Source organism: Phascolarctos cinereus, unplaced genomic scaffold, assembly GCF_003287225.1.
Source record: "Phascolarctos cinereus isolate Bilbo 61053 unplaced genomic scaffold, phaCin_HiC Scaffold_5;HRSCAF=322, whole genome shotgun sequence".
In the NCBI taxonomy this organism is placed as follows: Eukaryota; Metazoa; Chordata; class Mammalia; order Diprotodontia; family Phascolarctidae; genus Phascolarctos; species Phascolarctos cinereus.
In genome coordinates, this window is record NW_027555958.1 from 40574492 (window position 1) to 40635439 (window position 60948).

General features: G+C 40.4%; 2 protein-coding genes across 2 annotated transcripts; one reads left to right on the plus strand and one right to left on the minus strand.

Moving 5' to 3' along the window:
- Window positions 1-13351: 13351 nt before the first annotated feature.
- Window positions 13352-53228, minus strand: CCT6B (chaperonin containing TCP1 subunit 6B). Its single transcript, XM_021006235.2, has 14 exons — window positions 52973-53228; window positions 49213-49276; window positions 48446-48580; window positions 34462-34635; window positions 29195-29298; window positions 27902-28012; window positions 27602-27761; window positions 27412-27494; window positions 23954-24050; window positions 23517-23664; window positions 21895-22028; window positions 15413-15515; window positions 14257-14329; window positions 13352-13541 (listed from the first exon to the last, which is right to left on the minus strand). Exons 1-14 carry the CDS (start codon window positions 53107-53109, stop codon window positions 13469-13471), a joined length of 1596 nt encoding a protein of 531 aa, XP_020861894.1. The 5' UTR covers window positions 53110-53228; the 3' UTR covers window positions 13352-13468.
- Window positions 53229-53301: 73 nt separating this feature from the next.
- On the plus strand, window positions 53302-54682 carry ZNF830 (zinc finger protein 830). The gene has a single exon (XM_021006242.2). It carries the CDS (start codon window positions 53347-53349, stop codon window positions 54409-54411), a length of 1065 nt encoding a protein of 354 aa, XP_020861901.1. The 5' UTR covers window positions 53302-53346; the 3' UTR covers window positions 54412-54682.
- The last annotated feature ends 6266 nt before the right edge of the window (window positions 54683-60948 follow it).

Sequence of the window (60948 nt, forward strand, 5' to 3'; positions counted from 1 at the left end):
TTCTTGATTCCTAAGGTACTGGATGAAATAGCTAGATAGAGGGATATATGTATGTGTGTGTATACATGTGTGTGCATGGACACGCAATGTACATACAACATGTATGCATAAACACATCATGTACATACATATATACATGCATGTATTTATGTGTGTGTGTATATATGTGTGTATGTGTGTGTGTGTGTGTATATATATAAAATATAGCCAATGGAGGGATTTGTTTTGCTTGACCATGTGTATTTGTTATGAGGAATTTGTTTTTCTTTTTTTTTTCCCAATGGGGTAGAAAGTAAGAGGAAGAGATAAAAGATTTCTGTTAATTTTTCTATAATAGAAGGTGTGGGGTACTACAGATGTGGAATGTTGTATGCACTTTCAGATGAGATCACTGTATTATTAATTTTACTTAATTATTTTATTTTGTTACAAGAACCCACTGATGGGGTGGGAGTGATTTGTAAATGTTTATAACTATAAAAATAAAACATATCAATAAAACTTTAATTTAGAAAATTAATAAAAATAAAAACATGATTCTGAGAGGGATCTATAGGCTTCACCAGACTGCCGAAGGGGAACATGACAGAAACAAGGTTAGCAATCTCTACACAAAACCTTAGTTTAGATGGCCTTTGAGGTCCGTTTAAACTCAGATCATGGATTCCTATAAAGTATATAGTAAATGCTGCCTTATATGCCTAATCTTGTGCTAGATGCAACCGGGGACTCAAAATAAGTGTTGCCACATGCTAGAAGGCTAAAATAACTAGGTAAGGCTTCCTGGAAGAAGCAAGATTTCACCTGGGTCTTGAAGAACATGCAGGATTTGGGTATCCATGGGGGAGAGGGGAGGGGAAATTTAATTGGTTCAGAAAGAGACAACACATGTGAAAATATGAAGTTTAGAATAAACATGGCATGTGCAGAAGCCTGGCCTAAGTGGGACAGAAAGTGGGTGCTGCGGAGAGTGGGAGAGATCAGGCAAGACTCAAAACCCAGCCAAGGAATTTGGACTTGACACTTCGGATTTTTTGAAATCCTAGGTTTTTCAGCAGGAGAATAAGAAAATGTGATCAGAGGCCTGAGTCTGAATCCTTCGTCTGCCACCTAGCCAAATAGCTTACTTCTCTCTAGGCCTCAGCTACCTCCACCACAAAACAAAAGGGGCTGGACTCAATAGTCTCTTCGTCCAGTTCTAAAGTCCACAATGCCGTGAACACTGTAGAAAATAAACCTCATTGATCTGACAAACCGCTCCATTCTCTGAGCATAGCCCAGCAATAGATGGTGTCAAAATCCTGTAGTTTATCTGTCTGGACCCAAGTCTAGGATTGAAAGATGGGGGGTGGAGGGCCCAATGAAGCAGAGGGGCCCTGAAAGTACCTGGGGTCAGAGACTTAGAAAGGTAATTCTCAGTTACGGGAGTGAAAGGACAATAGTGGCTTAGTTAACTTCCCCAGCAGTTCTCCCTTTGGCTTTGGAAAACATTATGGGATTTTCTCTCAGCAGATTGCCTTCCTCATTACAGTTGACTTAGCTGGCAGGAAGACAAATCTAAATTCCTTATGGACACATTGGCTGAAGCAGTAAGAGGTCTGTTTTGGTGTTTTCTTTTTTTAAATCTTTCCTTTAGCCCTCCAGTAAACTCCTACTGCAATGGCTCATTGGGGTGTAGACATGACTCTAGGTTCCCAAAGGCTGTTCCAGCACAGTGTACATTTTAGCTGGTGTCTCCAAGTTTGAAAGGCTCTGAGTGTGGGCCTGGTGACCCACTGGATATATGTGTTACTGAAAAACCAGCCTATCGAAGTATGGAGAGCCTCATCCCCAGGAGGCTGGCTGCTAAGCAGTACTTTTGCCCAGAAAAATCGATGAAATGATCTACTAAGACAGAGAGAGTCAGCGTGAAACAGTGGAAAGAGAATTAGATGTTTAGTCAGAGGACTTGAATTCAGACTCTCCTCCTGCCACTGACTTACATGACCTCAGGCAAATCCCTTCTCTCTGGGCCTCTGGTTCCTCATGTGTAAAATCAATGGGTTGGAAGCTAAATGACCTCTGAAGTCCTTTCCAGCTCTAGGCCCAAGATCTTCATATGTGACCGATGAGAGATGACCATGTGCGTCATCGGGAGGGAGAGCCACACAGAAGTAGAGCTTTCAGAGTTGCAAGGGACCTCAAAGGCCATCCAGTCTAACCTCCGCCTTAACAAGGATCCCTTCTAAACATACCACCCGTTACCAAGTGCAACCTTGATGCCTTCCCAAGTTGGCACTATCTGGGCCCCAGTGGCCTTCAAGACCCTAGGGCTACCTCCAGGCTAGGATGAGGCACTGGAGAAAAGCTTTAGGGCAGTTCACCTTTTTTTTATATCCTGGACCCTTTGGGCAGTCTGGTAAAGCCTATGGCCCCTTTCTCAAAATAATGCTTTTAAATGCATAAAATAAACTACATAGGCTTACAAAGGAAATTAATCATATTGAAATACAGTTATCAAAATATTTTTAAAATAGATTCACAGACCTCAAGTTAAGAATCCCTGTTAGGGGAATCTAGGGCGAATACCTCTAAGGTTAAGGCTGGCCATGGTCCTAGCCTCTCTGTTAAGTAGAAATGCTGACATCCTAATCTGAGTGAGAGATTTCTACCCTCCAGGACTGTGCTAAAGCTGAAAAATCTGAACTCTTATTCAGAGTCCTACTTCTGGAAGGTAGACCGCAAGTCCCCCTGAACCAAATGACACAGGCAAAGCTTTCCCAAAAGGGCAGACAATGCTTCTGCTCCTTCTAGGGCTGTCACGGGGGCGCAGATGTCCAAGGCCTCCACGGTGTTAGGGGACAGGTTTCACAGGGTTAGGGTTCCATTCTGAGTCATAAATCATATTGGGGGGGATGAGTGAAATGGTGCTTGAATTCTCTGGATGCACAGAAGACAGTAAAGGCTGAGGGATCCAACTTAATGGGCAACAGATAGTCTGTCATAAGTCAAAACTACACTCTGAGTCGGTGTGAACCCTTTGTCCCAACCCCTGACCTCCCCTTGAAACCAAGTCAACAAACCCACAACAAACATGGCTCTCCATGTTTTTGTTCTGCCATTCATTGCTGGAAGACTCCTAGGCTTGAAGCTGCCCAAACTGACTCCAAAGACCAGGGCCTCCACTGGGGAAATCACAGTCCTTACTCCAACACCAAGGGAACTCTGACAGTTCCTTAGTTAAGGGTGTAAGTGCATGGGACCAAGATCACCACAAATATGAACCAGTTAACTTTACCCTGGCGAGAGGCAGCACAGTGGAAAGAGCCCTGGAGTCAGGAAACCTGAGTTCAAATCCCAGCCCTGACACTTAGCTGTCACCAGAGACATTTCAATTCTACTTACTGAGTTCAGATTTCCTTCTCTATAAAATGGAAATAATAATACTTACACTATGTATCTCACAGGGTTATTGTGAGGAATACACTTTACAAACCTTAGAGCACTGTGAATTGGTGCAACCAACCTGGAAAAGCATTTTACAAAGCTATTTGGAATGACATAAAGTGATAAAAAATGTTCATTCCTTTTGATCTAGAGATTCCACTTTTAGGTATATTCCCCAGGGAGATTAATGACAAAAAAGAAAGGCCCCCATATGCACCAAAATATTTATAGCAGCATTTTTTGTGGTAGTGATGAACTGGAAACAAAGTAGGTACCTATCGACTGGGGAATGACTAAACAAATTTTGGTACTTGAATGGAATATTATTGCACTGTAAGAAATGGTGACCACAGAGAAGCACGGGAAGACTTACACTAACTGATACATGGTGAAATTAACAGGACCAGGAAAACAAAATACCCAATGACCAGAATGATGTAAATAGAAAGAATAAGAATAAAATACTTGAAACTGAAGGCTGTGAAATCACAATGACCAAGCTTGGCCCAAAGATGAGATAGGAGAGAGAACTTACCTTTACTTCTTTAGAGGCAAGGAACTAGAACTGTGCAAAATTGAATATATTGTCAGACTTTTTTTGATATCGGGTTAGTTTTGTCTGGGTTTTTTTTTCCTCCTTTTTATTCTTACTTATAAGGGTTGGCTCTGAGTGGAATGGGGGAGGATACACTGGGAAAAGTATAAAAACAAAAGATGTCAATAAACCTTTGTTTTTTTAAAAATCTTAAAGAACTAGGCTAATGTGATTTGTAATTATTCTCTTGTCCCAGAATGCATCTCTACCCCCAACACCTTCACAAGTGCATGCTATTGGCTATATTTATATTTAGCTCAGTATCTGATGATCCCCACTACCAAAAAGACACCTCTCTGTGCCAAGTTAGGGCTATATGGCATTATCTATAGAATAGTATATACAGAGTGTGTCACCTCAAGCATATTTTAACAAACATTCATTAAATGCCTGCTATGTACCAGATCCTGAATAAAATGCTGGGGGTACAAAGACAAAAATGAAAGAGAACAGTCCCTGTCCTCAAGGAGCTTACATTCTACCGGGAGGAAACAATATGTACACAGATTTTTTTTTAAAAATGTATGGAATACACACAAAATAAATGCAAAGCAATTAGATGGGAGATAGAGAAGAACTACTAATCAGCAGCATCAGGAAAGGCCTCTTGTAGGAGGCAGAATTTGAACTAAGCCCTAAAGGGCACTAGGGCTGAGGTGCTATTACATGCTAGACTTGGGATTTAGCTCAGGCATTGAATGAGGTGACAGGAATGAAAAGTCTCTGAGGGTGGATTCCAGAACAATTAAAAGTCCAGATTCCATTAACATAGCACAGTGTGCAGCTCACTCCACAGAGTGAGGCGGAGGATTGGAAAGGTCCTCTTAAGCTGGCTTGCTTTCCAATCCATTTCTTCTGCTTCATGAGACACTTGCCAGACAAACATATGGCATGCACCTGCTCCTCTTGATTTCCTCCACCTATGAGGACTGGTACAGTAGATACATCTCCAAGGTGCTGGCAGGAGACTGTTCCCAGCCCACTGGCTATTTGTCCAACAAGACATTTGGCTAGAACCAAGTCCAAGCAGTGAAAAGACAGGAGGTTGTGCCAACTGTCTTGGAACTGGGATGCTGAGAAATGTCAGAAAGGCTATCTCTCTCTTTCTTTCTCTCCGAGATGTAATAGATGGGTAATTGAAAACATGGAAAGTGGCTGCAAAGGGCACTCCTCATCAAGACCAGAGGCAGCTGGCTAGTTAGTGCCATGGTCAAGTGGAGGACACACCTGGGGGGAACAGCAGGCTAGGCACAAGGAGACTCCCATTCCTTCTACTTCTGGGAGATGCGGTGGGGGTGGATTCTCTGTGGCACCACTAACTTTCCGGAACTTTCCACGGTTCTTAATCAAAATCTATCTTTAAAAGCACCCCACTCTGAGTATTTCTCACTTCTCAAGACCACTCATGAAACTGTTCACATGGAATGACTAAAGGACAGAGTGTTAGGATGGGATCAAAGATTTAAGGGACATCAGAGGTCATCTTGTCTGACCATCTCCCTTTACAGAGGAGGAAACTGAGACTCTGAGAGGTTCACTAACTCCTAATCTAATTCTGGTCGCAAATAGGCAGTAAAAGCCAGGACTTAAATCCAGGTTGTCTGTCTCCAAATACTGGGCTCTTTTCACTGTACCCCTGGACACACAGTGAGTTTGCTATGGGTGCACAGAGCCAATTCAAATGGCTAGCAAGAGCCAATTGTTAAATATTCAATGTGTGCATTTATGCCTCAGAAATGAGCAAATGAAACAAATCAAGATCTGATTTATTGTTTTGTTAATTGTCCAGACTTAAGAAAGTGATGATGAGGCAGCTAGGTGGCACCGTGGATAGAGCACCGGCCCTGGAGTCAGGAGGACCTGAGTTCAAATTCAGACTCAGACACATAACTCTTACTAGCTGTGTGACCCTGGGCAACTCACTTAACCCCATTGCCTAGCCAAAAAAAAAAAGAAAGTGATGGAGAAAATGTTTACAATACAGATTAAATTTAAAGGTGTGTTTTGGGTACATTGTTATTGTTGGTTTTCCTGGGGAGCCTGTTGTTAAATACCTACCAGCACACTGCTGGGTTTTAGTATGGAAATAGGATTAGGATGAACTCAAAGGGCAGGGTCAGTTTTAGTGTTAGGATACAGAGTCAACAGAATTGGCAGGCACTTCTATTCAACAAGGCACTCAGTCACACCAGGCAAGAGAGAAGCTGTATGCTCAAACTGTCTTCTCTTCCTCTTTATGGGGACGCTTCAGCTGAAGGATAACTTTATGTTGGTAAAGGAAGCTGACTTTTATGAGGAGGAATAGTTGAGAAAGGAGGTGGAAGAGGGAGGAAAGAATGAGGATTTTATAGAGGGCCCCCATGAATGAATGGAGTTGAGCCGGGTTTGGAGCATGCGCTGACTCCCCACCTCACCGTGAGCGGTGAATACGCTTGTACCAAGTTCTTGTATCCCCAGGTCCACAGCTATAGAGAGGAGATCAACCTCAAAAAAGCCATCCAGGAGAACCCCATCATTCTACAGAGGAGTAAATGAGAAGCCAAGAAGGCCACAGGATCATAACTCTAGAGCTAGAAGGCACCTGAGAGGCTAGCCAGTCCAATGTTCTCATTTTACAGATGGAGAAACTGAGGCCTACTGTCAGGTACGATACAGTGGAGATTTCTTTAGTATATGGTGCAGACTTGAAGCCTCTGAAGCCTGAGATTCTATACTTTGTGATATATACTTATCATTTACTTGGTATTATGTTCAGATATAGCTTACCTGGTATTTATATTCATAGACTAAGCACCTGGCTCATAATACAGCAGGTACTTAATACATGATTATCGTCATGTTGATCTGATCATAAGTCATCTGTTGTTGTTCAGCTGTTTTTCAGTCATGTCTGACTCCATTTGGAGTTTTCTTGGCAAAGATACTGGAGTTGTTCACCATTTCCTTCACTAGCTTATTTTATAGATAAGGAAACTGAGGCAAACAGGTGACTTGCCCAGGATCACACAGCTAGTAACCTAAGGTTGGATTTGAACTCAGGAAGACGATTCTTCCTGACTGCAGGTCTGGTGCTCTATTCCCTGCGCCACCTAGCTGCCCCATGCGTAGGTCTTAGTTCCCTCCATTTGATTTTAAGCTCTAGGAGAACATGGGCTATTTCTGGCATGAACTCTCACATGTGAGAGTTGGAAGGCACCTGAGAGGTCATAGGATCATGGCTCTAGAGATGGAAGGGACCTCAGAGGCTGTCAAATCCAATCTCCTCATTTTACAGAAGAGTAAACTGAGGTCCACCACAGGATAGTATTATGGGATTGTTTCATTAAACTGAGCTTTATTTTTAAATAAATTTTTGACCAAGGCAACTGTAAAACTGTGTCCCTTCCAGAGCCATTCATTGTCACTATTGTAGATAGCCTATTCCACTAAGAAAAGCCTAGCTGAAGATGAAATCTAATTCATGGTGAGCTTGGCTTCCTGTCTGATAAGCTTAAAGACCTTGATGCAGAATGGGGTAAAGGAAACAGAATATTTACAGAGTCGCTGGGGATGTCTTAATGACTGTATCCTTGTTCCCCTAGATCTCTTTGACAATTATATAGGCAGCTGTAAAGGAAAAGGGAATTGATTGTTACAAGGCCCTAATACTTAGAGGTATTAAATTGAATTACGTTCAAGAGCCCAAACCCCTGGCATGGCAGTGGTGCTGTAGGAGGCTGGGATGGTAGTAACGTACAACTATCAGACAGGATCAAAACATAAAGCAACAGAGATGGCACCCATAAAGTGATCTCACCGAAATAGTTACTGTTAGAAAAAGGTCAGTAAAAACAGAAAGGTAAGAAACAAACGATTAGGAGAATGGCAGGCAAGGGGATTATGATTCTTGGCTTGTGATATTTTTACTGAATTCTAGAGAATTATGAAGTAATTCTAGATTTTAAACAGATGAAATAAAATTATGATCGTCTTTATTTCCTTATTTACTTAAAAGTCAGCTGTCTTTCCAAAAAAGGGAAATGAGTTATAATTTCTATTGAAAATAGATCTAGTGATGTGCAGGCTTATCCCAGGACAGAGATCAAACAAGTCAGTGGATGGAAATCTCTAATTGGGCAAGAAGCAAAATTAGGGTACATAGAAAGTGCCTGGAGGACAGTACGGTTCAAGAAGGCTACTCGAATCCTAACTATTCACAAGGAACTAACCTGCAAAGCACAGATCTCTGCCAACACAGCCTGCGGCACTACACTTGCCGCCTCCACCTCCTGTCCTCCAGCTCTCTTCTAAACTCTGCGCAATCAGGCTTCTAGTCTCATCATCATTCAGCTGAAACTGCCTTCTCCAGGTGCCATTCATCTCTAAACGGCCAACCCTAACAGCATCTTCTAGGTCCTTGTCCTCGTTGTTGTTCGTTCTTCTTTCTCGAAGAGGACCAGTCTACAACATTTGACTCTGTTGGTCACCTTCTCCTCCTCCTGGAGATCCCTCCTTCCTGGATACTCTCTCCTGTCTAATTTTTTCTGGGACATTGCCCTCCCCTCATTCTCCTCCTACTTGTCTGCCAATTCTTCAGTTTCTTTTGCTAGAGCTTCGTGTCACACCTACCAGTGTCTCCCAGAAGTTCTGTCCAGGGCCTTCTTTTCTTTTCTATTCTTCTTTTTTCTTTCTGTACTCTCATGATGGTTTCATCAACTGCCATGGGCTCAATTATTATCTTGAGGCTGATGATTCCCAGATCCATAAATCCAGCCCTAGTCTCTTTCTTGAACTCCAGTCCCACATCACCAACTCCCTATTGAACATTTGGAATTAGATGTCTCAGAGGCATCTCCAATGCAACAAAATGGAACTCATCTTTCCCCCCAAATCTACGCCTCTTCTGCACTTTCCTATTACTATTGAGGGTTAACACCATCCTCCCAGTTACGCAGATTTGTAGCCTCACTGTACAGCCTCCTCAATGCCTCATTCACATTCACTCTACGTATTTACCAATTGCCAAATTTTGTCATTTCTTTCTCTATAACATCTCCAAAATGTCCTCTTCTCTCCATTTACACAGCCACCACTGTAAATCAAGTCCTTATCACCCCTCACCTAGGCTATTGCTTTAAGTCTAACCCCACTCCAATTTATCCTTCACACAGCAACCAAAGTGATTTTCCCAAAATGTAGATCTGTGTTAACTCCCCTGCTCCCCAACTCCAATGGCTCCCTGTTGCCACCAGAATATAATATAATATCCATGCTGTTCCTCTCACACAGCCCTCCATCTTCCACCTACAAGTCTTTTCACTGGCTGTCCTCCACACCTTGAACGCTCTCCGTTCTCATCTCTGCCTCCTGGCTTCCTTCAAGTCCCAGATAAAATCCCGCCTTCTACAAGATCCTTCTCAATCCCCGTGCCTTGTTATTTTATATTTACCCTGTACATAGCATACTCATTTATATCTGTTTGCTTGTTGTCCTCCCCTCCCCCATTAGATTATGAGTTGGAGGTCAGGGACTGTCTTTTGCCTTATTTTGCATCCCCAGTGCTTAGCATGGTGCCTGGCACCAGTGGGTGCTTAACAAATGTTCATTGACTGGCACACCCACTCTGTCCTACCTTTAGAAGCTGCCTGACCTTGGGGGAATCTCTGCCTTTGCCCTAGAGGGATTCACCCCAGAAATCCCTCAAGCCTAGGTAAAGGGATTTGGAAGACTCCAGAGCATCAAGTGTGTTGGAAGTTTTAGGAGATAGCCTAAGCTTAGGTGGAGCAGATAGGCCTTTACTGCCCCAAACTCAGATGTTTAGTATTAGTTTCACTATCCTCCATAAGCAGGCCATTATTCTCCTTTTCCTCCCTATCTTTCAGGAGTCATACCCAAAGCTCTTCATAGAAAGTTCCACTCACTGAGAGGGACAGAAGGTCCTAAGTTTTATCCCACCATTTGTCTAGTCAGCTGTATTTGCATGGTCAACAGCTGGGGTTGTCCAGATTTCCCATTCAAATTTCACCAGTTGGAGGGGTTAGCTAGATGGCACAGTGGATAGAGCACCGGCCCTGAAGTCAGGAGGACCTGAGTCCAAATCTGGCCTCAGACCAAACACTTGACACGTACTAGCTGTGTGACCCTGGGCAAGTCACTTAACCCCAAATGCCTAAAAAGTAAAAACAAAACAAAACAAATTTCACCAGTTGATCTGCTATAAGATGGTGTGCTAGGTGAGGTACATGGCTAAAGCCTGATGTTACTCACTACTCTGGTTGGATTCTACCCAGAATGGTCACAGAGCATGGAGGACCCACAACTAGGGTGGTATGGAGGCATACCACTAAATTCATCTCTTTGGATTTTACTCTAGCTCTTGCTGACACTTACTGGAGAACCGGCTGCAAAGGCAACTCATCTTTCTGGTAGAGTATGGTGTATACAGCTCCCCATCTTGGCCACCTAAAAAGGGTCAAAGGACTGTCCCCATTCAGGGCCTCTGACTAATTTAAATGGCTTTGTAAATGTCTTCCATGAGATCCCAAAATTAATGGGACTCTGTGGCCAAGAGGATCTCTACATTGATCCCAACAGCATATGCCCTCACCAACCATTATTCTAATGCCTTACTAAGTTGTTTAAACTTGTCCTTCACCCTCCTGAGTTCCTTGGTGATGAAAGCCTCCCATCTCTGACCTCCTTGTGGAAGAAGTCTCCCCTGGGGGCAATAATAGGTAGACCCAAGGTTCTCTCACCATTAAAACAGGCTTCCAGCTCTCAGCCTCACTCTCATTCCCATTCTCTTCCCTCATTAGCCCTGATATGAATTCAGCATAATGTTCAGTGAAATCTTTGGATCAGAAACCATATTTGCCACCCATGAGTTGGTCCCTGCCCCAACTAGTACAACCTCTTTTACATGGGCTGTTACTAAATCCATGAGTGGTTCCTCTGCCTTCAGAACAGGGTCCTTAAGGGCCAAGAGTGCATATACTTCTGTCTCCAGTTGCAAAGTATCCATGGGCAGTTTACTTTCCTTCACCAGCTCATTTGACATATAAGGAAACTAAGGCAAACAGGATTAAGTGACTTGCCCAGGGTCACACAGCTAGTAAGTGTCTGAGACCAGATCTGAACTCAGGAAGATGAAGCTTCCTCACTCCTCAAGTCCAGCATGCTATCCACCATGCCATATCTTAGCTGCTCTCAAATATTCATACTCTGAGCTTTTATGTCTTAGGCAACTATAAAATGACATAAATGATTTGAGCCTTAGTCCCTTAGACCAGGGCTTCTTAAATGCTTCCCTTTTTTGGTTTTGGCAGCCTTAGTTGGCGTTACGTGGCCTGAGGGCATGTGCAGTGCAAAGTGCGCATGTTGTGTGTTCAGAACCAAGGCTACAGTGAAGTTGCCGATGCAACATGGGCAAGCGCTGCCAGAAACACCTCAGATTCATTAAGCGTTTGATTTTTAATTAATTTTTGGTCGTTGTGCATTCAGAAATCTCTTACTGTTGCCAAATTCTTTGCAACCCCATTTGGGGCAGTAACCCATAGTTTAAGAAGCACTGCTAGATCAATTGGGTCTCAAGGACACTTACATTGCCTTGGTTAGAGAAAAACTAGCCTGTGTGGCAGAGACATTCCATTCTTCTTGGGCCATGCATGATAAATTTCTAGCTCTGCAACAATAGGACCTAATGCCCTAGTTCCCAATCAGATGTATAGCAAATGTTGCTCCTACCATAGTCTCTTCATGCTTTTATCATCCTGTGCTACTATTATTCCTAGAAATCCTCCAGAGGATCTAGCCAACAGGCTGTAGATTTTTCTCTTGTTCTTTTCAGTATCTTGGGGGTACCAAGGTACCACTCAAGCTGTTGTCTCATTCTTGCTACATGATCAGCCCATTTCCTTTTCCCACAGTTCCTATTCATCTTGTTCATTCTGAATGTGGAGAGGTGAGAACCAGATGCAAGATATATTGAATCTGTCACTATAGTCAAGAGAGGCTCTCTCCTATGTCCATGTATACACATGATCTGGGAAAACAGGCATAGCTAACCAAATAGTAAAACCTTCAGCCTACCTCCCCACGTCCCTTATGCACACAGAGTGGAGTCTGATTGAAGCTCCATTTGTGCAAATTTGTTACTTCAGTCAAATACTAGTGCATGCCCTTAAAAAGAAGTTACTACAGGGACATCTAGTAGGAAGTGGCAAGTGTAACAAGAAAAACAGCTAGAATATCTAGAAACTGCATTTGTATAGGAAACCAAAATAATCCCCTCCAGGTTTTAGGGCCTAACATCTGAGAATGCAGTTACCATAATTATCCATTTACTGAGTGGCAACTTTTGAACACTAAACTACTTGAAACCTGTTTCATCTCAGAACCCACTTAAGTAGTGTTTGAATTAATATTACAGTACTGGTTACTGGTTACTTGTAAAATATATAACCTTAGACTAGTTCTCTATCTCTAACTAGTACCTGCATAGCCAGGACATGTGTAACATAGCTTAATAAATTAGTTTAAAACAGGCTTTATCCATCTCTTCAGTCTACAACTTTTTCCTACTAATTAAAAGAGGGCTAATCTTGGCCCATTGGCTCAACCTAAGGAAAAACCTCCTGTAAATTAAAGCTAACTAAAAATGCTATAAACTGCCTTAAGAGGTAATGAGTTCATTGTCACTGAAGGTTCCAAGTGCAGCAGTCTCATCGGGTATGCCCTGGAGGGATTCTTGTTTCAGATAGCGATTACACCAGGCAAATTATAATGTTCCTTTCAACTCTTAATATTTTATGATTCTATTTCTACATTTAGAAGAGAAAGTGACAGTACCACATTACAGAACAACTATTGCTATTAAAATGAAAGCAGAGGAAATCTAATCCCAAATAAGGAGCCATATCACTCCCAACAGGAATCCTACAGAATATTAATGATTATGGTATATAAACTCATCTCAGTAAGAATAATACAGATGATGATGATAGTTATTATCATATTATCTCATTTGATCTTTACAAGAACCCTGAAGTACTTACTAAAGGTATTATTATTGCCCATTTTACAGATGAGCAAACTGAGAGTCAGAAAGGCTAAGTGATTTGCCCATGGTCACACAGTTAGCAAATGTGAGAGGTCGGATTTAAACTTAGTTTTCTCCTTTGCTCCAAGCACAGCACTCTCCACCACACCACACTGTAATCACCACATTGGACGCTGTTATTCAACTGGAGGTTTGAGTTCTACAATTAAGGTTGTTATCACAATTTCTTTAAAATAATCACTTTTTATTCTATGAATTTCCACGAAAAATATTTTAAAACTAGTTTAAAACCAATGAAGGCAAAAAAAAACTGCATTTATTTGTAAAAATTCAAAATGTATTAGAATATATGGGCAACTGCTGCACAGATGTACTGAAACTCAACTTCCAAGGCTGGTTTGGAATTCAATTCATCCTTTGAGAGAAGACATACCAGCTCGCATAATTTCATCAACCAAGAGAATGTTTGTAGCAATCACTGTGCTAAAGAAACAGATGACAGATTTAGTAATGCACACCAACCCATCCTTCCTCCCCCTACCAATCTTCAGCTACACTGGGAACTTCATTCTTCACTTTTTATTAGTATAAGGTTTTTGTGAGCCAAAGATAGTGCAAGCTATTAAAAATAGAAATACTGTCCCTATTTTCTTGTTTAAAGTACCTCTGTAGACGTGACCTATGGGCTAGAACTTAAAGCCCTGTAATTTGCTTGATATTCTCCCTCCCTCTCTCTCTCTCTCCTTCTCCAACATATGTGTGTGTATGTGTATACATACATATATAATGAACATATATGTATATGTACACATATATTCATTAGTGATTTAGCAATGCTATTATTTTAAAGATTCTCCCATTAGATTGTAAGTTTCTTGAGGGTAGGGCCTATTTTTACCTTTCTTTGTATACCTAGTGCTTAGCACAATGACTGGCACATAGTAAGTACTTAATAAATGCTTGTTATTGAATGAACAGGGAAACCAAGTTTTCCTCTTAGAGGTAAAAATAAAATTACTGAAAAAATATGGCATAATCTAATGATGAATATCAAATTTTTTCAAAAATACCACATTTTCTATGTCTGAATCTAACTGAAAAAGTTCATAGAGAATTTTAATTCTTTTTTAAAGAAAAAAGCTATCAGATAGGATCATGAGAGGTTTTTTTCCCCTTCTTCATAGAAATCCAACCTTACCAAGAATGAAGGAGTTGCTTTTTCACACAGTAGTTGTCCCAAATTCCTGATTCTGCTGGTAGTATTGGTGCACCTAGAAAATAAAATAAAGTCTCTTAAGACTATTGCCACGCATTTATATTTTCTCTTTCAAAAGGCTAAAATCAAATAACAACCAAGCATTCTCCCATATAAAAACTGCTACATTGAAAGGAAGAAAAAATCCTGTTCCAAGGGGGAAAAGGCAATATTAGAGATAAACAGAAGAAAATAAAGACCAACTTCTGATAACTTTAAATGTGAATGGGTTAAATAAGCCAATAAAACTAAAAAAGACTGACAGATTAGATAAGAAAACAAAACTCCCACAATCTATTTCTGACAAGAAACACACCAAAGAAGAATGGGAGGCTTGAAGAAAATCTACTATGTATCAAATGAACAACAACAAAAAAAAATTAAAAAAAACCAGGAGTTGCAATCCTGATATCAGACAAAGCAAAAACAAAAATCTACAGTAATAAAAAAGGTAAAAAAGGAAATTACATTATACTAAAGGAAAGCATAGATAACAACCTGATATCAATATTAAAATATGCTCCAAATGCCTGTAATCTAAAGTCACGAAAGAAGAAATAACTCAATACAAGAAGACATATAGTAAATACAATAGCAGCAGAAGACAAAGTTCTGGACAAATCCAGCAGAAAGATAAGCAAAAGCGAAAATACATATTTAAACAAATTGCTAGAAAATCAGAGCTTAAAGACATACGGCATTTTCTAAATGAGACTGCTAAGGAATATATAAATTGTTCAGCACCACACGAAACACTTACAAAAAGTGATTGTGTATTAAGACAGTGATATTGCAAATAAATGACAAAAGCAGAAATAGTAAACACATCCTTTATAGACCACAACGTAATATTTTTTCTTAAAAAATGAATTCAGGGAGCACAAACAAAAGACAGAGTCAAATGGAATCCTAACAATGAAATCCTAAGTAATAAGTTGATTAAAGAGCAAGTCATAGGAACAATTAAAAATTATGTGAAAGAAAATTATAATGATAAAACAACATATCAAAGTTTCTAGGAGACAATTTTCTACATTGCCTTAAAATGAATTTCTTTAGTGGCTAATGATTTCATTCATGATCACTACATTTCCATTACCTGTGTTCAAATCTATGCCAAAAAGTCTTCCTGTTTCTGCATGTTCTGCCTGAATTTTTACTAGTGTTTCCTGGAGATCAAAGCCAGAATTTTGAGCAAGAACCTTTAATATAGAGAGGAAAAAAAAAGTATATATGAATGTCAAGTGGTAAAATTAAAAATAGGTCATTGTTCTCTAGTTATGAAGGACAGATACAAAAAAATTCTATCTTAATGTATCTATTTGTAGAAACCCAATTCCTCAATTCAAGAAGATATTCCTACTTCAGGCTGAATGAGATAAACACCAAGTTTCCATTCGGCTCTAATCACAACATTTATTAAGTGCCTACCTCGTACCAGGGGACACAGCTAGGGACACAAAGACAAGAATAAAAAAAGGCCCAAATCATCAAGGAGTGTTATATTCTGGAAGAAACAAGATACAGCAGTGCTGTGAAAACCCAGAAGGGCGAAAGAATCAAGAAGACAGCATGTACCTATATAAATATGTACAAAATAAGTACAAGGTTGTTTGGTGGGGATGAAGAAAAGATTCATGCAGCAAGTGACTCAAGCAATATTTGAAAGAAACTAGGGATTCTGAGACACAGATGAAGAGAGAATGCATCCTAGGCATGAGAGACAGCCAGTGCAAACCACAGATATGGGAGGAACTGCAAAAAGGCTGCTTTGGTTAGACCATAGATTGTAATGCTAATTCTAAAGGCTAGAAAAGTAGTTCAGCCAAGTTATTAAGAGTTTTAAAAGCCAAACAGAGAACTATTTATTTTATTCTTTAAGCAATGGGAGCCACTGAGGCTTCTTGAGCAGGGCAGTGACATGGTCAGACCAATACTTTAGAAATATTAAGTTGTCAGCTGTATGAAAGGTAAATTGGGATGAAGAGAGACTTGAGGTAAGAAGAACAATTAAGAGACTATTTTAACAGTTGAGGAGAGAGGTAATGAAGGTCTAGACTAGGGTGGTGGCTTCTAACTATTCAGTCAGAATACAGACTTGAGAGCTGCAGGTAGAAATACCAAGATTTGGCAACTGACTGGATTTGTCAGTATGACATGGGAGTGAAGCTCAGGATTCCATGGCATAAAAATTATAATTAAACCAATGGAAGATGATACAACCCTCCAATTAGATGAGAGAAGTTTTGAAATAATTAGATAAGAGAGTTTTGCGGGACTCCTACAGTTAGTGATTGTGATACGATGATTCAATAAAGGACATAGAAAAGGAGCAGTCATTCAGGAAGAAAGAGGAACAAGAGACAGCAACGTTAAAAAAACAAACAAAAACCAAACCCAGAAAAGAGAAATAATCCAAGAGGAGAGAGAAGTCAGCAATGCCAAAGGCTTCATACAGGTTAAGAAGGATGAGGAATGAGAAAAGGCTTAGATTTGTTTATTAATAAGTGCAATATAAGTATTTCTGTATATATTGTAGAACAAGAGAGAATTGTGCACAAAACTGCAAATCTCCATTACATAAGGCTTGCTTTTCTTTTTAAGTGTACAAATTCCTGCTTATGTTTCCATAGGACCTTTTTTCTGTTTTCTTCTCTTTGGAGGCAGGGAATGGTGGAATCCTATTCCTAGCCCCACTTCCCTCCTTCTCCCACCTTTCCTTCCTCCCCTCAAAAACTGGAAACAAAATAGAACCATTATAACAAATACACACAATCAAAGCAAGCAAGCTCCCACATTGTCCATGTACAAAAACAAGTCTCAGCCTCCATTTTGAGTTCATCACTTCCCTGTCAGGAGCTGAGTAGACATCTGCTTTCTAAGGACTAACTTCACTACGAACAAAGGGCCTTATCACCAGCAGGCTGACCACTTGGTGATGACATCTTGGGCCATGGGAAACTATCAAGCAAACTAAAATACAAAACGTCTCCCAGTCCCGTGCAGCCTCTTCCAATTTTGCAGTGATGGTGGCAGTGGTGAAAATGGGGAAGGAAGGGACAGAGGATACAAAGACCAGCTTTGGGGCAATCTATGACTCTAAATGTTGATACTCTAAAGGTGAGGGCCTTGTCCAGTGACCACCAATGGCGCTGAATCACCAATCTTGACATTCTCACTATCAACAAAACCAGAAGAAAAAATAAAGTTGTAGCTAAGGAAGGTTGGCTTTGGTTTGAAGGGTGGTTTCCTTTGAGGAATAAGGAAAGAGAATGTGAAATTCAGTTTTATTTTTATTATATATACAAAGGCAATTAGAAATATTATTTCACAGAATATCTGATCGTATTGAATTGTAGTCCTCTAGGCAAATATCTGCAAAAAGACCACCATAAAAATAACTGTAGCTTATGAACCAAAAACAGCTGCAGGGGATGAAGAGGTAGAGAAATTCTACAGGAAAGTGAATAAAACCCTCCAAATTAAATTACTAAGTATTCTGACAATGGACGACTTTAACACAAAGGCAGAAAGAGGTCAGAATGGTGAGAAATATATGGGAAAGCATGGCTCGGAAAGAAGAAATAAAAGGAAGACTTAGAGACTCCACAGAAACCTCATACCTTTACATTATGAACATTTTCTTCAAGGAAAAAATATGTAGGTTCTGGACATGATAAGCACCAATTAATACAACAAAAACTGAAACTGATTCTACTTTAACAGGTAGAGGTACCCCTGAATTATCTCTCTGTGTACGGTCACACCACTGTCAAACAACTGAAACAACTCAATATTAAAATATTTAAACAACTGGTCATGACAAATAGGAAACGAACAACTAAAATTACATCAACAATTATAATACTTTGATACAGAAGTTCAGCCTATGTAAATTAATTGCCACACTAAGAGCAAAGGAGCACAGAAAGCACCTGAGTCAGCAAACATCTGACTGACTGACTGCCAAGTGCAGAGACGACGGCAAAACAACACTGGCGTAGAAAACAAATTCATTTCTAAGACCTTATGAAGATGGCCATGGCTACATCTCTGTATAAAGAATGCATATATAGATTGGAAGGTGCAGAGAGTGGGGACAGGAAGACCTATTAGGAAGTTACTGCAACCTGGGCAGCTGATGATGAAAGTGATGTGTGAAGTAGAAAGGAAGGAAGGAAGGAGTGTGAGAGACGGTAGAGACGGAACTGACAGGAACTGAAAACTGCTTGAACATGAGAAGTGGAAGGATGGCTCAATCAATCCAGAAGCATGCAGTAAGAGCCTACTGTGTGCTAGGCACGGGGGATACAAAACAAAAATGAAAGCCCTCAAGGAGCTTAGACTCCATTAGGTGGAAAGAACACATATACCTACAACTACAAAGTACACAGAGAGTGAGTACAAAGTAGTTTTGGGGGGTGCTAGCAGCTAGGACAACAGAAAAGGACTCATAGAAGGTGATGTTGGAGCTGAGCTTTGAAGACATGCAGGGATTCAAAGAGGTAGAGGTGAAGAAGGGGGGCATTCCAAGAATGAGAGGGACAGCCTGTGCAAAGGCACAGACAGGAGATAGAACGCATATACTAAAAACAGCAAGAAGACAGGTCAGCGGGCCCCGTGTCAATAAAGAAGTGATATATAATGGGAGAGTGGATAAAATCCTGGTGTCACTGACAAAAAAGGTGAAGTCAAGAAGAAAAACATTTAGGAGGAAAGATAATAAATCTGGTTTTTGACAGGCTGAGTCTGAGGTAGCAATAAGACATCCAAGCACCAAAGTCCTGCCAGTGCCTATCTGCTTATGCTTGTCCTTGAAGAAGAGACAATAAAAGCTAGCCTCTCACCATCCTTTGCAGAGATAGGAGACAATGGGTGGAGAATACAGCATACACGACCAGACCCAGGATATTGGTTAGTTTTGCTGAACTGTTTTTTCTCCTCTTTTTTGTTGGTGTTAGAAGCGATGGTTTGCAGGATAGGGTATAGGAATGGGACATATTTGAAAATAAACATAAAGACAAAAGCTCTCTACAAAAATTCAGAATTTAAAAAAAAGAAGATACAAGTGTAGAACTCTGAAGAGAGGAGAGGGCTCAAGGATAACAGAAGTGGTAGTTACCCTGCATAAAAGTAATGGTTGAATTCTTGAGAATGAATGCATTTGCCTAGTGAGAGAAAACAAAGGACAGACCTTTGGGGAACATCCACCACAAAGGTATAAAGAAGAGGATGAGGAGTCACAGAGAGGTGACGGACTACCTCTCAGATGACCACAGCGAAAGAGAAGAAAGACGATAACGATGCAGGGGTATTTCAGGAATGAGAGCAGGCAATTAAGGCTTCTCATGTCAGATAGTCTAAATACGTACTTTGTGAAAAGACTAAGCCATCTATTGTTAACTCTGAGGTGCAGGCATGCAGTTGGAGACTTGACGATAAAATAAAAGCTTTGGAATAGTCACTGCAGGGAATGAGATAGGGAGTCTGGAACAGCAGAGTAGGAAACTGGGCCAGAAGCTACAAGGACCAAACAGAGGTTGTGTTACCATCAATCTGCAGAGAGTGAAATCAGCTCAGTTTCATGACTTCTCAAAGTACTCAACAATCCAGAAACAGGAACAGAAAAATAACCTGATGACAGAAGTTACCCAAAGAGGTCAGCAGGCCAGAAATAGAATAAGGTTGGAGGAACAAGGAATTCTAGCATCACGGCTAGTGAAGCCAGTTCAGGAGAACAGGTATAGGTTAAGATGAGTGAGAGGAGATTTAGTGTGACAGCAATGAAAAGATAGAAAGCCGTGGCCAGAAACTGGAATTTCAATAGTCGGGATCTTATAGAGGTCATAATTCCAAGATGGTGAAGTCTAAGGTGTGACCATACTAATATGTTGCTGAAATGGATTGGAGTCATTGGAGGTAAAGAATTGTATGCTCAATTGTTAAGAAGAATCATCAATATGCATAATGAGGATGCCAACAGAAAATGGAAGGAAAGAAGGAAATTAGCATTTATTAAGAGCCTACTGTGTGCCAGGCACTGTGTTAAGGCATTTGTGCTTTACAAATATCTCAGCTGAGCAGGGTAGAAAGGAACTATAATAAAATTAATTCAATTATATAGCACTTTAAGGTTCTCAAAGCACTTTCCTCATAACAATACTCTAAGGTAAGTAATGCAAACACTATTATCCTGTTTTATGGATGAGGAAACGGAAGCCTTGAGAGCTTAAGTGATTCGCCAGTAGTCACAGAGTTAGTGAGAGGTAGGATTCAGACCCAGGTCTCTTGACTCCAGGCCCAGCAGCCTAGCCCCCACACCAAGCTGCCAAGAGACAGGGACTGAAGAGAGGTCTGGAGCATCAAGACTGAGAAAAGGTTAGTAAAAATGAACTATACATACTTCCAAAGAGAAAAGGGAGTTGAAAGGTGTTGGCAAGAAGGATGGTCTGGAAGCAGGAGTGGGGAAAAATAAAGAGAATGTGTCATGCCGTCCTCTTAGCCCCAAGTCAGAGGAGAGTGGGGGGAGTGGGATCCAGTGGGGAGGGTACAATAGGTGCAGTGCCCTCAAGAGAGAGTCAGGGTTTTGTTTATTCAAATCGTGTGGAATAAATGTGAAATAACCATAAATAATGGTTTAAAAAGATCAGGATGTACTGGAGTCTGTCAACAATAAATTTGACTCCATATTTACTCACTCAGCACATACCCATTACTCCAAGTACTGAAGGGGAAATTCAAGAGCTCCTCTCCCCCCTACAGCTTTCCCCTTTTTGGTAGATATTGAGTGCTTCTTATAATAAATCTTAGCCATATTAATATACATGTATTATCAAAGAGACTTATTTATTAGTCCTGCTGTTTAAGCAGGGGAAGGGAGTTCAGTCTCTGACTCAGGACTTCGCAAATAATGGATAGTTTTTGCAGTACTCAGAATAAAGGTGTGCTATTTTACTTGATTTCCTCTTAAAGTCTGAATTCAGCCTAAAATAATTTATTAGAAGGAGGAGGGGTGGCATATGTCTCCCAGTGGTGGCTTGAATCCAAATTGTGGCAAAGAAGGTTTCCTCTATGTTTCTTCTGTTTCCCAAAAGAAATCTGGCATCTCCTTTTTCTGTAGAAATGAAAATAACATCTCAAGTCATAGCTGTCCCTGACAAACCTGGGCTAGTAACTGGGGGCAGAGGAGGGGAGGCTAAACATCCTGAACCCTTCAGTGATAAAGAGAAATTAAAGTTGATGATACCTTAGCTCTGGCCAACAGAGGATAAGAGTTCTATGGCTATCAGTACCCTTTCAAATTGAACCCTTTATGAAGATAACTTCCAAAGCTGTTATCTAAGAAGCCTCCCAGGAGAGAAATTATCCCCCTCATGAAGCCCCTCATAGTGTTCACAGCTGTCACCACATAATTTCCCCCATTTTAGAAGCAAAATATCTGCAAATGAAGAGGGAAATTGTGACTAAATGCAAGTAAATACGTGTAGTCTCTTTCTACTATGCCAGCTATTAAAGATACCATGTGATTACTTAAGCATCTTTCTAGCCACCTCTCCTCTGACCAACAGGATAGATTGACACCTTTGGAATAATGAGCAATGCATCAGCAAAAGCCTGGACTCCAAGGCGGGCTCTTCCTTTGATATTGGATTTGTGTTTGACAAGAGCTTCAGATATTGCCACTTCAACTGCACCAGCACCAGGAACTACACAGTCTATTGGAAAGGAAAAGAAACGATTGACAAGACATACCATGCAGAAAAAATATAAAAGAAAGCAATTAGCGTAGTCAAGTGTGTGCTATTTCTCACAGATATCTGAATGGTATTTAAATACGCACAGAAATCTGACAAGTGGAAGTTTCACAGCTCAGTGATTATGAGGTTGCCTTATGGAGCTCTAAAGGTAGAGGCAGTTAAATAAATAATTAAACATGGTACAGACAAGGGACTTCAAACAGAACCTCTCCCTCTCTCTCCTCTTTCATTGTTTACTCCCTCATAACTGAGGCTGAAAGAAACATCTAGATAGCAGAATAGCTCTATTTCAGAGTGTATTCTCTATGATTAAGTTTCAGAGGCAGTGCCTCTTAAGGACTGATTTATTCCCTTCTCTCTCTCTCTCTCTCTCTCTCTCTCTCTCTCTCTCTCTCTCTCTCTCTCTCTTTCTTTTTGGCTAGGCAAATGGGGTTAAGTGACTTGTCCAGGATCACATAGCTAGTAAATGTTATGTATCTGAGGCCAGATTTGAACTCAGGTCCTCCTGAATCCAGGGCCGGTGCTCTGTCCACTGTGCCACCTAGCTGCCCCTTCTCTCACTCTCTCTTAAGGATACTTTGCATTATCTTGTCAAGATAGCAGATAAGCTATCTGGTGGTCAGTTTTAATTCTTGATTTGGGATGATTTGAGATGATTCCTTCAAAAGTGACTGTGATGACAGCATGTTGTAGTAAAAACAACATTGTGTGTGGAGTCAGAAAACCAGAGCGAAAGGCCTAGCACCAAGACTGCTCCAGAACGCTGCCCATGTCACAGCTTCTCCTAAACTTCAGCTTGGCTTGCCTTCTTCCTCTATAAAATGGAGATAATAATAACATCTGTCTGGCTTCCCTTACAGGGTGGCTGTAAGGATCAAATGAGAGTCAATAGGGGAAAGTGTTTTGAAAAACTATAAAGAACTATAAAGCAATTTTAAATACATTAAAATATGTTCATGTACCTTTCATAACTACACACTAATTTAAAAAGGAGTCTATCATTAAAATAGAAAGTACTTATTTTAGATTGGTGTCTAGCTATATAAACCATTGATGAAATAAGCACAGTGATAGGTCTCACTTTATGGCATACAGAATATCACGGTATCATAGTAGATTTCTTAGTGTTAGGAATCGAGACTAGACCTGTAATTTCTTTGGTAGAGGGAACACCCAGGTAAAAAAACACCTTCTACCAATGCAAGTCAGAACTTTCTTTGAACTTAGCATCTTAGCCAGTTGAGAAGCCTAATGTACTAGAAAGTCAATTGACTTGACTAGGGTCTCATAGCCAGGCTGTATTAGAGACAGGACTTGAACCCAGTTCTTCCTGAGTTTGAGACTAGCTCTCTATCTCTACTATATTTCTACTATATCTCACTGTCTCTCAGTATTATTTTAAAATCGCCTTCAAGGAGTTCAAGACCAAAACAAAAGGTAGCTTACGATCATCAAGAGCATTTTTGACAGCACGCAGTCCGTCTCTGATTGCATCCTTAATTTGTGTGAGCGTGTGCTTATTTGGGCCTTTTACCAACAGGGTTACAGAACGAGGGTTGTCACATTTCTCGATGAAGGTGAACTTTTCTTCCCCCTAAAGCATAGCTAAGATGTCACATATGTTCTTCCATATGGTTATGAAATACATTCAATTCCCCTAAAACTTAAAAAATTCATTGTAGGCACAAACTTTACATGGCTCTTCTTGTTAAACATAAATAAAAGTATTAAAAGTAACATTTGGTTCTTGTACATGAACACAACCAAAAGTTACCTGAATAAGTTGTATATGTTAATGTCTGTGTTGTGCAGATTTCAAACTGCACAACTTGATAGTTTCATGATCAGTATTCAATAATTTACAGAAATAAAAAAATACTTACTAATGCATACTCATAAACAAGTCCAGCATGGCCCAAGCAATCTGGAGTGAGGTCATCAAGGGAATTCATTGCAATTCCACCACAAGCAAGAGTCAGCCTGAAACAGATTTTACCAAAGTTTTAGTCAGTTCTAGGAAGTTCTCAAAAATGTTCTAATCATCGTAAAAGTACAAAGTCGTACTGCTAATAAGGCAACATTGCCACAATGCTTTAAAATTCAGTTTTAAGAAGATAGAGCCAAAGTGGCAAGGGAGTTGGAAGAAGTACAGTCAGGCTGCCTCCTTCCCCACCAACAAACTGACCTAGAAAATGCACCAGACCAAATCCTGATTGGGAAATTAAAAATAATTAATTAATTAATTAATTAAAGAAAACAACAACAACACAGTAAATTATTTTTCCAGCCCAGGTTCACATAGGAAGGCAGCCAGAGTAGGAAGATACATAGGAAGTCTGCAGTTCCTGGTGATGGGATTTGGCCAGGAACTGTATCACAGAGCACTCCAGTTCAAGGAGAGGCTTACACCAGGACATATCCAGCACAGAAAGACCAAATCTGTCCAGGGTGCAGAAGGGCTGTAAACTAGAAGCTCTGTTGCTTACCACTCAGCTCTTGCTCATAGATACAGAGATGACTGAAAGGGGTATTTGCAGCTAGGGATGGCATTTCAGGTAAGGACTGGTAGTGGGCCCTAGGCTGTGTAATAAACAAGGAGTAAATTCAGAAGAAAGCAACATCTGTGTGTCTAGGACCCCAGGAACACAGCAGGGTCTCAGTTCCAGCCTCTAGACCAGTCTGAAGTATACAGTAGAATAAATAACCAGAGCATGAATCCTAGACCAAAAGGGAGCCTTCAGTTCTGTCACCCTAAGCCTGCACAGATATTACAGCAGCAGTCTACTGGAACTCCAAATGGGGCCAGCTCATAGGCCTGGTGCTCAGACCCAGACCTATGTCAAGAACTTGCAGAGCTCATACTAGAAAGGTCAGCAATCAACCCTCACTCTGGAACAGACCACTCTGGGAGCAGTGTAAGCTTGCAAATCTCTAGCCTGAGCTATTCCTGAGATCCTGAAATAATATAATACTCAATAGTCCAAGAAAGCAGCAGCAGGAGCAGAAACGACCTTCCCTCCAGAAAGGCATGGCCTTAATATAAAGCCCAAAATCAGGCCGGAAGAACAAACAAATAAAAGAAAATCACAACAAAAAGAGCTAACATGGTGAGAAGGGAACTCAAGATAAAATGCAGAACAGAATGACTCTGAAACATCTATAAGCAAAGACACAAAGGAAAACACAACTGGAGCACAAATTCATGTAGATTTCCCAAAACAGCTAAAGCAAGAATTTTTAAAAGAGTTGAAAATGTTTTGTTTTTTATAAATTAAATGAAAGGACTAGAGAGGAAAACTGGGGGAAAAAAAGGGTTATGGAAGAAAAAATTGGAAAGGGAATTAACAGTTTGGCACAGGAGGCACAAAGCCTTGACCAAGCAATAAACTCCCTGGAAATTAGAAAACAATGACTTCATAGACAACAAGAGATATTAAAACAAAGTCAAAAGGCTTTAAAAATAGGAGAAAATGTAAGGTATATCAGAACAAAAATAACTTACCCAGAAAATAAGTTAACTGGAAAACAGATCAAGAGAGATAATTTAAGAATCATTGGACTACCTGAAAGCCATGACCATAAAAAGAGCCTAGCTAGACATCGTATTTCAAGAAATCATAAAAGATGAATGCCCATATCTCTTAGAACCAGAAGGCAAAGTGAAAATAGAAAGAATCCACCAGTCACCTCCTGATAGAAACCCCAGAATGAAAATGTCCAGCCAAAATTCAGAGCTCCTAGGTCAAAGAAAAAATAGTACAAACAGTCAGAAAGAAAGAATATAAGTGGTGAGGAACTTTAGCCAGGATCACACACAATTTAGCAGCCACTCCTTTAAAGGAGCCAAGAGTTTGTGATATGATATTCCAGAAAGCAAGGGATATAGGCTTACAACCAAGAATATCTTACCTAGCAAAACTGAGTACAATCCTACAGGGGGAAATGCACTTTTAATGAAATAGATGATTCTAACCTTTCTCAATGAAAAGACCAGCACTGAGTAGAAACTTTAAAATTCAAACACAGAGTCAAGAGAAACATAAAAAGTAAATATGAACAAATGATCATAAGAGACTAAACAAAGGTAAACTTTTTACATTCTAATACAAGGAGATGAGACCTCTGTCTCTTCTGAATCCTATCACCAAGTGGAGTCATAGAGGGAGTCTAATTAAATAGAAAGGTTGGAAGTGGTTCTGTTATGTCTTGATCTTAAAAGAAGAATGGAATGGGAGGGAGAGTTAACACACCACAGGGAGAAAAGGAGAGGAAGGTTGGGGAAAATTATCTCACATAATGAGGGTGACAAGTAGACATCTATACAAAAAAGGAGAGAGTGAGTGGGTGACATTTGAACTCAGTCTCCTCTGAACTGATTAAAAGAGAGAAGAATACACACTCCCAGTTGGGTACAGAAATACACTTCATTCAACAGGAAATAGGAGAGAGGAGGAAATAATAGAGTGAGTAGTTTAAGAGAGGGATTAGTTCTAAGCAAAATACACTCTTTAAAAAAAGATGCACAAAAATAATTATAGCAGTTCTTTTTTCAATGGCAAAGAATTGGTAACTAAAAGAGTATCAAGAAAACTGAGGAATGACAAAACAAGTTGTGGCATATAAATGTGATGGAATACTATTGTGTCGTGACAAATGTGATGGTTTCAAAGAAACCTGGGAAATCTTGTCTGAACTGGTGTTGACTGAAGTAAGTAGAACCAGGAGAACAATTTATACAATGACAACAATTTTGTAAAACGAACAACTTTGAAAGACTTAGGAACTCTGATTAGCTTAATGACCAACCACAACTCCAGAAAACTCATTATAAAACATGCTACCCATCTCCTCATAGAAAGTTAAGGACTTAGAGTACAGAATGAGATTTTTTTTTGGACATGGCCCATGCAGAAATTTGTTTTACTTAATTATATGTTTGTAAACAAAAGTTTACTTCTCTTTCTAAATTGTTGGGGTGGGGGAGACAGTAGAAAAGGCAGATTTTTGATGATTAAAAAAATTAATTTTAAAAAATCAGTTTTGAGGAAATTGCCAAATTCTGATACATTTCAAAAAAGTTTTTATAGGGGTTGAAGAACCCTTTTTTGATAGCTCATTCATTTATCACTATTCAGAACCCTATTACAGACCTCTGTAATTATAACAATATAATAATTCATTTCTATCTGAATTAGGAAACTTTCGGACAATTACATTTTTGTAGAAATGATAAATGTTGCTGAATAAGCTAAAATGAGTACCCAAAAGTGTAAAATAATTCCAGCTCCCAGCACTAAATTATTTAGAATGTATGATTATTTTATCTATATGCCAAGCCTACCGCTCCATATTCCTTCTTTTAGCTCTGCGAAGAGCCACAATACCTTCTTTTGCAAGGACATCTAAGGAAAATGGATCAATGCCCTGCAATCAAATAGAGAAATTACAAGTAGGATTTAAGCATTCTCCATTGCCAAGTTGAATGTTACAAGCATTTAAATATACTTACATGTTGAAAATTTCATTCTCACCTTCTGATTAAGAACAATAAATCCTTTATTTCCATCATCACAGACTTTTCTTTTCAGTTTTATTATTTTGTTTACTCTATCTTCAACAAATTGTCTTTCAGCCTTTACTAATTTCTCTCTCTCCTCTGCAGTCTTGTAGAAGAAACCAGAATTCACCTCTCTGAAAGAACAAAAAGAATTGTAAACATATACACAGCAGCAAACAAGCAAATGCAAGAGAAATGGAAAGGAAAAAAGACTTTCAGGAAGAACGAAAAGCCAAAGTTTTCATTATGTTATAAAGAGAAAACAATTCCTTACGTTTTTTCATATTCTAGTGATACATTGCAAGTGAGAATAAAAGCATCTTCAACTCTTTTCTTCATATCTGGATGACGAGCACCGTGGTCTAAAACTAGCCCTCTGATCAACCTGGTAAAATAATTCAGTTTCTTTCTTTAATACTCTAGGATATAACATACTAAATACAATCTGATGATGATAATGATGATGATGATGATACCTCACATTTATGTAACAATTCAGAGAAACCAAAGATTTGACATGCTTTTACATGCCATTTGATTCTTACAGCAAGCTCCTAAGGAAGGCTAGCGTGCATATTATTATTTCCATTTGTCACGTGAAGAAACTAAGGATCAGATAGTAGGATCTAGTCCTGGAAATGATCACAAAGATGACCTAGTCTGACCCCTCATTTTAAAGATGAAGGTATTAAGGCCTAGAAAGGCTAAGTGATTTGCTCAAGATCACACATATCATAAACTGCAGAGACAAATTTTCAATCTGGCTTCATGGAGACGTGGCTAGGAAATGATAAGTGCCAGGCCTGGAACTTCACTCCTTCAGCCCTAAGTCCAGTGTTCTTTTCATTAGTAATATCCATAACATAATTGCTACACCCTCTAAATAGTCACCCCAACTTCAAATCGAACACAAACATTCTAAAGAGAATTTTATTTAACACAGCGCAATGACATTACTTCACTTCAAAATCTGTCTTGCTCCCTCCACTGATTCAGATTGCAACCCTTCAATGAATTAGTACATCTTTGAGAGTTGCTGGAACCAAAAAAAACATTGCCATGGGACCAACCCCATGACGAACTGCTCTAGTCTTAAAAAGACTGCTTCTCAAGTGACAGACAGTCTATCACCAAGCCCATACTCAAGATCTTTTCAGTCTGTAAAGGCCTGCCAGTGTAACTCTCAAAGTGTTGGCATAGTCTTCATGAACTCATGGTCAATTCCACACCACAATAAGGCATTCAAGTAGGACCCAAGTTGAATGAGACTACATTAACTACTAGAATATCAACACAGAGTTATTTTTTAAGTTATATGGCTCAATCTGACAAAATAAAGTTAAGCATTTGATTTTTTTTCTTAATATCTGCTCAAAATAATTGGAAAATTTCTAAATTATCAGTGTTCTAACTCCTATCTATATGTGAAAACAGCTTGGTTTTCAGGGGACTAGCAAAAAATGTTTCTAACATTCAGTGTAAAATATAAAATTAACTGAAGTCAAGTTGAAGGTATTTGTCTAAATCTAATATTGGCCATATTTTATCAACATTTTATATGACTTACGTTGTGTCAGTTTCTGACTTATGCTTCATCTCCATTATCTCTACCATGAAAAGGTCAATAGGAAAACCTGGTCTTCTAATGGCCAAAAGAGAATCTACCACAGCCTGTAATAACAGAAACAAACACAACCATGAAACAATTTGGACTCTTAAATCAAAACCCATTGCCCCAATTATTCCCTCACTTCCCCTCCAAGTTACACAAGATTAGATGCAAAAATAAAAATGCTGAATGCTACATATACCTATGTTTAGGCTCTATTATACTCTGTAGTAAATAGACAGAGGGTTACATGCCTAAAAATTAATTTGTAGCCCAAAATACAAATACAAACTCAACAATTAGCATTGCTCTAACTGCTGCTAAGAAGACCTTACAAACAATGGAGAGGACCTGACCAGCCATAGAGATACAGAATCATAAACTCTTTTAGAGCTGGAAGGGGCGTCTTCAGTTAGAGGTCAGAAACTGAGACCACAAGATGTTTAAGTGAATTATCCAAGGTCATACATCAAGTTAAGAGCTGATCTAGGACTAAGATCCAGGACATCTGACTCCTAGTCCAGTGTTCATTTCATTAGAGTGCACTAACTCTCCCAGAAATAATCCAAAAATTTGATTTGAAGATAGCTTACTGATAGGATCAGGCTGACACTCTAAAATGTAACTGACATAAAATAATTTATAACCGAACAAATAATATGAGATCACTTAAGAAATATTTTTAATAACTGACAAAGAATATTTTAAAAGGATAGTTGGGTAGAAAGACTTTTTCAGGCCTTCTTTAACACTAATCTGAGTTGCTGAAGCAGTCTACAATGTATATTCCAGTTCACTTGGCAAATGTAATACCACAGAGGAAAGCAAACCACTAGGCTACCATAGTTTGATAATGCTATGACCTTAAGATCACACAACTCCTTTTGTTCTGACCCTATACTCACCAAGAAACCTAACCTTAATTTGTAACATCCCGGGATCATAAGACTTAGAACTGAAAAAGATTTTAGAGATCATAAAGTACAACTGTTCCATTTTGCAGATAAGAAAAGTGTGGCCTAGAAAGGTTAAACAATTTGTCCAGGATCACACAGGTAATAATGATGGATCCAGGATTCAAACCCAGATTCTCATCTCAAACTCAGTATATTCAAAATAGAACTCATTAACTTTCCCATCCATCTCCCCCAACCCTACTCTTCTTCCCAACAGCTCTATTTCTGCCAAGGGTACCTCCATCCTTCCAATTACATAGGTTTGCAATCTTGGTATCATCCCTAACTCCTCACTCTCACTCACCTCACAATCCAATGAGTTGCCAAATCTTGTGGTTTCTGCTTTCAAAATATCTCTCATATCTGTCTCCTTGTCTCTACATCAACAGCCACCATCCCATTTCAAGTTCTCATCCTCCTGAGCTATTGCAACAGCCCTCTAATTGTCTCCCAGCCTCAGGGCTCTAACCTCCCCAACCCATCCTCCACAATTTTCCAAAAGCATAAGTCTGATGATGCCAATTCCTCTACTCAATAAATTCCAGTGGCTCCTCCTGACTGGCCCTAGAATCAAATGTAAATTCCTCTGTTTGGCACCTATTATTATGCATTCCTCCTATTCATTCACTCTACAGATCCAACCAAACTGGCCTTCTTGTTGCTCCTCATCTATGACCCTCAATCTTTCAACTCGGAGCCTTTGCACTAGCTGTCACCACAACTGGGATGCACTCCTTCCTCACCTCCTCCTCTTAAAATCCCTTGTTTCCTTCAAAACTCTGATCAAGCTTACCTTCTATGTCAACCCTTTCCTGGTCCTCCCAGCTGCTGCTGCCTATTATGAGGAGAATGAGAACTATATACGTACTTATCCACAAATAAAACAAATTCAAAACCAAAGACAGCAGAACCTCAGAAGGACTTGGAAAAGGATACAGGAAAAAATGCATTTACTTGTTTTGTCAATGGTTGATTCTACCTTCTTAAATCCCCTCATGGATCCCTGCCTTGTCATGGTGGAGAGGCTTGTGTAGCTCAGTGAAACCATGGGCTATGCTGTGCAGGATTACCCAACGTGGACAGGTCATAATGGAGAGTTCTGACAAAAGGCAACCCACTGGGGAAGGAAATGGCAAGCCATCCTAATATCTTTGCCAAGAAAACCCCAGTATTAAAATTATAAAACCTTTGACATCAGAAGATAAGCCCCTCAGGTTGGAAGGTGTCTAGCATGATACTGTGGAAGAGCAGAGCACAACTACAAGTAGCTCAGAATTAATGGAGCAGCTGGGCCAAAACTGAAAGGAGGCTCAGCTACAGATGTGTCTGGTAATGAAAGGAAAGTCCAATGCTAGAAAGCTCAATATTGTATAGGAACCTGTAATGTATGATCTGTGAACCAAGATAAGCTGGATATGGTCAAACAAGACATGGTAAGAGCAAACATTATCAACCCCTTGGGTATCAGTGAACTTAAATAGATGGGAACAGGTGAATGATCACCATATATACTACTGTGGGAAAGAATCACTTAGAATTAATGGAGTAGCCCTCATAGTCAATAAAAGCAGTACTGGGGTATAACCTCAAAAATGCAGAATGATATCTACCTGAATCCAAGGCAAACCATTCAACAACACAGTAATACAAGTCTATGTTCCAACTCCTAATGCCAAAGAGACCAAAGTTGATCACTTCTATGAAGACCTACAACATCTTCTAAAAACAGCATCAAAAAAAGATGTCACATTCATCATAGGAGATTGGAATGCTAAAGTAGGAAATCAAAAGATAATTGAAATAAAAGGTAAGTTTGGCCTTGGAGTACAAATGAAGCAGGGCAGAGACTAATAGAGTCTTATCAAGATAATTCATTGGTCATAGCAAACAACTTTTTTCAACAACCCAAAAGATGACTCTACACATGGATATAATCAGATGGTCAATACTGAAATCAGATTCATTATGTACTTTGCAGCCAAAAGTGGAGAAGCTCTGTACAGTCAGTTTAAAAAGACCTGTAGCTGACTGTGGCTTAGCTCGTGAGCTTCTATTGCAAAATTCAGACTTAAATTGAAGAAAGTAGGGGAATCATCAAATCATATAAGTACGACCTAAATAACATCCCTTATAAATATGAAGTGGAAGTGATAAATAGATTTAAGGGATTAGATCTGGTAGATAAAGTACCTGAAGAATTATGGAAGAGGTTGGTAATATGGGACAGGAGACAGCAACAAAAAAACATTCCAAAGAAAAAGAAGAGCAAGAAAGCAAAATGGCTTGTCTGATGAGGCTTTACATACAGCTGAAGAAAGAAGAAAAGGGAAAGGGAAAGAAGAAAGGGAAAGACATACCCAACTGAATGCACAATTTCAGAGAACAGCAAAGAAAGATAAGATTTTCTTAAGTGAGCCATACAAAGAAATAGAAAAAAACAACAGAATTAAAAATCGGAAATTGGAAATACAAGAGAGCTCTTCAAAAAGTTAGAGATTTCATGCAAAAATGGACATGATAAAGATAAAAATGGTAGGGACTCAAGAGAATTAGGATTAAGAAGAGGTGGCCAGAATACACAGAAGAACTACAAAGGAAAAATCTTAACATCACTGATAACCATGATGGTATGGTTGCTGATCTAGAGCCAGACATCCTGAAAAATTAAGTCAAGTGGGCCTTAGGAAGCATTGCTAGCAATAAGGCTAGTGGAGGTGACAAATTCCAGCTGAGATACTTAAAATCCTAAAATATTATGCTGCTAAAGTGCTGTAGTCAATATTACAGTAAAATTGGAAAACTTCACAGTGGCCACTAGGTTGGAAAAGATCAGTTTACATCCCAATGCCAAAGAATGTTCAAATTACCAAACACTTGAGCTCCTTTCACATGCTTAAGATTCTGCACACTAGGCTTCAACAATATATGAACTGAGAATTACCAGAAAAGCAGGCCAGTTTTCAAAAAGACAGAGGAACTAGAGACCAAATTGCCAACATTTGCTGGAATGTGGAGAAACCAAGGGAATTCCAGAAAAACATCTACTTGTGCTTCACTGACTACACTAAAAAGCCTTTGACTGTGTGGATCACAACAAAATGTGGCAAGTCCTCAAAGACATGAGAGTATCATATGTGGGTCAAGAAGCAACAGAACCAATCATGGAACAACTGATTGGTTTAAGATTAGGAAAAGAGTACAACAAGGCCATATATTGTCACCTTATTTATTTAACTTATATATAGAGTACATCATACAAAATGCTAGGCTGGATAGATCAAAAGATGGAATTAAGGTTGCTGGGAGAAATATCAACAATCTCAGATATGCAGATGATAGTATTCTGATGGCAGAAGGTAAAGAAGAATTAAGAAGCCTCCTGATGAGGGTGAAAGAGAAGAGTGTAAAAGCTGGCTTGAAGCTTAACATTAAAAAGAAATTAGAACTAGTGCCATTACTTCCTGGCAAGTAGAGAGAGAAGAAATGAAAACAGTGTCAGAGTTTACATTCTTGGGCTCAGAGATCATTACAGACAGTGACTGCAGCCATGAAATTAAAAGATGCCTGCTCCTTGGAAGGAAAGCTATGACAAAGCTGGACAGCATACTAAAAAGCCCAAATATCACCTTGCCAATAAAGGTCCACATAGTCAAAGTTATAGTTTTTCCAGTAGCAATATATGGCTGTGAGAGCTGGACTATAAGGAAAGCTGAGCACCACAGAATCGATACTTTCAAGCTGTGGTGCTGGAGAAGACTTTTGAGAGTCCCTCAGATAGCAAGAAGATCAGATCAAACAATACTTAAAGAAATGAATTCAGGCTATGCACTGGAAGGTCAAATACTAAAGCTGAAGCTTAAATACTTTGGCTACTTAATGACATGACAGGATTCATTGGAAAAGACCCTAATGTTGGAAAAGATTGAAGGGAAAAGGAGAAGGGGATTGCAGAGGATGAGATGAACAGCTAGTATCATAGAGGCAAGGAATATGAGCTTGGACAGACTTTGGGAGACAGTGGAGGATAGAAAGGCCTGGTATGCTATGGTCCACAGGGTCATGAAGAGTCGTACATGACTGAACAATTAATAGTAATAACAACAAACATTCCTGAATAAGTTTTATATCAGATTCCAGACATTCTTTTGTATATTTACTTGGTGGTTTGTCCTTGTCAATAGTAATTAAGTTTATAATAAACTTTCTGTGATAATTTGAAAAGTGGCTTGAGAAAATGCTAATGTTACAAGCAAAGAGTTTAACACATACCTCTGTTAATACATCGGCCAGCTCAGCATGAACTTTAGTACGGAGAGATGTTCTAGCCACATCTAGAAGGATTTCTCGGGTCATCTCTTTCTCTATTTTAATCTCCTCCAGAACTTCAAGTGCTTTTACCTTTGCTGCTTCAAAGCCCTCAGTTATTATTCTCGGATGCAGACCCTATTATAATGACATTGTCATAAAATCACCATTATTAAAGCTATCCAAATGAATGCAACCATTTTCTTATGTCAGAGATTATACAATGTTTTAATGTACAGTATATCTATATGCTCTTTATCATCAGCAATAACCATGCATAATGAGTAATTAAGGGTTTTTTTTTTTATCCAGATCTGAGTTTTCATTGGTATGGGGAATTTCTGGTACAAAAATTCCCAACACTGGTGTAGGTCAACAACTTTTCTGTCACTTGTTGCCTTAAAAAATTACTTGGGGTGCTGAAAGGGTAAGTGACTACCCCAAGGACACACAGCTAATACATGTCAGGGGCAAAACTAGAACCAAGATAGCCCTCTATTCAGTACAGCAGGCTATCTCTAAATAAAATGCGTAATTCATTATTACTCTAAAACCAACAGTACTAATGTTTGCTATGTACTTCCCCTTTAAATATGAAAATATTAACTTACATTTTATACAGAAAGAAAAAGAGACTCCTTTTAATGCAAAGGGAAAGTACAAATACTGCCTTAACAAAGAGTTTAAACCAAAGGAAACACTTAGGTATCGATGAAGCAATATTACCAGGATTTTGTCCAGTAGCAAAAATTCTGCAATTAGCATCATCTGAAAGAATGCCATATTGGTACAGATATAGGTCACTGTTGTGTTTTTTTTGAAATTTGACTTAAACAAACACTGAATGCAGCCTATAAATCACAGTTCTTAATAAGAAAACAAAAGTGATAAAGACTAGGGGAGGAGTAATGACGAATAAAACATTTTATTTAAATTAAAAGAAAAAAACATTTTACAGCAAATATAGCTTTTATATGGTAATTTCACATAAACAAACACAGTAATTATTTTTCATTATATACCTTACTAAATGGTGTCATGAGGGAAATCTATAGTTAAAAGCAGCCTATACTGAGATCAAAATAGTGTTTCCCCAATGTTAGGGGAACTTAGCAACATCAGTACTATCTATGCAGCAGAGGGGAACTCTTGCCCAAGCTTTCCATATGATTTGTCTGCTACTATTTTTCCTTGTCCATCCATCAAGATCCACCTTTAAGAACTCTTCCTCTGGATTCTCCTTTAATGTTCACCTGTGGCTGCAAAAATTCTGTATGAGTGTCTTTTAGGGGTAATATCTGAAACTGCTATATGATGGGATGTTATTCTAAAGGAGAATTTTAAGTCTTTAAATGAATATGACATTCCTCACTTTCCACATCTAGAAACTGGTATCTTTCCCCCACTGCAAGTATGGAGAAAAGCAGCCTACCAGAAGGTTAATGGTCCCAAATTTTAGATAAAAATAAAACTGTTATAGCAAATTTTGGCAAGAGCTACTTATTTCTTCCTCTAAAGAGTTGTCTTTTTTTTCCCAAAGAGTACTAGAAGAGCATTACTTCCAGGGCATTTATGTACATCTCATTTGTTTTTCCATAACTACATTTTTGGTTGATACCACCCTACTCATGAGATACATTCACACAGATGTCAGTGTTGCTTTCTTTAGAGGCGGTCTGTTTTCCTGGGGTCTGCTGAAAAGAAAGTTTAGCAAAAGACCTAGATTGGTCTTCTTCCCTGTGTTTTAAGCACACCCTGGGGTTCGTTTGTCTCCAAATTGCCTTGAGGCTGTGTGAATTCTAAACTACACACAGGTGCAAATAATTATTTTTAAAATATGGTCAAATTTCTGAAGTTCCCTTGTTTTGGAGAAGGTTTTTTTTTCCCTTATTGTTGTCACAGGTTCACAGCATGCTACCAAGATCCAAATTTCAAACAGACTGAGGGGAGCCGTACCATCTTTCTTCACACTGAATGGAATACCAAGGGAGGTGTCGCTTTTAATGTTGAATACATTTTCCAATATCTGCTATACTCATTCCTTAATTCAACAAATATTTAATGATCCACCTATATCCATAGAGCATGGTACTAGCATACTATGGAGTATATCAAAAGTATAATAGGAGTGGGCAGCAGCTAATAGGTCTAGCAAGCAAAGAGAGTATTGATTTTAGAGTATTTTAGCAAGTAGTTTCTGTGTCTGCTGATTGTAGTCTTGTGTTTCTGTCTAGTGATTGACAGAGCAGTACTAATTCTTCATGCTAAAACACAGACAAATTAACTTGAGATTACAGATAAAAGGCAGTGGTGAGGTGAGGTAAATAGTAGCAGGTCTAGTAAGTAGCCTTCAAGGCTGGAAAGTTTATAGCTGCAAACACAGACAAAGAGAAAAAAAAAACTATCATTTTTTGCAGATAATATGATGGTTCATCTAGAGAGCCCTAAAAAGTCAACTAAAAAGTAATTTAAACAGTTAATAAATTCAGCAAAGTTGCAGGATACAAAATAAATCCACATAATTCATTGGTGTTTCTGTATACTGCCAACAAAACTCAGCTTAAAGCAAAAAAAAAAAAAATAGAAATTCCATTTCAAATAGCTACAGAATGTACTAAAAGGGGAAGTTAGGTGGTCCAGGGGATAGAGTGTTAGACCTGGAGCCAGGAAGACCAGAGCTCAAATCCAACCTCAGATGTTTACTATTTATCTAATAGGGCAAGTCATTTAGCCTATGTCTGCCTCAGTTTTCCTCATCTGAAAAATGGGGATAATAGCGCCTATCTCCCAGGGTTGTTGTGAGGATCAAATGAGACAATAATTGTAAAGCATTTTGCAAATCCTAAAGTGCTATATAAATACTAGCTATTATTATGATTAATGACAAAATACATAGGAGTCTATATACCAGACACATGGGAACTATAGGAAAGAAACTACAAATCACTCTACACAGCAATGAAGACAGACCTAAATAATTTTTAAAATGTTAACTGCTCAAAGGTAGACCATTGCCAATATAATAAAAATGACAATTCCTCCTCAAGTAATTTACTTATTCAGTACCTTACCATGTACTCCAAGGAGATCGAAGGCAAAAACAAAAAGTTTAGTATACGCCAAGATATTCATAGTGGCACTCTTTTTTTAGGAACGACAAACTAGAAACAAAGCGTAGGTCTATCAAGTGGATAACAGCTAAGCAAATCATGGTACATGAGTTAATGGAATTATTATCGTGCCTTAAGGAACAATGAATATGAGGAATTCTGAGAAATACAGGAAGCCTGGCATGAACTGATGCAGATCAAAGCAGAGCCAGAGCAACAATACGCACAAGGACTCAGCAACATAAATGGAAACAACAAAAAGCAGCTGAACTCATCAGATGAGGTGACTGATGGTGGTTCCAGTGGACGCATGGCGAGGCAAACCTCCCTCGTACTCAGCAGGAGACTAAAGTGGCACGTGTCACAAGATCGGTGCCGATTGGGTTTGCCTGTTTTTCTTAGTTGCAAGAGGGTAATTTATGTAACTAATATCTTGTATCAGGAGGCATATTATGAGATGAATTTGGTACAAAAAAGTCCTAAATAAATCTTTTTTTAAGTACCTTGGAGGTCTGACATTATCTTGAAGGGGCCTAGCACAGACACACTATTAGAACAATAACCAACCAGAAAAAGTCTATTATATTGCTAAAAGGCCTATGTTTTGTCCTGCTGGCATGAGCACTGGGTGTTGTTTTCCTTCTCTTATACCTATCAGGAGCCAAGATTATGCTAGCAGAGGGTGAGAGACCATTGCAGAAGCTGGGAATGGAGTTATATATCTGGACCAGGAGGATCAGAAAAAGTATGACTGAGCTATCACAAAGGATTTATGGCAGTAGTCACAGTCCTATCGAGAGGAAGACAAGTAGGCATCCCATCTGATGCCCAGATTTGCACCAGAGAAATTATGTCATCTGTAGTGGCCCAGCATAGGCCAGAATGTATATTGGTACATCAGGGGATGTAAGAGATGCCAAAGCACAAGGAAGTCCTGGAGGAGGCAGCAAAGGAAGCTCTTACAGCCATTTTCCATATCTACCCAACCCTGTTCCCAAGTAGTAGTGGATTTATCACAGTTCTGAGGACATACTACCTGCCCACATAACAGGCCATGCCAGCTCAGGCTCTGAGCAATCATGATGGCTTCATGGCTAGCAGATAAGCATAAGGCGTTGCAAAGGGCACTATATTTAGGGTTATAGAAGCTGGGCTTGAATGGCGCAGCTAGGTAGAGCACTGGCCCTGGATTCAGGAGGACCTGAGTTCAAATCCAGCCTCAGACATATAACACTTACTAATTGTGTGACCCTGGGCAAGTCACTTTACCCCACTGCCTAACCGCCCCCCCCAAAAAAAAGCTGGGCTTAAGTCTCTACTCTGCTACCAGTGTGACCTTAAATAAGTGATTTAATGTCAAATTCTGGAGGCAGTCTCAGAAGAAGCTAAGTATACAATGACTCTGTACAGAGCCCTATCACCAAGGCTATGCAGGTATAATGGGTCAATGAGGACATTAAACCTTTATACTTTCCATATGCAACAGACCCAAGCTCTCTCCACAGTGGAATCTGTTGAGAATGTGCCCCACGCCACTTCAGGGAGCTTGCTCTTCTCCACAGTATCCGCCCGTGCCTCTGATTCAGGAACGTGTAAGACCAGACAACTGCTGACTCCATCCAGCTGAGAAAGGCCTCTACCACTGAGGTACAAGCTGTGCAGCGAGCGCAAGGTGTGAGAACCCAGAACCTGCCAGGAAGACAAAGGACTGGAAAGTGCCCTTTTTTCAAACTAAGAAATCTCCCTGAACACCAACACATCTCCCACAATACACATTCAGACCTTAGACATCTATTACTCAGGCTCATTCATGGATAAAGAAGGTGAGCCTGATGACACAAGGTACACCTTCTCAGGCGATGAAGATTCACTCTTTCATGTTTCATACCAGAATTCAATATATCCCAGGGGAACTCCCATGAAAATACATAACAAGAATGATTTGTCCCTCAAGTAGGAACGAAGGAATACAAGACAGATTGTAGATTGCCACACTATTGCCAATAGTGTGGTACTACCTTGTATATTTGAAGGATATGAATCAGAAGAATTTATGTGGGAATTAAGGATATTTGTGATCTCAGCCTGGTGATATTTCCACCAAAGGGGCCTGGAAAGACCAACTCAGGGAGCTGGTTTGGGGAACAGAAGGAAAGAATACATCTAAGAGAAAAGACACTATCAGGAGCCTCATAACCAGGGTATACTGAGTACCATGGAAAGCACTGGTATTCAAAGCTGATTAGCATAGGAAATAACTTTTAACAATTCCACTCTAAGGATCAAAGTGGCCTGAAGTATACTTAACCAAGGAATCAGTTGTAGTGGCATGCGGGTGACAGTGAGCTACCACTATTATGCTTCACAAGAATATGGTTTTGAAAAAGCCTGGATCATGAGATGAAGAGGAATAAGCCAGCTCTCTCTCTCATGTGTGGAAAGTCATACTATCTGGGCTTTGTGGGCCCTCTTTTCTTCTCTTTTTTAAAAATGTATTTAGTATTTTATTTTTCCCCAATTATATGTAAAAACAATTTTGACATCTTTTTTAAAACTTTGAGTTCCAAATTCTCTCCCTTCTTCCCTCCCCACGCCTCTCATTGACAAGGCAAGCAATCCAATATAGATTATACACATATAGTCATGCAAAACACATTTCCATATTAGTCATATTGTGAAAGAAAACACAGATAATAAAAAGCTCAAGAAAAATAAAGAATTTAGACACCATCAATTCTTTGTCTGAGGATGGAGAGCATTTTTCATCATAAGTCCTTCAGAGTTGTCTTGGACCACTGTATTGATGAGAATAGCTAAGTCATTCACAGTTGATCATCTTACAATACTGCTGTTACTTTATACAGAGTACATTTTACTTCACATCAGCTCATATAAGTCTTTTCAGGTTTTTCTGAGAGCATCCTGCTCATCATTTCTTATACCACAGTAATATTCCATCACAATCACTTAGCACAATTTGTTCAGTCATTCCTCAGTTGATGGGCATCCTCCCAATTTCCAACTCCCTACCACCAGAAAAGAGCTGCTATAAATATTTCTGTACATGTAGGTCCTCTTCCCTTCTATTTTTTAATCTCTTTTTGGATACAGACCTAGTAGTAGCACTGCTAGGTCAAAGGGTAAGCATGACTTTATAGCCCTTTGGGCATAGTTCCAAATTGCTCTAAAGAATGATTGAATCTGTCTCTGATAAAGGTCTTATTTCTAAAATATATAGAGAACTGAGTCAAGTCTATAACAATACAAATCATTCCCCAATTGATAAATGGCTAAAGGATATGAACAGGCAGTTTTTAGACAAAGAAATTAAAGCTATCTATTGTCATGTGAAAAAATGCTCTAAGTCACTACTGATTAGAGAAATGAAAATCAAGGCAACTCTGAGGTACCACATCACACCTATCAGATTGGCCAACATGACAAAACAGGAAAATGATAAATTCTGGAGAAGATGTAGAAATGTTGGGACGCTAATACATTGTTGGTGGAATTGTGAACTGATCCAACCATTTTAGAGAGCAATTTGGAACTATGCCCAAAGGGCTATACAACTGTGGGTACCCTTTGACCTAGCAGTGCTACTACTAGGTCTGTATCCAAAAAGAGATTAAAAAATAGAAGGGAAGAGGACCTACATGTACAGAAATATTTATAGCAGCTCTTTTCTGGTGGTAGGGAGTTGGAAATTGGGAGGATGCCCATCAACTGAGGAATGACTGAACAAATTGTGCTAAGTGATTGTGATGGAATACTATTGTGCTATAAGAAATGATGAGCTGGCGGACTTCAGAAAAACCTGGAAAGACTTGTATGGTCTGATGCTGAGTGAAGTGAGCAGAACCAGGAGAACGTTGCACACAGTAACAGCTATATTGTGTGATGACTAATTTTGATAGACTCATCTCTTCTCAGCAATGAAAGGATCTAAGACAACTCCAAAAGACTCATGATGCAAAATGCTGTCCACATTCAGAAAAAGAACTATGGAGTCTGAATGCAGATCGAAGCATATTATTTGTTTCCTTCTCTTTTTTTTATTTGTTTCTTCTTTCTCATGGTTTCTCCCATTGGTTCTAATTCTTTGCAACATGACTAATGTGAAATAGGTTTAATATGAATGTATTTGTTGAGCTTACATCAATTTACATGCCGTCTTGGGGTGAGGGGAGGGAAGAGGTGGGGAGAAAATTTGGAACTCAAAATCTTATGAAAGTAAATGCTGAAAATTAAAAATAAATAAATTCACTAAAAAAATTAAAAATTACCCAAAAAATGGTTGAATCAGTTCACAACTCCACCAACCATGCATTAATGTCTCATTTTTCCTCTATCCCCTCCAACATTTATCATTCTCCTTTTCTGCCCTATTAACCAATCTAATAAATATGAGGTAGTACCTCAAAATTGTTTTAATTTGCATTCCTCCTATCAGTAGCAATTTAGAGCACCTTCTCACATGGCTTTGATTACTTCATCTGAAAACTGTTCATATCTCTTGATCATTTATCAATTGGGGAATGGCTCCTATTTTTATAAATTTGACTTAGTTCTCTATGTATTTGAGAAATGAGGACTTTGTCATAGAAAATTGCTTCAAAATTTTTTTTCTCAGTAATGATTGCTAAATGTATTTCCCTCCATCCTATTCCTTCCCACACCCCATTTGTCCTATTCTCTCTCTCCTTTCACCCTGTCCCCTCTCAAAAGTGTTTTGCTTCTGACTACTGCTGCCCCTTCTATCACTGACCCCTTCTCTTATCCCCTTCCCCTCCTATTTTCCTATAGGGTAAGATAGATTTCTATACCCAACTGAGTGTGTATGCTATTCTCTCTTCGAGCAAATACTGATGAGAGTAAGGTTCGCTCACTTTCACACACACACACATACACACACACTTCCCCATCTTCCCCTCCATGTAAAAGCTTTTTCTTGCCTTTTAGGTGAGATAATTTGCCCCACTCTACCCCTCCCTTTCCCTTTCTACCCGTGCATTCCTTTTTCTCACTCCTTAATTTTACTTTTTTAGCTTTTTCACTTCATATTCAACTCACACCTGTGCCCTCTGTCTATATATACTCCTAGCTGTGCTAATAATGAGAAAGTTTTTGAGTTACAAGTATCATCTTCTCATGCAGGAATGTAAACAGTTTAATCTTATTAAGTCCCTTATGATTTCCCTTTCTATTTACTTTTTTTATGCTTCTCTTGAGTCTTATATTGGAAAGTAGTCTTTTCATCAAAAATGCTTGAAAGTCTCTATTTTATTGAATATCCATTTTTCCCCTGAAGGATTATATTTTGCTGGGTAGGTGATTCTTAGTTGTAATCCTGACTCCTTTGCCCTCCAGAATATCACATTCCAAGCCCTCTGATTCTTTAATGTAGAAGCTGCTAAATCTTGTATTACCCTGTGGCTCCACAATACTTGAATTGTTTATTTCTGGTTGGTTGCAATATTCTCTCCTTGACCTGGGAGATCTGGAATTTGGCTATAATATTCCTGGGAGTTTTCATTTTGGGATCTCTTTCAGGAGATGATCATTGTATTCTTTCAATTTCTATTTTACCCTCTAGAACGGAGGTAGGGAACCTGTGGCCTTCTAGATTTTTGGGTGCAGCCTTTTAACTGAGTCCAAGTTTTAATAAACAAATCCTTTTATTGCGGGGATTTGTTCTGTGAAGTTTGGAATCAGTCAAAGGGCTTCACTTGAGGACTTAGAGGATGACATGTGACCTCAAGGCTGTAGGTTCCCCACCCACGCCTAGAATACCAGGGCAGTTTTCCTTGACAATTTCTTGAAAGATGATATCTAGGCTTTTTTTTTTAATCATGACTTTCAGATAATCCCATAATCTTAAAATTATCTCTCCTGGATCTATTTTCCAGGTCAGTTGCTTTTCCAATGGGATATTTCACATTGTCTTCTACTTTTTCATTCTTTTGGTTTTCTTTTATTGTTTCTTGATTTCTCATAAAGTCATTAGCTTCCATTTGCTCAATTCTAATTTTTAAGGAATTACTTTCTCCAGTTAGCTTTTGTAACTACTTTTCCATTTGGCCAATTCTACTTTTTAAGGAGTCTTTTCTTTTTTTCTTTCTTATTAATTAATTTTGAGTTATCAACAATCACTTCCATAAGCTTTTGAGTTTTAAGTGTTTCTCCCCCTCCCTTCCCACCTCCCTCCCCAAAATGGCACACAACCTGATATAGGCTATCCATCTACATTCCTATTAAACATATTTTCACATTAGTCATGTCGTAAGGAAGAATTAGAACCAATAGGAGGAACCACAAGAAAAAGAAAACAAAACAAAACAGAAGGGAAAAAAAAGGGCAAATAGTATGCTTTGATCTGCATTCAAACCCCGTAGTTCTTCCTTTGGATGTGGATAGCATTTTCCATCATGAGACTTCTGGAGATGTCTTAGATCCTTGCATTGCTGGGAAGGACTAAGTCTACCAAAGTCAGTCATCACACAATGTGCCTGTTACTGTGTACAGTGCTCTCCTGGTTCAGCTCACTTCACTCAGCATCAGTCCATACAACTTTTTCCAGGTTTTTCTGAAGTCTGCCTGCTCATCTTTCCTTATAGCACAATAGTATTCCATTACATTCATATACCATAACTTGTTCAGCCATTCTCCAACTGATGGGCATTCCTTCAATTTCCAATTCTTTGCTACCACAAAAAGAGCTGCTATAAACATTTTTGTACATGTGGGTCCTTTTCCCATCTGTATGATCTCTCTGGGATACAGCCCTAGAAGTGCTATTGCTGGGTCAAAGGGTATGTACATTTTTATAGCCCTTTGGGCATAGTTCCAAATTGCTCTCCAAAATGGTTGGATCAGTTCACAATTCCACCAACAATGCATTAGTATTCCAATTTTCCCACATCTCCTCCAGTATTTATCGTTTTCCTGTTTTCTCATGTTGGCCAATCTGATAGGTATGATGTGGTACCTCAGGTTGTTTTGACTTGCATTTCTCTAATCAGTAGTGATTTAGAGCATTTTTTTCATGTGACTATAGATGGCTTTAATTTCTTCGTCTGAGAACTGCCTATTCATATCCTTTGACCATTTATCAATTGGGGAATGACTTGTATTCTTATAAATTGGACTTAGTTCTCTATATATTTTAAAAATGAGGCCCTTATCAGAGACACTCGTAAAAATTCTTTCCCAGTTTTGTGCTTCCCTTAAGGAGTCTTTTCCTCACTGGCTTTTTGTACCTCTTTTACCATTTGGCCTATTCTCTTTTTTAAGGTGTTATATTCTTCAGTACCTTTTTGTGTCTCCTTTACCAAGCTGTTGACTCTTTTTTTCATTATTTACTTGCATCACTCTCATTTCTCTTCCAATTCTTCTTCTACCTCTCTTACTTGATTTTCAAAATCCTTTTTGAGCTCTTCCATGGCCTGAAACCAACTCATACTTTCCTTGGAAGCTTTGGATGCTGGAGCTTTGACTTAGTTATCTTCTTCTGAATGTGTGTTTTGATCTTCCTTTTCACCATAGTAACTTTCTATGGTCATAATTTTTTCTGTTGTTTGCTTGTTTTTTCAGTCTATTTCTTGACTTTCAACTCTTTATTAAAGAGGGACTTTGCTTCCAGGATGGAGGACATACTGTCTTAATCTTCACAGACTTTGTGCAATTGTTTTCAGAGATACTTCTAAGGACTTGTAGGTTCTCAGTTCATCCAAGGGGTATGATCTAAGGAGAGGTGTATTTACTACTCTCCTGGTCTGTGCTCTGGCCTGTGAGTTAACACAAGCATTCTTACCTGCCCTGGAACTGTGAACTGCCCTGTTCCACTGCAGCTAAGAGCTCTGTGCTAGTGCTCCTCCTTGCCCACACCCACAACTGTGAACCAGATCTGGGTATGGGCAAAGCAACAGAGTCCTGTCCCCACTGCCAGCAAAGAGACTCCTGTGATCTCCTTCTGATCAGTTGTTCAGCCCCTTTACTATCTGTGGGCTGAGAGCTCCAGAAGCAGCTGTTGCCACTGTTGATTCAGTGACTCCCAAGGCCTGCTCCTGATTTGCTGGGGCCTGATCTGTGCTGGCTCAGCCTGTGTCAGACTGTGTTCCACTCTCATCCAGGTGCAACAGACCTTTCCTGCAAACCTTCCAAGTTGTCTTTGGCTGGAAAATTATTTCACCCTGTCCTCTTGTGGGTTCTACCACTGAAGGAATTGTTTTATTGTACTATTTAAAGATAGCTGGAGAGGTTTTGGGAAGAGCTTGGCTCTCTTTTCTCCATATGAATATGAACAGATCTCCCCAAAAGTCTCAATTGCTGATCAAGCTCTCAGGGGGAATGGTTCTATCTGTGTTGTCTGTGGAAGATGAGAAGCAAAGGCTACCACTGTTTTTTGTCTGTCTAGAGCTAAAGGAAGCAGTTAATTTGGGGAACCAGGGCACAGATATACATTTGGGAACTCACTTATGATGTAATGTGTTCCTTTTGTTCAGCTTTATTGTGAATCTCCCCCCAAAGTGAGGCAGTTCCATTTCTAAAGCAACACTTGTATCAGGAGTCTCTAGACCCCTAGAACCTGGAATACATTTCCAGAATCTGAAGGAAAGTCTGGTGATATTTAACTAATCTGCTAACTATCATTCAGTTGTAGTGGCTCATGTGAGGGCATATCATGTCACCAAAAGAAACTTTGAAGCTATATATCTGGGAATGATGAAGTCCTCTAGGCAGGAAAATGAAGAGCCAAAGGACATTAGTTAATTTTCATTTCTTCTTCCATTTGCAGGTTGGGATTTTGGAAGAAAAAGTAACATATAAGAAGTGTACACTTGCTATGTAGATTGTGTTAAAGAATGGTATTTGATTTTCCAAATCTACTAGAAACAATGAATGCTTGACTGAGGACAGAATACATCCCATGATGACTGAGAAGAATGTATTTGAATGAAAAAGCTTGTCAATATATCAAGAAGACTTCAAACTAAAAACTCAGGAGGAAGAATTCCCAGATAAAACTGTAAATCTGTATATTATAGAGATCATGGATAGCATAGTAAGAAAAAAAAAACTGTGGTCAAGACACCTAATTCACAAGAGAAAATAACATTACAAAACATAGACACCAAAGCATATAACCAAGGAAGAAGAGGAAAAAAAGTAACATGGATCTATAAGAATGTTAGAAAGGATGAAACTTAGAATAAAATGAAATAAAATTTGCAAAAAATGCTAAGGACAGCACAAAGGGCTTTTTTTAATTAAATTTTTTTCCAATTAACAAGTATTTATTTCCTTTCCCTTTTATTTCTTTCCCACCCCATCCCACCTCAAAAAAAAGAAAACAAAAGCAAAACACTTGTAACAAATATAAATTGTGAAGCAAAAGAAGTTCCCATACCGGCCAAGTCCAAAAATGTGCGTGTCACTGTGAATATTTAATCCATTACATCTTTGTGAGGAAGTGGGTAGCATTCTTCATCACCAGTACAAAGAACATTTTAGGCTGTATTTAGGATAGGAAGAATAAGGCAAGGCTAGGTCTTGTGCTTGAGGAGGATGGTGTCATATTAGCAAACAGAGAGTGTAACTACTCAAACTCCTCCTCTGCTCCTATTCTATCCTCTCCATAAAAGAAAATTATCTTTAGCCTGTAAAGGGTAAAATAAAATAGTTAAGAGGGAATTGAAGCCCAAGGAACTAGTACAAGAACAGCAAGTTGCTCTAAATGAGTTAAAGTGTCCTGACCCAAAGTTTTTATCCTTTTATTAAAATGAACTTGTGGAGGTTATTACTAAATAATTATCAGTGAATTCTGAGGAACTGGGAGGAACAGAGAAATGTAAGAAGACTGGAGGCCAAACAAATTACCAAATGTAGTCTCCATTTTCAAAATGGCATATTCCAGAGATTGTAAAAATCTCTCTGTAACTAAATCAACTAAATTATGGAACAAATTATTATTGAATGACATGTGAGCACTTAGATCAGTACTGATCACTAAAAGTCAGCAAGGCTCCACTAAGAAAAAATCCTATCAAACTAACTTCGTTCCCTTCTTTGACAGGCTAAAGAGAACGGGGGGCATCAGGGAGATAAATACAGTATATCCACAGTTCACCAAGGCATGTGACAAAGTTTCTCGTGACATTCTTTTGAACAAGAAGGAAAGCTGTGAGGCTGGATGACAGCTCCTGATTTAAAGAACGTTACAATCTAGCTGGGAAAACTAGACAGACCTGCATTTAAAGCTAAATAGCAATACAAGACCACAGCATGAAAGATGTCACAAGGCAGTATGGGGGAGATGTCAGTATAGAAAACAAACGCTACAGAAGCTACAAGGAAGAAAAGGTTATTGAAAGTATGGTGTAGAGTCAGAAAATGTGACTTGAGCTAGGTCTTGAGGCACCAGTAAGATGTGAATGTTGAAAAGAAAAGCTAAGGACATTGTGGGAGGGAGGAAGAACATGAGCAAAAGGAATAGAAATGGCACTAAATATGATGTATTTAAGTGCAACAGGGCTAATATGGGTAGAAAAGGTCAGAAGGAGGCCAAAGCCAAATTGCAAATCAGTTACAAAAATCTCTCAATAAATGGTCACTCAACTTTTTGCACTATTATTTTCTTTAATTTACGTTCTGTTGAGTCAATAAACATACATGGAGACACAATTTACTTATGAACTAGTCTTTTGCCAAAATGAGTAAATCAAACCTCAGAAAACATATAATTCCACTAACATAAGGTTATTCTTTAAACTTAATTCACTTGACTCGACACACATTATTTTCCTTTCAGAATAAAATATCTCATGAAATGTAAATACCTCTGAGATGTAGAGATCTGCCTGTTTCAGGAGCTCTCCAATAATCAGAACATTTGAAGTGGTGCCATCACCAGTGATGTCATCTTGGGCTGTTGCTACTTTTGCTATCAAAGAAGCTGTTGGGTGCTGAATTTGCTACAAAGGAGACAATGGATTTCTTTAACATTTCAAGTGATGAGTAAAAGGGAAAGCAAAGCAATAAAGCAGGCTAATTAAAGTATCAATACTATACTCAGCCAACAAACACAAAGATGAAATTGAGCTTCATTTTACAAATTTAAAAACTCTTCCTATTTAGTCTCTATTAGGTGAACAGAACTATTCTGAAACAAGCTAAACAAAGAAGTTAATTGGCCAGTACAACCATCTCAAAGTTCAAGACTGCAGAATAATGTACAATAAAACAATTGCTTTGGCATGTATTATGTTGACATGACACTTCCAAGATAAGATTAAATTCTCCCATCTCAAAGATGAATACATTTACTAAAATTGCAAAGGGTGACTGACTGTTCCCTGATTACATAGAATAAGATATAGTGTGTTTTAAAATGGCTTTAACTTAAAGGTATTCCTCAGCCATTTTTCAGGATACATATAAAATTTTAAAAGCTGCTGACAAGTGGAATTTAACCTAATTTATCTTAACCCTACAGTATTAAGCTGCCTATCTTGGATTTAAAAAAAAATCTAGATTAGCATTCCCCTTTTTCTTAATTAATGTCTGCTTATAAATATTATGGGGAAAGCAATCATGGATAGCTCACCATTTCATGGAGCAGAACATTGCCATCTTTGGTAAGTTTAATGTCTCCTGCACCAGAAACAAGCCTGTTCAAAGAACAATTTGTTATTAATAAATGCATATGGTAAAAGAATGCTTGCCACTATTCCTCTATCATTTGCCACCTACCAGCCCAACTTAAATTCAAAGAGCTGGATTCTCTACAATCCTCAAAGACTGATATGGAAACCTCCAAGTGCTCCCCAGAGTCCTAGAACACTGGCCACCATCACTTCAGTCCAGAAAATAATTTTCCTCTTAGGTGAGCTGCTATAGCCATCTCATTCAAAAATGGAGGTTCTACAGGTTTAAAGAGAAGGGTAATTAGAGGTCTACAGTGATTAAATCAAACAGATTCATCTAGGAATCTATCAAGCCTCCCTTTATCCCATCAGTCTTAACATTTCTTTCCTTCTTCACTGTTCCTCTCTCTGCCTCGACCCTTCTCTTCCAAAAAGTTTAGTACATCAGAAAGAACACTGGATTTGGAGTCAGAGGGCCCAGGTCAAGAGCCCTCTGCTGTTACCTTACTTTGTGACCTTGGACAAGTCAAGTAACCTCTCTAGGGGTTAGTTTACTCATCTGTAAAATGAAAGGATTAGACCAGATGAACTCTTTCAGGTCTGTTCCAGCATAAACATATGACCCTTCCTTCTTCTTTTCCACCCAGACCCTAATCCATCTGTCCATTCAGATGCTTCACCCTTGAACAAGAAGAGCTACCAAAAAGTAAATCTTGTGCTCATCTAAAGGTTTATCATTTTACTTCATTCAACATTAAATGGTTTATGATAATTTATATAATAACACCAATATTGCAGAGACAAACAACTTGGACTTGGGAATTCTGATCAACACAATAACCAACCCCAATCCTGAGGATTCATGATGAAACATGCTACCCGCCTGCGGACAGAAAGGTGATGGACAGATCGACAATTTGTTTTTTGGACATGGCGAATGCAGGAATTTATTCTGATGACTATACATGTTTGTGACAAGTTTTATTTTTCTTTCATTCTCAATAGTGGGGTGAGGGTGGGGAAAATGCAAATATGAAAATAAAACTGAATTAAAAACAAAATAAAAGTCATTTATGGTAGTGCATTTCACTTGCTAGCCCTCAGAATCCTTTATGCTGCTGAAGGTCTGGAAGTCTCACCCCAACACTCCCACTGAAAGCATAGGTTTATGAACTCAGCCTCCAGTCATTCTATCCCTCCAGCCGTTTAGAAGAAAGGTTTAATCCAGGAAATGCTTGACATCCTGATGCGCTGATTTCTGCCAGGTACCAGGGCTAGGTTTGTTGTTCCTGTCCCAGTCTCGTTAAAAATATACCATTAGCCATTATGCAAAACAGAAATGGGTTTATAGGCATAAATTTAGAGCTAGAAGGGAGCTTAGAAGCCATAGAGTAGCTATCACACTCTCATTTTCCAGAAGTAGAAACTGCTGAGAGATTGTATGTGAGGCAGTGTTTGAACACAGCTCTTCCTGACTCCAAATCCTGTCCTCAATCCACTACCTGCTGCTGCTTCTCTAATTCAGCCCCCTCATTTTACAGATAAAGAAACCGAGGCCCTAAGAGACTTGCCTAGGGCCTTGCAACTAGTGAAAGGCAGTTTGGTATAAGAAGTGGAGGACTGGACCCAGAGGCCACCCAGGCACTCACTAGCCGAGGCACAACCTTTTTGTGCCTACCTTTCTGCATTCAGGGGCTTGGATAGCCCCTCAGGTTCCTTCCAGTTATAAATCTATGATCCTACACACCCCTTAGCATATTAGAAAGAACTTAGTGGACACAAAGGGGTGAGATTCCATACCAGGCCCTGACTTAAAATCACTTGTCCTTTCCACTACTCCACAATCCCTCTGGATAGTATTTTACTTTTAAAGATTTATGCTCGGGGGCAGCTAGGTGGTGCAGTGGATAGAGCACCAGTCCTGAACTAAGTAGGACCTGAGTTCAAATCCAACCTCAGACCAAAAACTTGACACTTACTAGCTGTGTGACCCTGGGCAAGTCACTTAACCCCAATTGCCTAAAAATTAAAGATTTATGTTCCCATGACATGTGACTGATCTAGGCAACTCTCTGACTTTAAATTGCAGAAAAGGTGTCAACCTGCATGGGGAGAGGGAGTTTCCTTATTCAGGGAGGTCTTTATGTCAATGAAATTACAAGTCCAATCCCTATCTCTTTATGATCTCTACTCTTAAACACTTTTTTGACTAGAAGGGTTGAATGGTGGAACAGTGGATAGAACAAAGGACTTAGAATCTGGAAAATCTAAGTTCAAATCTAGCCTCAGACACTTATTAGCTGTAGTGACCCTGGGCCTCAGTTTCCTCATCTGTAAAATGGAAATAACAGCACCTTCCCCCATAGCTGTGAGCATAAAATAAGATGAAAGCACTTTGTAAACCTTAGTGTACTATATTATTATATACGTACTCTATAGTTATTACTTTTAAATTCAGTTTAAATCCAATAAGCTGTCACCTGGTATGACCTTAGGCAAGTCTCTTAACCAGAGCCCATTTTCTCATCAGTAAAATGAGGTGTCAGAACTAAATGACCTGAAGGATCCCTTCCAGCTCTTGTTCTATGGTCTCATGATCCAAAGTTGCTTTTCATTTTTCTGTGACCCTAAATTTACTCTTCTCAGCCCTGGCCATGGGGAGGCAGTTTCCTTGCTTTAAGAGTTAGGTCTGCTAGCCACTTGGGAAATAGCAATGGCAGAGTCCCAGGGGGGCAAGCAGTTCAAAACAGGAGCCACCACACAGAAAATGGGAGTCAGGGAGGATTTTGCTCCTTTCAGCAGGACAGAGTCAAGCCAGGGGGTGCAATGGATTGAGCGCTGAGCTGAAAGTCTGGAATACCTGGGTTCAAATTCTTCCTCAAATACAAACTGTGTGACCCTGGGCAAGTTATTGAATGTCTGCCTGTTTGCTATTGTCATTTTTCTAGTATGTCCAACTCTTCACGACCCCATTTGCGGTTTTCTTGGCAAAGATCCTGGAGTGTTTTGCCATTTCCTTCTCCAGCTCATTTGATAAATGAGGAAACTGAGGCAAACAGGGTTAAGCGACTTGCCCAGGGTCACACAGCTAGTAAGGCCGAATTATAACTCAGTGAGTCTGGTTCTAAGCCCAGTGCTCTATCCACTAGCCTCAGTTTACTCCTAGCCATCCCCTGCCTCAGTTTACTCGGCTGTAAAACAGGTATAATAGCACCTATTGTTGTGAGGATCAAATAAGATATTTGTAATGAGCTCAGCACACAGCAGGTGCTTAATAAGTACTTATTCTTTTCCTTCCTTCCATCCAGGTCTATAGCTGGTGGGGGCCTTGTCGGCTATCCAGGTCTATAGCTGGTGGGGGCCTTGTCGGCTATCTAATGAACCCCTTTATCTGTCAGATGAGGAACCTAAGGCTCAAAGAGGTTGTGACCCCATGGTCACACTGGGTAATTAGCAAAGGTGATAATTCTCGGACGCCAGACTCAGTGCTCTCCCTCATTAATACCACTGGAGGGCGGGGTGGGGAACGGGCAACTTAAGTGCCTCCTCGCGCCTAAAGAGTTGGGACCACGCCCCCTTCCCCCGCCCACTCCTGCCCCCCAGGGATCGCCACAGGCCACGCCCCCTCCGCGGCCTGTTGCTTCTCCGGCCACGCCCCTCCGCGAGCCACGCCCCCAGCGTTCTAAACGGCCACCAGAGCACCGCCTCCCTCCCCCTCACATTTTCATGGTGCCCTTGGGCCCCAGGTTGGTCCTCAACACGTCTTGTAGCCCCCGGGCCGCGCAGATATTAACTGACAGCGCTGCCTGGGCTCGCGCCACCTCTGCCCTGGGGTTGAGCGCCTTCACGGCCGCCATCCCAGCGCTCCTCTAAAAACAAAAGCCAAAAACAGAAGAAAAAAAAAATAGATGAGCTTGATCGACCACACTCCACCCCGGCGGCTGCGAGAAACACCCCGCCCCTTTTCTCATTGGTCAGACCCCCGGCCAATCCGCGAACCGGGGTGCCGCGGACGGAAGTGACGCAAGAGGATGTTGTGGAAGAGGAGCCGGAAGGCGGAAGCGAAACTGTGCCTGCTGAGTCTGGTCGCCAAGATGGCGTCGCCCGCGTCGGCCGGGAAGCGGACGGTGAAGCAGGACGAGCTGCGGCGGCTCATGAAGTCCGAGAAGCAGCGGCTCAGCGCAAGCCGGAAGCGAGTGGAGTCCCCCTTCGCCAAGTACAACCGCTTGGGGCAGCTGAGCTGCGCGCTGTGCGGCGTCCCCGTGAAGAGCGAGCTGCTGTGGCCCACGCACGTCCTAGGCAAGCAGCACAAGGAGAAGGTGGCGCTGCTGAAGGGGCCCAAGGAGCCCGGGCCGGGCCCCGCGCAGCCTCAGCCGCCGGCCAAGAGAACCGGCCCCGAGCTGGACGACCCGGCCGACGCGAAGAGAGCGCGAGCCGGCGGCTCCCAGGCCGCGGCCCCCGCAGCCCCTGGGCTGCCCGTGGACTTCTTTGACTCGGGCGCGAAGGAGGCCCCCCGAAAAGCGTCGGGGCTCAGTTTGCTCCCGGACTACGGAGACGACGACGACGAGGAAGAGGAGGTGGAGGAAGAAGAAGAGAAAGAAGGAAAGAGCGAGGCCCCGGCCCCCGCTTCCTCGCAGGAGCTTCCCAGCGCTCTGCCCCCCGATTTCTTCGACCAGGACGCCCCGACGGCCCCCGTCGTCTCCCATTCGGGGTCCATCCAGAAGGCCGAGGTGCAAGAGAAGATGGTGGAGAGGCGGGAGAACACGGCCGAGGCCCTGCCCGAGGGCTTCTTCGATGACCCCGAGATCGACGCCAAAGTGCGGAAAGTGGACGCGCCCAAGGACCAGATGGACAAGGAGTGGGACGAGTTCCAGAAGGCCATGAGGCAGGTCAACACCATTTCCGAGGCCATCGTGGCCGAGGAGGACGAGGAGGGGCGGCTGGACCGGCAGATCGGTGAGATCGACGAGCAGATCGAGTGCTACCGGCGGGTGGAGGTCCTCCGGGACCGCCAGGACGTCCTGAAGGGTAAACTGAAGGAAGTGCTGACTTTGAGGGAATTGCAGAAAAAGGAGGAGGAGAACCTCGACAGCGACGATGAGGGGGAGCTGCAAGATCTGCTGTCTCAGGACTGGAGAGTGAAGGGAGCTCTCTTGTGAGAGGCCAGAGGTGTGGAGAAAGACTGCAGATGCCACTTCTTTTAGTGGTGGGTGAACGAAGATAAAATGAGAAACTACGAGAGAACTCTGGGGGGAAATGGTTCAAATTTTTTTTTTGCATTCATGTATTTTGAGAACTTTCTGAATACCAAAACTCGGAGTGTTTTCCTCTCTCAGTATTCTAGGTCCAAAATGCAAAACCATTTTATAAGAGCATTGTAAATTGTAAATGTTGTACAAAGTTAAATATATTTGTTATTGATGTTTCCTATTCCTAGTCTCCAGTTCCTTCGGCAGAACTGACAACTAAGGGATAAATGTCAGTACATGGACAAACCTTATTAATAGATTGTTTATGGGTTGTACCTTTCCCCCATGTATGAGGGTTTCAAAGACAGTGACAGCATAGTGCCATATTAAGTCAGATACATTAGCCATGTAGGCCAGTATTCATCTGACAGTAGTATGGAAGGACACTGGAGGAAACTATTAAGGATGTGAGCCCACCCCTTCTCAGCTCCCTTTAATAACCTGTTAAGAAACTATTCACTCAGTAATTTACCTAAACACTTTTCGAACCTATTACATTTATAGCCTATAAGACTTTTTGAGGTAATATGTTCTATAAATTTACTATCTGCTCTGTAAGGTATTAACTGCGTTCTATTTGTTCCCAACTCCAGATTTGTGCTTTTATGACGAGAGTGTATGTCCACTGCTAACAGATCATATTCTTTTGAGTAGTAATAACAGGCTTTGTTCTGGACCAACCATATTATTATTAGCACTTATGTGACCACTAATAAGCATTTACTAGGTGACCATTCAGAGTTAGGGATGTAGTCAGTGTATATGCAACAACACCAAATACCTAAGAGTCCAAAGAATTAGGCTTATTGGAGCCCACTTCTGTAGGAGTCAGGAGACAGATCTGTGTCTGGCATTTTTTGAGTAAACAACATTTATGCCAAGTGTACTAGAAGCAAATAAAGAGGAAGGGGCCTGGCAAGGGGTAAAAAAATTTTTAGTGGCATTAGGCTGTTGTTCCTTGTACCAAATACATTACTCCTGAATTCATTTGGGGTTTTGCAAGGTTTAAATGAATGTGCTTGAATTGTGGAAGGGCTTCCGCCACCCCTCAGTAAGGACTTGCCCTCCCATCCCATATGTGAAAACTCTCCAGTCAGTCTCTGTAACCAAGCAGATATGAGAAGCTCTGGCCTTATAAATAGGATTGGGCATTCACTAAGTTATGTACTAAGCTGCAGAATCTCCTGTAGCTGAGGAGACCTAAAGAAAATCACCCTTTATGACTCTTATCTCAGGCTGACACTAACCCCTTCATTCCAGATTTCCCTCTCTCCCTCTAAGGTGATTTCCAAACAGGCCAGTGGATCAGTTCAAACACTTCTAAAGATGGGAGGAAGAGGGCCTAAGAAGGAAAAAGACTTGGAAGCAGATGGAGAAGCTACCCAAACACGGTCCCCCTACCATGTCACCACGTAAGACTTAAATCTTAGGCAGCCTAGGGGACACTAAAACCAGAAACCTCCCCACCTTCAAAAAGCTTGATGAAAGAGCAAAAGGACAATGAGAGAAAAGTGGCCTGTACTGTTGCCCAGGCAATGGCAAAGGAAAGGAACGGAAGGCATGGATGCAACTGACATTTCTGAGATGGAAAATCCAGCAAGCATTTACTAAGCACCACCATATTCCCGGCACTGCTTGCTGCTAGAGATACACAGAATGAAACAGTTCCTTCGCTTACGTTCTAACAGGGCTACAAGTATGTGATGCACACACATGCATGTGAGTGTGAAATGTACATATATACACGTGCTTGTGGGTAGCAGAAGATATATACACACACACACACACATATATGATGCAAGGTAATTAAGGGAGGGCACTAGCATTTGGGAGTGAGAAATGGTTTTTAAAAGACTTCATATAGAGGATGGTACTTAAGCTGTGTCTTGAGGCAGCTGCAAAGAGGAAGTTTTCAGTCGCATGGGCACCTGGGACAGACGTTGCAAAGTCAGTGAGATGAAGCATTCTCTGAGGAACAGAGAAAGCCAATTTCGTTTGATCACAACATATAGAAGCATAACATGCAGTGAGGTGGGGGAAATTGGGGCAAGGCTGTGAAGTCTCTTAAAAGCCAAAGAGTTTGTTTTATTCTAATAGCGATATTAATCTAATAGCAATAAACCTCTAAGTCCTTCCATAATACTAAGTTCTCAGCACTTAGAGAGGCAGAAACATGGTCCCTGCCCTCGAGGAACACATTCTAATGGGGAGACAATATGCAAATAGCTGTATATCCTAGATCTCTACAGTGTAGATGGAAGGGACAGAAGGTGGGATTCGAGCTGAGTCTTTGGGGAAGTCAGGAAGTGGAGAAGAGGGGGACCGTTTCAGGCATGGGAGAGATCCAATGAAAAGACAGGGTGTGGAGCATCACGTTTTCCAGATCCATATTTTAGTTATGTGGAGAGGTAAAGACAACTCCAAAGGCAGAAGGCGGCCAGGTGGTAAAGGGTCTTAAACACCAGACATGATGTATTTGATCCTAGAGTTTTCTATTCAAAGCCTTTCACAACCTAACCCTCTCCTATCCTTCCAGTCTTCTTACACTTTACTCCCCATCTCAGCTCCAGGCATTTTCTCTGGGTATCTCCCATTCTTGAAATGCTTTCCCTTATCTCCATCCACTGGCTTCCCTTAAGTCCCAACTAAAATCGCATCTACATACAGGAAGGTTTTCCCAATCCTTCCCTCTTAATGTTTTCCGACTTATCCTGTATATAACTTGTTTATGCATCTTTACTTGTCTTTCCAATTAGATTGTAAGCTCCTTGCCACTTTTTATATCCCCAGCCCTTAGGACCAGGCCTGAAACATTATAGGTACTTAATAGATGTTTATTATTTAACTGACAAGATAATGATTGAACCCATGGGATCCCCCATAAAATATAGACAGAAGAGAGCTCATGACAGCCCTCTGGGGGACACCCACAATTAGTGGGCATGACAAATGAAGAACTAACAAAGGAGGCTAAGAAGGAGCAATCAGATATTCTTGGAGATGCAACAGACCAATGGCAAAAACTTAAGAGAGAGTATTCAGGAGAAGAGAGGTCAAGAAAGATGAGTACTGAGAAAGTCACTAGACTTAGCAATTAAGAGATCATTGGAGGGGCAGCTAGGTGGCGCAGTGGATAGAGCACTGGCCCAGGATTCAGGAGGACCTGAGCTCAAATCTGGCCTCAGTCACATAACACGTACTAACTGTGTGACCCTAAGCAAGTCACTTAACCCCATTCCCTAGCCAAAAAAAAAGATCATTGGTGAAATTGGAAAGTGCAGTTTCAGTTAATGGTGAGGTCAGAAGCCAGATTTTAGAGGGTTTAGAAAGTGAAAGGAGAGGAAGTGGAGACACTGTATAAGTGTCTGGTTTAGTTAGGAAAGGGTAAGAAGACACAGGATAATAGCAAGGATGGTCAGATCAGGTGAGGGGTTTTGTTCTTAAGGACTGGGAGACACAGACATGTTTGTAGGTAGTAGAGAAGAAGCCAGAGGACAGAGAGACAGTGGGAATTGCAATGGCAGTCTATGGGAAAAAGAGGAAGGGAATGGGATCAAAGATGTATATGAAGAGATGTGCTTTGGCAAGAAATGCCTCCTCTTTATCTGAGACTAGAGTAAAGGAAGAGCTAGTGGGTGAAGGGAATTTTTTCAGTGAAATAATGTCCTCAGCCAAGACTGGAAAAAGGTGGTGTGGGAGGCTTGAGGAGCAACAAAAAGGTGTGTAAATGGCTGCTAAGAAAAATGGGGTGACATTGATGGGGAGGAATAGAATGGTTGCCTTCTTGCAAAGAGCCCAGTTGAATGTAGCGAACGCAGTGACAATGTATCCAGTCAGCACCGATTTGTGATTTTCTCCAGCTCTGTTCAGTGCCAGATGGATGCAGATGGCATGAATAACCAAGACTGGGGTTTGGCGAGATATGACATGCAATAGGACAAGGAATCAGGGGATCCAGGTTAGTTGGTTGGTGTCTTTCATTCTGTAAGAGGACCAAAATGACATCACTATGTTAGCGTCATAGTACACTGTGTCCTGCTGTGCTGATCAGACCAGTCCAAGCTCTGAAGGCTCTACCCCAGGGTGGGCACAAACGGTCCACATGAATATTTGCAGTGGAGATGTCTCTAAATTTGTACATTTCATGTTTCTTTTGAGCTACTTTAATTCTGCTTTGCTTATAGAGCACAGCACCCTCTCTGATGAGGGCACGCCATGCTGGGCAGTTCTGTGCCAGTGTCTCCCATGTTACACAATCAATTCCAAAGTTCTTCAGAGAGGTCTTGAGAGTGTCCTTGTATTGCTTCTTCTGCCCTTCACATGAGCACTTGCCTTGCAAGAGTTCTCCATAAAATAGACTTTTAGGCACACATACATTTGGCATTCAGCCCATCAGAGTTGCTGTCTCTACAGTAGAGTTTGAATGTTTGGTAGTTTGGCTCAAGAAAGGACTTCAGTGTCCAGTACCTTATCTTGCCAGGTAGACTCTTAGACTCTTCCTAAGACAATTCAAATGGAAGAGATTCACTTTCCTGGGCATGGCATTGGTACAGTGTCCAGGTTTCATGGGCATACAACAATGAGGTCAGCACAACAGCTCTGCAGACCTTCAGTTGGGTAAACAGTCTGATACCTCTACTCTTCCACACTTTCCTTTGGAGCCTCCCAAACACTAAGCGATTCATGCTTCAACCTCATTATCAATGTGTACATCCCTGGAAAGTATACTACCAAGATAAGTGAACTTATCCACAGCGTTTAAAATTTCTCCATTTGCTATAACCGATGATTCCACATATGGATGGTACAGTGTTGACTGGTGGAGAACCTGTGTTTTCTTGGTGTTAATTGTCAGGCCAAAATTAACACAAGCAACAGAAAATCGATCCATACTTTGTTGCATCTCAGCTTCAGAGATTGCATTGAGGGTACAATCATCTTCGAACAAAAAAAATCACACACCAGCTCTCCCTCCAGTTTAGTCTTGGCTTGGAACTAGGTGATAAGCAACAGAGCTTTTAGTCTGCACCCTTTCTGGACCGTGGACAAATTTAGGCCCTTCTGTGCTGGATGTGGGGCCTTTCCTTGCCTTGGAGGGCTCTGTGCTACAGTTCCTGGCCAGATCTGATCACCAGGGACTGCAGACTTCTCTGGCTTCTCTGCCTTCCAATGTGGACTTGGGCTGGAAAAATAACTCACTATGATTTTTTCTTGGATTTTCCAATTTCTAGGTCCATTTGGAGGAATTGTTGGTGGGGAAAGGGAGAAACCTGACTACTTCTTCCAGCTCCTCTGACACCTTAGCTCTTCGTTGTTGTTCAGTCGTTTTCATCATGTCCGACTCTTTGTGACCTCCTTTGGGTTTGTTTTGGGGTTGTTGTTTTTTTGGCAAAGATACTAGAGTGGTTTGCCATTTTCTTCTCTAGCCTATTTTACAGGTGAGGAACGGAGGCAAACAGGATTAAGTGACTTGCCCATGATCACATAGCTCTTAAGTGTCTAAGGCCAGATTTAAACTCAGGAAAACTCGTCTTCCTGACTCCAGGTCAAATGCTCTATCCGTTGAGCCACCTAGCTGTCCCACCTTGGTTCTACCTTCTCCTTAAAACTGAATTTTAAAGTACTGTGGCCATGCTACCTTATCAACAATGCGATTTTCCACTTTTAAGACAACTAATACGCTTTTTTTGGGGGTAGGCAATGGGGTTAAGTGACTTGCCCAGGGTCACACAGCTAATAAGTGTTATGTGTCTGAGGCCGGATTTGAACTCAGGTCCCCCTGAATCCAGGGCTGGTACTCTATCCACTGCACCACCTAGCTGCCCCTAACTAATACACTTTTGACAGGTTCCTAGAGCTAACTAAAACTTTAGTAAAATCCACTTCGAGCCAATGCTTGCTTGAGGTAGGATTGCAATGAATTCCCTCAATGACCTCACTCCAGAGTGCTTGGGTCATGCTGGGCTCGTTTATGAGTACACATTAGTATTTTTTTTAACTTCTGTAAATTATTTTTTAACTAAGAGGCAGGTGAAAAATCTCTGCAGCTTCAGAGTGACAGGACTGTCGGTTCCCCTTTAGTCTGGAATTCCTGCCATGGAAGCAGGAATCCCGGGAGGCTAGAGCATGACATGCATTCCCTCTCCCTAATGGGGTCTGTCTGCTCTGGACCCAGGCATGAGATTCAGACTAGGTTCAGTCCTTGGGAGCCTGTTCTCAACTGAGAGGAGTTGGCTTCCTTTTCTCACATTTTTGGCTCATTTAGTTTATTTCCCTGCAAACTTCAGATTGGGCCAGGGGCTGAAACCAAGACCCATCTCTAATCCCTCAAGTCCAAACCACAGATATGCTGCTCACTTCTGTGCTTGCTCCTTGCTCACTACACAGCCTAGGGCCCACACCTGCTTCTTGCCCCAGACTGCCACCATTAGGGGCAGGTCCCTTCCT

What these genes read in the sequence shown, in the direction of transcription:
- ZNF830 (XM_021006242.2), top strand. Translation starts at nt 53,347, where the DNA reads ATGGCGTCGCCCGCGTCGGCCGGGAAGCGGACGGTGAAGCAGGACGAG.
- CCT6B (XM_021006235.2), bottom strand. Translation starts at nt 53,109, where the DNA reads ATGGCGGCCGTGAAGGCGCTCAACCCCAGGGCAGAGGTGGCGCGAGCC. An exon ending in AAAAGAAGGAATATGGAGCG is followed by an intron (nt 24,051 to 27,411) that starts GTAGGCTTGGCA and finishes AATCTGTTTCAG; the next exon opens with GCTGACTCTTGCTTGTGGTG. An exon ending in AAGCAACTCCTTCATTCTTG is followed by an intron (nt 13,542 to 14,256) that starts GTAAGGTTGGAT and finishes CTGTTTCTTTAG; the next exon opens with CACAGTGATTGCTACAAACA.